We start from the raw sequence: 72,089 nt of genomic DNA on the forward strand, positions 1-72,089 counted from the left end.
CTTTTGGAAATTTTGTGTCCCAAGACAATGCCTTCATTAACCATAGTGTCACTTATCACAATTCAAGACAAGATTTGTTTCTTCACATATCCATAAAACTTGATCAAGGTTGCTCAATCAATCATCAAAAGAAGTTCCATAAACGGAAAAATCATCCATGAAAACCTCAACAATCTTTTCACAAAAGTCACAGATTATAGCCATCATACATATTTGAAAGGTAGCAGGTGCATTGCATAAACCAAAAGGCATACGTCTATAAGCACAGGTACCGAAAGGACAAGTAAAAGTGGTCTTCGCTTGATCCTCTTTGTACACATGTATTTGAGAGAAACCCGAATAACCATCTAGAAAGCAAAAAATGCGTATGTTTGGATAGTCTTTCTAGCATTTGTTCAATAAAAGGTAGCGGGTAATGACCTTTCCTAGTAGCCTTATTTAATTTCCTAAAATCAATTACCATTCTATATCCTGTAGCAATTCTTTGCGGGGTCAATTCATTTTTATCATTAGGAACAACAGTAATACCTCCCTTTTTAGGGACACAATGAATGGGACTAACCCATCTACTATCAGCGATAGGATAGATCATACCTGCCTCCAGAAGCTTTAGTATTTCATTTCTTACCAATTCCTTCATTTCAATATTTTGTCGGTCATCTCTTCACTTCCTAAGCCAGCAATATCATTTGTGATGAGAGCTAGCCTAGAGTACATATCAGTGACTCCTTTATCATCCTTCATCTTGAACTTGTAAAGCTGACTTTGAAGCACATCCAACTTAGATTCCATGACACAATCAGTACCTTCGTGCATATCAATAAAAGTATCCTAAATTTCCTTTTAATTCTCAAGGTGGCTGATTTTGTTGAATTCTTCAGGACACACGCAGTTGAACAGGATATCGCAGGCTTGAGCATTGTATTGCAACATCTTCAGCTCATTTGTTGTCGCATCGCGATCTGGTTCTCTTCCTTCTCTGAAGAAATTACCTTGCATACCAACAAGAACAACATCCCAAATGGCAGGATTAGGACCAAGAATATGCATTTTCATCTTATGCTTCCAACTAGCCAAGTTTGTACCATTGAAATGTGGACCTCTACGGTGATAATTTCCCTCACTAGACGCCTTACTCTCCTAGGTTGTGAAATCAATGCAATGGAGGTCAAAGCTCTGATACCACTTATAGGATCGAAAGTATGTCTAGAGGGGGTGAGTAGACTACTTGAAAAGATAAAAACTTAGCCTTTTCCCAATTTTAGTTGTGGGCCAGTTTTAACAATTATGACTAGTCAACTTCACCCTACACATGCACATCTAAGAGTATAACAGCGAAAAGTATGGACATGCAAATGTAATGTAGAGGGTAAGGTAGGAAGATCAAATGCAAAGGTTTACACGACAATTTTTGGCATGGTTCCGATAGGTGGTGCTATCGTACGTCCATGTTAGTGGAGACTTTAACCCACGGAGGGTAACGGCTGCGAGAGTCCATGGAGGGCTCCACCCACAAGGGGTCCACGAAGAAGCGGCCTTGTCTATTCTACCATGGCTTCTGTTGACACAGGACTGGCCTCACTTAGGTAGATCTTCACGAATTAGGCGATCTCCTTGCCCTTACAAACTTCTTGGTTCAACTCCACAACACAGAGTAGGAGGCTCCCAAGCGACACCTAACCAATCTAGGAGGCACCACCTTCCAAAAAGTAATAGATGTGGTAGAACGATGTACTCCTTGATCTTGTGCTTCAAAAGATAGTCTCCTCAACACTCAATCACTCTCTCACAAATTTGGCATGGGTAGGATAGATTGATATTGGGTAAAGGAACTTTGGGAGGCTAGAGATCAAGTTTCAAATGGTTGGATTGGAATCTCTTGATATCAACACATGAGTAGGTGGCTCTCTCTCAGAAATATGGATCTGGCAATTGGGTATGTGTTCTTAGTTCTTCCTCTTTGAATGAGAGGAGGTGGAGGGGTATATATAGGCCGACATATGAATCTCGGTGGTACTTAGTTACAACATTATTGCCCAACTCGGTGACTCCAAAAAGAATCTCGGTGGTACCAAGTTGCACTAAATGTGGAAACTTTTGAATTCTCGGTGAGACCGATATATGAATATCGATGGTACCGATACGATAACCTAGACTAGTTTCCAAATATCGGTGAGGCCGATTCCAATCTCGGAAATTCTGATTCTTGGAAGTTTCTCAACAAAAAGTTGGTCACGGTAGCTTGGTGGCACCGATATGAAAGTTGGTGGTACCGAGAGATTAGGGTTTGGCAAAGGATCTGTGTGGTGGAAAATTGGTAGGGCCGAGTGCAAAATATTGGTGGCACCGATTTTACTGGTTTAGCTTTGGACAGAGATATCTTGTGGGAGAATGGCTGAGTATTTTTGGTGGCTACCTCTAAGCACTTGAGAAACCAATTCATCATAATACCTCACCCCCTTTTAATAGTATTGGCTTTCCTATGGACTCAAAGTTATTTCACACAAATTTAAAATGTAGAGTCTTCTTGCTTGAAGTTTGAGCCAATCCTATTTCTTCCTTCCTCAAGGGATTTCTCCTCACAATCCTTTAGCAAAGGCATCTTTGAAATTTACTGAAATATACTTGGATAAGCTCATTAGTCCAATGATGCATATGTTGTGATCAATTATCAAAACCACCTTAGGGATAAATTTTGATTTCACTCCCCATCTAGGGAGAGACCATGGAGAAGCAAGCCTAAGGGTGCAGACTCTCTCCCCCTCTCTTCCCGTGGTGTCGGAGTGCCGTCGGGGGAACCATCGCCCCAATGATCGTCTTCATCAACATCATCATCTCCATCACCTTCTCTCATCCATATATGGCGGTCCACTCTCCCGCACCCCGCTATAATCCCCTAATTGAACATGGTGTTTCATGCCACATATTCTTAATCAATGATGTGTTGCCATCCTATGATGTTTGAGTAGATTTATGATGTCCTTTGGGTTGATTGATTGATAACCAACAAGTATAGGGGATCGCAACAGTTTTCGAGGGTATTGTATTTAACCCAAATTTATAGATTCGACACAAGGGGAGCCAAAGAATATCCGAAGGTATTAGCAGCTGAGTTGTCAATTCAACCACACCTAGAGATTAATTATCAGCGGCAAAGTGATTAGTAGCACAATAATATGATAGTTTTCATGATAGTAGTAGCAACTATAATAACGGTAAGAGTGATAGCAGTGATTTTGCAGCAGTAGCGATAGCGGTAGCAACAGTAGTAACTTAGCAAGAAAAATATAATGTAAATTCGTAGGCATTGGATCGGTGACTCGTTGGATGATATTCATCATGAGACATTTATAACCTCGAGCGATACGGCACTAGCTCCAGTTCATAAATATAATGTAGGCATGTATTCCATAAATACTCATAAGTGCTTATGGAAAGAACTTGCATGACATCTTTTGTCCTAACCTCCCGTGGTAGCGGGGTCCTATTGGAAATATTAAGGCCACCTTTTAATACAGAACCACAACAAAGAATTAACACACGATGAATACATGAACTCCTCAAACTACGGTCATCATCGGGAGTCGTCCCAACTATTATCACTCCGGGGTTGCCAGATCATAACACGTAGTACGTGACTATAACTTGCAAGATCGGATCTAAAACATGGATATAATGGTGATAACATAAACGGTTCTTATCTGAAATCATGGCACCCGGGCCCAAAGTGACAAGCATTAAGCATGGCAAAGTCATGGCAATATCAATATCAGAACATAGTGGATACTAGGGATCAGGCGCTAACAAAACTAACTCTATTACATGATGAATCTCATCCAACTTCTCACCGACCAGCGAGCCTATGAACGAATTACTCACTCTCGATGGGGAGCATCATGGAATTGGCGATGGAGATGTGTTGGTGATGACGAAGATCGAAGATCCCCCTCTCCGGAGCCCCAAACGGACTCCAGATCTGGCCAAAACAATAGGAGACGACGGAGGCTCCATCTCGAGAAACGTGATAATAATTTATCCTCCTGATTTTTTTGGAATAATGTGATTTTATAGAATCGGTTTCAGAGTCATGGGGGGGGGGGACAACCCACTGGAGCACGCTTGGGGGCGGGGCAGGCGCGCCCTGGTGGATTGTGCCCACCCAGGTGCCCCCCCTTAGGTGGCTATTGGCTCCATAAATTCTTTTTATTGATATAAAAAATCCTCGCAAAGTTTCGTTCCATTCCGAGAAATTTATTTCTGCACAAAAACAACACCATGGTAGTTCTGTTGAAATCAGCGTCAGTCCGGGGTTAGTGTAATTCAAATCATGCAAATTAGAGTCCAAAACAAGAGGAAAAGCGTTAGGAAAAGTAGATACGTTGGAGATGTATCAACTCCCCCAAGCTTAAGCCTTTGCTTGTCCTCGAGAAATTCAGTTGTTAAACTGAAAGTGAAAAAGAAAAAAATTACGAACTCTTTTGCTCTTGTTTCATAAATAAGCTTAAACAGCACCCAGGTTTTCACCAAAGATTATAACTAACCATGTCGAGAAAAACTCTTAAAAATTATATTAACTCATATCAATGACATAATCAACTAGAGAGCAATAATAAGATAACTCAAACAGCAACACATTGTCAAAACAACCATGATACAATATGACAATAGTGGTATCTCGCTAGCCCTTTCTAAGACCGCAAAACATAAATGCAGAGCACCCCCAAAGTTCAAGCAGCGACTAAACATTGTAATTCATGGTAGAAAATATCCAGTCATGATGCACCAAATATTAGCTACACATAATGCATCAGCATGACAGCAGTGCTCTCAGGTTCTGGTGCTTATATTAGAAGGTGATGACACAACATAAAAGTAAATAGATAGTCCCTTCGCATAGGGAAGCAGTGATTTGTAGAGGTGCCAGAGCTCAAGTTTTTAAAACAGAGGTAAATGAAATTTTGAGACATGCACCCTTCTCATTTACTTCACGACCATCAGTTATCAATATCTCCCATGCTAAGCACGCTAGTGGCGGTTCCCAAGCGGAAAGGTAAAGGTTGTGACTCCATTGGGAGTTTTTGTTTGATTATTTGAGAGATCAATTCTTTTTACAGTTTGGGACTGGGCATCCCTATTACCGCCCTTTTCTCGTGCGATGGTGAGTGAATAAACACTCGATCTGAGGATAACCCACTTAGCATGGAAGATACCGACTACCTCCTGTCATTCCATGAACGATCCAGGCACACAAAAATGGATATTTATTTGAAGTTTTTAGAGATGGCACATGCAAATTTACTTAGGACGACAGGGTAATAACGCATATAGGTAGGTATGGTGGACTCATCTGGAATAACTTGGGTTTCAGGTTTTTGATGTACAAGCAGAGTTCCCACTTAGTACACGCAAAGGCTAGCACATAGGTTGACAAACGGCCAGCTAGAGAGCAACAACGGTCATGAACGTGCATTATGCATAAGTAACATTAGATACTAGCATGAGTAGGATATGAACACCATGAACATAAATATCATAGAGGCTATGTTGGTTTTGATTCAACTACATGCATGAACATGTGCCAAGTCAAGCCACTCGAACAGAGGAGGATACCATATCATCATACTACATCGAAATCATTTTAACGCAATGTTTATATCCAAGATAAGTCATTATTCACTCCTAGCTACTTATGCATGGCATGAGGAACTATAATCTCTAATTGTCATTGCAAACATGTTTGATCATAATAGGTTGAATCATGGATACTAGGTTAAACATATTTACAAAAACAGAACAAGTCAAGTTCATACCCGTTTCCCTCTGCCATGGCCAGTTCATCTAATATCGTCATTATTGCCTTTCACTTGCATGACCGAATGATTTCAAAATAATAATAGTGCAAGAGTGCCATGGACTCTCGAATCTGCAAACATTTTATTCAAGAGGAGAAGACAGGGTAATATGAGCTCTTTATCAGATCAATAATGATGCAAATGAGAGCCACTCAGTATTTTCATCGTGGTCTTCTCCTCGGTATGACTGAATAAAAATAAAAATAAATTCAGAGAAAAACACTAAAATATTTTTGGAGTTTTTGGTTTTTCGCAAACGAGCAAATGAAAAGAGAAAAGAAAAAATGAGAAAAACTATTTACACGGGAAAGCTCCCAACAAGTAAAAGAAGAACAAGCAAGTATTTTTGGGTTTTCTTTTTAGTGCTACAACAATCTAAACTAGGAAGAAAAAAAATCAAAAAGAAGCAAGAAACATATTTTTGGATTTTATCAAAGTTTTTCAAACACAAAAGAAGAAAGCAACAAAATAAATAAAACATGGATGATACAATGAAAAATTGTGGACACCGACAATGGGGATGAAATGTGTGAACATGAATGTAATGTCGGTGGGAATACGTACTCCCCCAAGCTTAGGCTTTTGGCCTAACTTGGCAATCACTAGTCGTAGAAGCCGTGAGGTCCAATGTTGAAGTGCTGGGGAGTAGACACCATAGGGTCCCATTGCTGAGGTTCCTCCTGTGCTGCAGCCAGGTTGTTCCAGTAAGCGACAATGTCCTCGGGCATAATCGTGTATCCGCCCTATTTGCATTCAACTGCAATGAAGTCGGTGAGGCGGGCATTATCAGCATATTGTGTGAACTCTTGAAGGATTCCATCCCCTTCCATGAACGCATTATGCGGCCACTCGCACAGCCGTAGTTCCGCCAACCTCCGGGTATGCAGTGTTGGGGAACGTTGCATGGGAAACAAAAAAAATTCCTACGCACACGAAGACCTATCATGGTGATGCCCATCTACGAGAGGAGATTTGGATCTACATACTCTTGTAGATTGCACAGCAGGAAGCATTAAGAAACGTGTTTGGTGTAGTGGAACGTCTTCATGTCCCTCGATCAGCCCCACGAACCGTCCCGGGATCCGTCCCACGATCCGTTCCGATCTAGTGCCGAATGGATGGCACCTCCGCGTTCAGCGCATGTACAGCTCGAGGATGATCTCGGCCTTCTTGATCCAGCAAGCAAGACGGAGTAGTAGATGAGTTCTCCGGCAGCGTGACGGCGCTCCAGTGGTGGTGACGATCTACTCCTGCAAGGCTCCGCCCGAGCTCCGCAGAAATACGATCTAGAGGAAGAACTATGGTGTCTAGATCTGAGTTGCACGTGGCAAAAAGATGTGTCAAATCAGCCCTAAATCACCACTATATATAGGACGTATGGGGATGAGGCTTGCCTTGAGGGCCAAGCCATCAAGGGTGCACCGGCTAGGGAGGAGGAGGAGTCCTACTCCAATCCTAGTCCAACTAGGATTGGAAAGTTGAGTCTCTTCCTTCCCACCTTTCTTTTTTTTTCTTTTCTTTGGTTTTTCTTTCTTGGCGCATAGGTCCCTTTGGGCTGTCCCACCAGCCCACTAAGGGCTGGTGCGCCACCCCTAGGGCCTTTGGGCTTCCCCCGGGTGGGTTGCCCCCCTCCCAGTGAACATCTGGAACCCATTCGTCATTGCCGGTACAATCCCGGTAATGCCCGAAATCCTTCCTGTAACCAAATGAAGTCATCCTATATATCAATATTCGTCTATGGACCATCCCGGAAACCCTCGTGATGTCCGTGATCGCATTCGGGACTCCGAACAACATTCGGTAACCACACATATAACTCAACTATACTAAAACATCGCCGAACCTTAAGTGTGCAGACCCGGCGGGTTCGAGAACTATGTAGACATGCCCCGAGGTACTGCTTGGTCAATAGCCAATAGCGGGACCTAGATGCCCATATTGGATCCTACATATTCTCCAAAGATCTTATCGATTGAACCTCAGTGCCAAGGATTCATATAATTCCGTGTGTCATTCCCCTTATCCTTCGGTATGTTACTTGCCCGAGATTCGATCGTCGGTATCCGCATACCTATTTCAATCTCGTTACCAGCAAGTCCCTTTACTCGTTCCGTAATACAAGATCCCCTGACTTACACTTAATCACATTGCTTGCAAGGCTAGTGTGTGATGTTGTATTACCGAGTGGGCCCCGAGATACCTCTCCGTCACACGGAGTGACAAATCCTAGTCTTGATCCATACTAACTCAATGGACACCTTCGGAGATACCTGTAGAACACCTTTATAGTCACCCATTTACGTTGTGACGTTTGATGCACACAAGGTATTCCTCCGGTGCTAGTGAGTTATATGATCTCATGGTCATAGGAACAAATACTTGACATGCATAAAACAATAGCAATAAGACGACACGTTCAATATGCTACGTTCATAGTTTGGGTCTTGTACGTCACATGATTCCCCTAATGATGTGATCCCGTTATCAAGTGACAACACTTTTCTATGGTTAGGAAACCTTGACCATCTTTGATCAACGAGCTAGTCAACTAGAGGCTTACTAGGGACAGTGTTTTTTCTATGTATCCACACATGTATTTGAGTTTCCAATCAATACAATTATAGCATGGATAATAAACGATTATCACGTACAAAGAAATATAATAATAACTAATTTATTATTGCCCCTAGGGAAAATTTCCAACAGTCTCCCACTTGCATTAGAGTCAATAATCTTGTTCACATCACCATGTGATTTTAACGAATCCAACACCCATATAGTTCTGGGGTCTGATCACGTCTTGCTCGTGAGAGAGGTTTTAGTCAATGGTTTTGAAACTTTCAGATCCGTGTGTGCTTCACAAATCTTCATGTCATCTTTATAGATTCTTCTACTACATGCTATTCGGAAATACTCCAAATATCAACTCTACTATACGAATTCGTTTTACTACTCATAGATATTTGGACTAGTGTCAAAGCCTGCATCAACCGTAACCCTTTACGACGAACTCTTTAACAACCTCCATAATCGAGAAAAAAATCCTTAGTCTATTAGTTTACTAAGGATAACTTTGACAGCTATTCAGTGAATCAATCCTGGATCACTCTCTGTACCTCTTAACAGACTTGTGGCCAGGCACACATCAGGTGCGGTACACAACATGGCATACTGTAGAGTCTATGGCTAAGGCATAGGGGACGACCTTCGTCCTTTCTCTTTCTTCTATCGTGGTCAGGATTTTGAGTCTTACTCAAATTCACACCGTACAACACAGCCAAGAACTCTTTCTATGTTGATCTATTTTGAACTCCTTCAAAAACTATCAAGGCATGCATTTCATTTGAAAGTTCTATTAAGCGTTTTGATCTATCTCTATAGACCTTGATGCTCAATGTTCAAATAGCTCTATCCAGGTCTTCCTTAGAAAAAACCATTTCAAACAACCTTTATGCTTCACAGAAATTCTACATCACTTCCGATCAACAATATGTCAACCACATATACTTATCAGAAATTCTATAGTGCTCCCACTCACTTCTTTGGAAATACAAGTTTCTCATAAACCTTGTACAGACCCAAAAGCTTGGATCATCTCATCAAAGCTTATATTCCAACTCCGAGATGCTTGCACCAGTCCATTGAAGGATCGCTGGAGCTTGCATACTTGTTAGCATCTTTAGGATCGACAAAACCTTCTGGTTGTATCACATACAACCTTTTCTCAAGAAAATCATCGAGGAAACAATGTTTTGACATCCTATGTGCAATATTTCATAAATAATGCAGAAACTACTAACATAATTCCAACAGACTTTTAGCATCGCTATGAGTGAGAAACTCTCATCATAGTCAAACCTTTGAACTTATCGGAAACATCTTTGTGATAAGTCGAGCTTTTCTTAATAGTGACTTTTCACCATCATCGTCTATCTTCCTTTTAAATATCCATCTTTACTCAATAGTCTTATGACCATCAAGTAGTTCTTCCAAAGTCTACATGGATCCTCTCTCGGATTTCATGGCCTCCAGCCATTTGTCGGGATCCGGGCCCACCATCGCTTCTCCATAGCTCGTAGGTTCATTGTTGTTTAACAACATGACCTCCAAGACAGGGCTACCGTACCACTCTGTAGTAGTACGCGACCTTGTCTACCTACGAGGTTTGTAGTAACTTGATCCGAAGCTCTAATGATCACCATCATCAGCTTCCACTTCAATTGGTGTAGGCGCCACAGGAACATCTTCCTGCGCCCTGCTACACACTGGTTGAAGTGACGGTTCACTAACCTCTTCAAGTTCCACCACCCTCCCACTCAATTCTTTCAAGAGAAACCTTTCCTCGAGAAGGGAACCGTTTCTAGAAACAAACACTTTGCTTTCGGATCTGAGATAGAAGATGTATCCAGCTCTTTTGGATATCCTATGAAGATGTATTTATCCGCTTTGGTTTCGAGCTTATCAGACTTAAACTTTTTCACATAAGCGTCGCAACCCCATACTTTCAAGAAACGACAGCTTAGGTTTCTCCAAACCATATTCTATACTGTGTCATCTCAACGAAAATACGCGGTGCCCTATTTAAAGTGAATGTGGTTGTCTCTAATGCATAACCCATAAACGATAATGGTAATTCAATAAGAGACATCATAGTATGCACCATATCAAATAGGGCGCAGCTATGACGTTAGACACACCATCACACTATGGTGTTCCAGGTGGCATGAACTGCAAAACTATTTCCACATTGTCTTAACTGCGTACCAAAAACTCATAACTCAGATATTCATCTCTATGATCATATCTTAGACAGTTTATCCTCTTGTCATGACGATCTTCACTCTGAAATAGCTTTGAACTTTTCTATATTTCAGACTTGTGATTCATCAAGTAAATACTCCTGTATCTACTCAAATCGTCATTGAAGTAAGAACATAACGATATCCACTTCACACATCAAAATGCATTGCTTCCAACAAGTCACTTTCTTGTTCCATGTGGTATGATTTTGCATGTCTCGAGTGATTCAAAATCAAGTGAATCCAAACAATACATCCGCATGGAGTTTCTTCATGCGTTTATACCAACAGGTATGGTTTGCATGTCTCAAACGTTTCAAAAATTAGTGAGTACAAAGATCCATGAGCATGGAGCTTCTTCATGCATTTTATACCGGCATGACTCAAGCGGTAGTGCCACAAGTAAGTGGTATTATCATTATTACTTTGTTTCTTTTGGCACCTATATTATGAACATGTGTAATACTACGATCGAGATTCAATAAACCATTGAAGGTAATTATTCAAGCAAATAGAATAACCATTATTCTCCTTAAATGAATAATCGTATTGCAATAAACACGATCCAATCATGCTCATGCTCAACGCAAACACCAAATAAAAATTATTTAGGTTTAACACCAATCCTGATGGTAGAGGGAGCGTGCGATGTTTGATCACATCAACCTTGGAAATACTTCCAACACTTATCGTCACCTCGCCTTTAGTTAGTCTCCGTTTATTCCGTAGCTTTCATTTCGAGTTACTAATCACTTAGCAACCAATCCCGTATCCAATACCCTCGAGCTACTAGGAGTACTAGTAAAGTACACATCTATATCATGTATATACTTCTGTCGACTTTGCCAGCCTTCTTATCTACCAAGTATCTAGGGTAGCTCTGCCTCAGTGACCGTTCCCCTCATAATAGAAGCACTCAGTCTCGGGTTTGGGTTCAATCTTGGGTTTCTCCATTAGAGCAGCAACTGGTTTGCCATTTCATGAAGTATCCCTTCTAGCCCTTGCCCCTTTTGAAACTAGTGATTTTACTAACCATCAACAATTGATGTTCCTTCTTGATTTCTACTTTCGCAGTGTCAAACATTGCGAATCGCTCAAGGATCATCATATCTATCCTTGATATGTTATAGTTCATCATGAAGCTCTAGCAGCTCAGTGGTAGTGACTTTGGAGAACCATCACTATCTCATCTGGAAGATTAACTCCCACTTGATTCAAGCGATTGTTGTACTCAGACAATCTGAGAACATGCTCAACGATTTGAGCTTTTCTCCTCTACTTTGTAGACAAAGAATCTTGTCGGAGGTTTCATACCTCTCAACAAGGGCACGAGCATGAAATCTCAATTTCATCTCGTAAAACATCTCTTATGTTCCGTGACATTTCAAAACGTCTTCGGCGCCTTGTTTCTAAGACATTAAGTATTACGCACTGAACAATCACGTAGTCATAAAAAATGTGTATGTCAGATGTTCGCAACATCCACACACGACGCTCGAGGTGCAGCACACCGACTGGTGCATTAAGGACATAAGCCTTCTGCTCAGCAATGAGGACAATCCTCAGTTTTACGAACTCAGTCCGCAAAGTTGCTACTATCAACTTTCAACTAAATTTTCTCTAGGAACCTATAAAAACAGTAGAGCTACATTGCAAGCTACATCATAATTCGCAAAGACCATTAGACTATGTTCATGATAATTAGTTCAATTAATCATATTACTTAAGAACTCCCACTCAAAAAGTACATCTCTCTAGTCATTTGAGTGGTACATGATCCAAATCCACTAACTCAAGTCTGATCATCACGTGAGTTGAGAATAGTTTGAGTGGTAAGCATCTCTATGCTAATCATATCAACTATACGATTCATGCTCGACCTTTCGGTCTCTTGTGTTCCGAGGCCATGTCTGCACATGCCGGGCTCGTCAAGCTTAACCCAAGTGTTCCGTGTGTGCAACTATTTTGCACCCGTTGTATGTGAACGTTGAGTCTATCACACCTGATCATCACGTGGTGTCTCGAAACAACGAACGGTTGCAACGGTGCACAGTCGGGGAGAACACAATTTCGTCTTGAAATTTTAGTGAGAGATCACCTCATAATGCTACCGTCGTTCTAAGCAATATAAGGTGCATAAAAGATTTAACATCACATGCAATTCATAAGTGACATGATATGGCCATCATCTTGTGCTTCTTGATCTCCATCACCAAAGCACCGTCATGATCTTCTTGTCACCGGCGCCACACCATGATCTCCATAATCATGATCTCCATCAACGTGTCGCCATCGAGGTTGTCGTGCTACTTATGCTATTACTACTAAAGCTACGTCCTAGCAATATAGTAAACGCATCTGCAAACACAAACGTTAGTTTAAAGACAACCCTATGACTCCTGCCGGTTGCCGTACCATCGACGTGCAAGTCGATATTAACTATTACAACATGATCATCTCATACATCCAATATATCACATCACGTCATTGACCATATCATATCACAAGCATACCCTGCAAAAACAAGTTAGACGTCCTCTAATTTGTTGTTGCATGTTTTACGTGGCTGCTATGGGTATCTAGTAGATTGCATCTTACTTACGCAAAAACCACAATGGAGATGTGCAAATTGCTATTCAACCTCTCCAAGGACCGCCTCGGTCAAAACCAATTCAACTTAAGTTGAAGAAACCGACACCCGCCAGTCATCTTTATGCAACGAGGTGGCATGTCAAGCGATGAAACCAGTCTTTCGTAAGCGTACGAATATTGTCGGTCCGGGCCACTTCAATCCAACAATACCGCCGAATCGAGAAAAGACTAAGGAGGGCAGCAAATCGAACATCACTGTCCACAAAACCCTTTGTGTTCTACCCAAGATAACATCTACGCATGAACCAGGCTCATGATGCAACTTTTGGGGAACGTTGCATGGGAAACAAAAAAAATCCTACGCACACGAAGACCTATCATAGTGATGTCCATCTACGAGAGGAGATTTGGATCTACGTACCCTTGTAGATCGCACAGCAGAAAGCGTTAAGAAACGCGGTTGATGTAGTGGAACGTCTTCACGTCCCTCGATCATCCCCATGAACCGTCTCACGAACCGTCTCGCGATCCGTCCCACGATCCATTCCGATCTAGTGTCAAACGAACGGCTCCTCCGCGTTCAGCACATCTATAGCTCAACGATGATCTTTGCCTTCTTGATCCAGAAAGCAAGATAGAGAAGTAGATGAGTTCTCCGACAGCGTGACGGCGCTCCGGTGGTGGTGACGATCTACTCCTGCAGGGCTCCGCCCGAGCTCCGCAGAAACACGATCTAGAGGAAGAACTATGGTGTCTAGATCTGACTTGCACGTGGCAAAAAGTTGTCTCAAATCAGCCCTAAATCACCACTATATATAGGAGGGAAGGGGAGCAGGCTTGACTTGAGGGCCAAGCCCTCAAGGGTGCACTGGCTAGGGAGGAGGAGGAGTCCTACTCCAATCCTAGTCCAACTAGGATTGGACAGTGGAGTCCTTCTCTTCCTTCCCACCTTTTTTTTCTTTGGTTTTTCTTTCTTGGTGCATAGGCCCCTTTGGTTTGTCCCACCAGCCCACTAAGGGCTGGTGCGCCACCCCTAGGGACTTGGGCTTCCCCCGGGTGGGTTGCCCCGCTCCCTGTGAACATCTGGAACCCATTCGTCACTCCCGGTACAATCCCGGTAATGCCCAAAAACCTTCCGGTAACCAAATGAAGTCAACCTATATAAATCTTCATCTCCGGACCATTCCGGAAACCCTCGTGACATCCGTGATCTCATCCGGGACTCCGAACAACATTCGGTAACCACACATATAACTCAACTATACTAAAACATCGCCGAACCTTAAGTGTGCAGACCCTGCGGGTTCAAGAACTATGTAGACATGCCCCGAGGTACTCGTCGGTCAATATCCAATAGCGGGACCTGGATGCCCATATTGGATCCTACAAATTCTTTGAAGATCTTATTGGTTGAACCTCAGTGCCAAGGATTCATTTAATCCCGTATGTCATTCCCTTTGCCCTTCGGTATGTTACTTGCCCAAGATTCGATCGTCGATATCCACATACCTATTTCAATCTCGTTACCGGAAAGTCTCTTTACTCGTTCTGTAATACAAGATCCCGTTACTTACACGTAGTCACATTGCTTGCAAGGCTTGTGTGTGATGTTGTATTACCGAGTGGGCCTCGAGATACCTCTTCGTCACACGGAGTGACAAATCTCAGTCTTGATCCATACTAACTCAACGATCACCTTCGGAGATACCTCTAGAACAACTTTACAGTCACCCAGTTACGTTGTGATGTTTGATGCACACAAGGTATTCCTCCGGTGCCAGTGAGTTATATGATCTCATGGTCACCGGAACAAATACTTGACACGCAGAAAAGAATAGCAATAAAACGACACGATCAATATGCTACGTTCATAGTTTGGGTCTTATCCATCACATGATTCCCCTAATGATGTGATCTTGTTATCAAGTGACAACACTTGTCTATGGTTTGGAAACCTTGACCATCTTTGATCAATGAGCTAGTCAACTAGAGTCTTACTAGGGACAGTGTTTTGTCTATGTATCCACACATGTATTTGAGTTTCCAATCAATACAATTATAGCATGGATAACAAACGATTATCACAAAAAAAAGAGATATGATAATAAATAATTTATTATTGCCTCTAGGGTATATTTCCAACATGGAGATCATTGTCAGATGACTCCCCAATAACCCCCTTTGAGTTCTCCCTGGAAGCAAACTTCCTAAAGAAACTCATCTTTTTCCTATGAACAAAATTCTGAAATTTTTAGTCCATAATTTTTTTCTCAACATAACTTCACAAAAATGATAGCAACTACTCATAGGGATGTATAGAGGCCATAGCAAGCATTCAAACTACTTAGAACTCTAAGAATTCAACATGAAAGCTCATCTACAGCAGCACCAAGAGTAACCAGTAATTCTAAATATAAACCACTAAAAGAGAAACTAAATGGACACATGGAGGAGTCACATACCAAGCAAAAAATCCCTGAAAGAATTTCGGAAACGGAGCTTCGAGCAAGGAGATCGAAATCCGCGGTTTCGGGAGCAAGAACACGAGAAAGAGTGTGGTAGCGATTTTGTTCTGTGTGAATGGAGTGATGTGGGAAGAAGAAGTAAGTGAGGGCCCAAGTGGGGACCACAACCCACGAGGGTGCGCGTGGGTGTCATGGTGCGGCCAGGTGGGTTGTGCCCACCTTGTGCACCTCCCTCTGATATTATTTGCACTAGAAATTCAGAAACTTTCAGGAAAAAATCGTGTTAAATTTTCACGGCATTCTGAGGACTTTTATTTTTGGGTCATTTTTTATTGCACGGAAAACTCACAAAACACACAAAGCATGGCATTTTATTTTATTTAACTAAGAAAACAAAAAACAAAAGGTAGGGACAAAAGGTAGTGCTCACTAAATTCATCAACTTCATACCTCTCAAAAATGATCCATTAATAAGGGTATCAAGTCTTATTAACAACCACTTTCGATTAATATGAAACCGAAGAACTTTCATAAATCACTAAGTTACCTCAATGGGGATATGAATGTCCCCCACAATAAGCATTTCATATTTCTTTTTAACAGTAGGTAGAGGTAGTTGAAAACTTCCAATATGGATTGTCGGAGATTTTTCAATAACATTAATACCATTCACTTGGAATTGTTTCTTCGGAAAGTGCACCGTATGCTCATTACCATTGATATGAAAAGTGATCTTGCTTTTATTGCAATCAATAACAGCCCCTGCAGTATTCAAGAAGGGTCTACCAAGGATAATCGACATGTTGTCGTCCTCGGGCATCTCAAGTATAACAAAGTCAGTCAAAATAGTAACATTAGCAACAACAACAGGCACATCCTCACAAATACCGACAGGTACGGCACTTGATTTGCCAGCCATTTGCAAAGATATTTCAGTAGGTGTGAGTTTATTCAAATCAAGTCTTTTATATAAATAGAAAGGCATAACACTAACACCAGCTCCCAAATCACATAAAGCAGTTTTCACATAATTTCTTTCAATGGAGCAAGGTATAGTTGGTATTCCTGGGTCTCCAAGTTTTTTAGGTACTCCATCTTTAAAAGTATAATTAGCAAGCATAGTGAAGATTTTAGCTTCCGGTATTTTTCTCTTATTGGTGACGATGTCTTTCATATACTTTGCATAAGGAGGCATTTTTAAGATATCAGTCAAGCGAGTTCACAAAAAGACTGGCCTCAGCATTTCAGCAAAGCGTTCAAAGTCTTCATCATCTTTTTTTTAGTTGACTTAGGTGGAAAGGGCATATGCTTTTGAACCCATGGTTCTCTTTCCTTTCCACGTTTTCTAGCCACAAAGTCTCTTTTATCATATCTTTTATTCTTGGGTTGTGGGTTATCAAGATCAATAGTTGGTTCTATCTCAACATCTTTATCTCGTTCTTTATCATTTGTTTGAGTGTCTTCATCAACCTCATCATTATCTTTTTATTATCAGAAGGTGAGTGCTCATTACCAGATTGAGTTTCAGGATCACAGATAGAAACTTCATTATCATTATCACAAAGTTTTTCTATTTCAAGTTCACTAGAGGCATGCAAAGTCCTATTATTTTTCTTCTTCTTTTTCTTTTTAGAAGGACTAGGTGCTTCAGTGTTAATTGTTTGAGAGTCTTGTTCAATTCTCTTTGGGTGTCCCTCAGGATAGAGTGGTTCCTAAGTAATTTTACCTCCTCTAGTGTCTACTCTAACAGCAAAGTCACTTATATTATTGTTCATTTCATCCGGTAACCCCCTATGAGATTTACCAACTTGTTCTAATTGAGTTTGAACCATAGAGGCATGCTTTCCTACAACTCTAACATCATTTGAGATTCTAAATAACAAGTCACTTAAGCGAGCAATCATATCAGAGTTGTATTTCCATTGTTTCATAACATTTGCATTGAAGTGATCTTGCTTTCTAATGTAATTATCAAACTCATAAATGCATTGACTAGGATGTTTATTACGAGGATCATCACTATCATTGAATTCATTAAAGATTTTAGCTCTACCACCTTAGGTGGTGGTGGTGTTTCAAGCCCATGTATTTCTAGGATAGGTGGTAAATTTTTAACATCCTCGGCTTTAATACCTTTTTCCTTCATAGATTTCTTTGCCTCTTGCATATCTTCAGTACTGAGATATAAGATACCCCTCTTCTTCGGAGTGGGTTTAATAGGTGTTTCATGAGGAGTCCAATCATCATAATTTTTTAATATGTTATTCAATAATTCTTCAGCTTGCCCAACAGTTCGTTCCCTGAAAACACAACCAACACAACTATCTAGGAAATCACTAGAAGCATCGGTTAGTCCATTATAGAAGATATCAAGTATTTCATTTTTCTTAAGAGGATGATCAGGCAAAGCATTAAGCAATTGGAGAAGCCTCCCCCAAGCTTGTGGGAGACTCTCTTCTTCAATTTGCACAAAGTTAAATATTTTCTGCAAGGCATCTTGTTTCTTATGAGCAAGGAAATATTTTTCAGAGAAGTAATAAATCATATACTGGGGATTACGCATACAACAAGGAGCAAGAGTATTGTACCAAGCTTTAGCATCACCCTTTAATGAGAACGGAAATAACTTGAGAATATAGTAATAGTGAACCTTATCATCATGAGAAAAAACGGTGGCTATATCATTCAACTTAGTAAGATGTGCCACAACGGTTTTAGTTTCATAACCATGGAAAGGATCAAATTCAACCAAAGTGATTAACTCTGGGTTGACAGAGAATTTTGAATACTTATCATAAATAAAGATAGGTGAAGTAACAAACTCACGATCACATTTCATTTTAGCATTCAGAGATTTTTCCTTATACTTGCATAATAATTTCTCTAAACCATCCCTATCCTTACAAGCAAGAATATCTCTAGTTGCCTCCTCACTCATAGTATAACCTTCCGGTACCTTTGGCACATCATATCTAGGAGGACTAGTTCTAGTAGGTGTTTCAAGATTCTCAGTTTCAAGTTCATCATCAGATTCAACAATATCATGCTATCTTACTCTAGCAATTTGTTCATCAAGAAATTCACCTAGTGGCACATCATAATTAAGCAAGGTACTAGCATCATCATGAGTAGTATTCATAGAAGAAGTAGCATCATCAATAACTTGCGACATATAAGAACTAATAGCATGTTGTGGTGTTGCAAGTTTACTTATAACAGAAGGTGAATCTAAGGCGGATATGGATGGCAGTTCCTTACCTCCCCTCGTCTTAGAGGGAAAAATCGTAGTCTTAGCATCCTTAAGATTCTTCATAGTGGTAACATGATAATAATCCCAAGTGACTCAAAAAATATTGCTATGCTCCCCGGCAACGGTGCCATAAAAAGGTCTTGATAACCCACAAGTATAGGGGATCGCAATAGTTTTCGAGGGTAGAGTGTTCAACCCAAATTTATAGATTCGACACAAGGGGATCCAAAGAATATCTGAAGGTATTAGCAACTGAGTTGCCAATTCAACCACACCTAGAGATTAATTATCTACAGCAAAGTGATTTGTAGCACAGTAATATGATAGTTTTGATGATAGTAGAAGCAACAATAATAACGGTAACAGTGATAGAAGTGATTTTGTAGCAGTAATGATAGCAGTAGAACCTGTAGTAACTTAGCAAGAACAATATAAGGTAAATTTGTAGGCATTGGATCGGTGACTCATTGGATGGTATTCATCATGAGACAATTATAACCTAGAGCGATACGGCACTAGCTCCAGTTCATAAATATAATGTAGGCATGTATTTCGTAAATAGTCATACATGCTTATGGAAAGAACTTGCATGCCATCTTTTGTCCTACCCTTCCTTGGAAGCGGGGTCCTATTGGAAACTAAGGGATATTAAGGCCTCGTTTTAATAGAGAATCGGAACAAAGCATTAACACACGGTGAATACATGAACTCCTCAAACTACGTTCATCACCGGAAGTGGTCCCGACTATTGTCACTCCTGGGTCGCCGGATCATAACACATAGTAGGTGACTATAACTTGCAAGATCGGATCTAGAACATGGATATAATGGTGATAACATAAATGGTTCAGGTCTGAAATCATGGCACCCGGGCCCAAAGTGACAAGCATTAAGCATGGCAAAGTCATAGCAACATCAATCTTAGAACATAGTGGATACTAGGGATCAGGCCCTAACAAAACTAACTCGATTACATGATGAATCTCATCCTACTCCTCACCGACCAGTGAGCCTACGAAGGAATTACTCACTCCTGGTGGGGAGCATCATGGAATTGGCAATGGAGATGTGTTGGTGATGACGGAGATCGAAGATCCCCTCTTCGGAGCCCCAAATGGACTCCAGATATGGCCTCCCGATGAAGAACAGGAGACGACGGTGGCTCCATCTCGTGAAACGCGATAATAATTTCTCCTCCTGATTTCTGCTGGAATAATGTGATTTTATAGCATGGGTTTCAGGGTCATAGGGGCCACCAGGTGGGAACAACCCACCAGGGCGTGCCTGGGGGGGGGGGGGGGGGGGGCAGGCGCACCCTGGTGGGTTGTGCCCACCCAGGTGCCCCCCTGAGTTGGCTCTTGGCTCCAGCAATTCTCTTTATTGATATAAAAAACCTCGCAAAGTTTTGTTCCATTCTGAGAACTTTTATTTCTGCACAAAAACAACCACATGGTAATTCTGCGGAAAACAACGTCAGTCCGGGGTTAGTTTCATTCAAATCATGCAAATTAGAGTCCAAAACAAGAGCAAAAGCGTTAGGAAAAGTAGATATGTTGGAGACGTATCAGTGATGATCTTGATTGATTTGAGCGTATGTTTTATTTTTGTGTTCTCCTATGGTGCCCTTCGTGTCGCGCACACATGAGGGAATTCTCATTGTAGGGTTTGCATTATGTTCATGATTTGATTATAGTGGGTGGCTAGAGTGGGAGAAGCTTACACCCGAGTAAGGGAGTTGTTTGTGTATGGGAGTAAAGGGGACTTAATGTTTAATGCTATAGTTGGGATTGTTGGGGAACGTTGCATGGGAAACATAAAAATTTCTACGCACACACAAGATCTATCCATGGTGATGAGGATCTCCGAGAGGAGAGATCGGATCCAGATACCCTTGTAGATCGCTAAGCAGGAAGCGTTAAGAAACGCGGTTGATGTAGTCGAACGTCTTTGTGATCCAAACTGCAAGCCGTCCCGCAATCCAAACACGATCTAGTGTCGAACGGACGGCACCTCCGCGTTCAGCACACGTACAACTCGATGACGATCCCCGCCTTCTTGATCCAGCAAGAGGGGCGAAGAAGTAGATCAGTTCTCCGACATCACGACGGCTTGGTGGTGGTGTTGGAGGAGCTGATCTGGCAGGGCTGCGCCATGCGGTGCCAAATTAATCTACGAGGTGGAACGAACTAGTGGAGGGAGAGGGAGTTGCAATGTGCTTGTGGTGCGGCTGCTTCCTCTCCTCTCCACTATATATAGGAGGGAGAGGAGGGGTGGCGCCCTAGCAAAAATCCCTAGGGTTGGCCGGCGGCGGCCCAAAGGGGAGGAGTCCTCCTCCTAGTAGGATTCCTCCCCACCTCCTCTATTTGGTGCATAAGCCCATGGGGCTGGCCACCCGGCCCACCAGGACCTGGTGTGCCACCCCTCAAGCCATGTGGTCTCCCCGGGTTGGTGGCCCCTCCTAGTGAACCCCCCGGAACCCATTCCCCACTCCCCGTACTTTACCGGTAATGCCCGAAATCTTGCTGGAACCCGTATACCTCTTTCCTATATATCAATCTTCATATCCCAACCATTCCAGAACTCCTCGTGACATCCGGAATCTCATCCAAGACTCCGAACAACATTCGATCACCAACATATATAACTCAACTATACTGAAACGTCATCGAACCTTAAGTGTGCAGACCCTACGAGTTCGAGAACTATGTAGACATGACCGAGACACTATCCAGTCAATAACAAATAGCGGGACCTGGATGCCCATATTGTCTCCTACATATTCTATGAAGATCCATATCAGTTGAACCTCTATATTAAGGATTCAGTTAATCCCGTATGTTTTTCCCTTTGTCTATCGGTATGTTACATGCCCGAGATTCGATCATCGGTATCTCTATACCCAGTTCAATATTGTTGCTCGCAAGTCTCTTTACTCGTTACATAATACAACATCATGTGACTAACTCTATAGTTATATTTCTTGCAAGCTTGTTGTGATGTTGTATTACCGTGTGGGTCCTCAGATACCTCTCTGTCACACGGAGTGACAAACCCCAGTCTTTATCCATGCCAACTCAACGGACACCCTCGGAGATACCTGTATAACACCTTTATAGTCACCCAGTAACGTTGCGATGTTTGATACACACAAGGTACTCCTCCGATGTCAGTGAGTTACATGATCTCATGCTCATAGGAACATATACTTGACATGCAGAAAAACAGTAGCAATAAACTGGCACGATCACATGCTACGTTCATAATTTGGGTCTTGTCCATCACATCATTTATCAAATGACAACACTTGTCTATAGCCAGGAAAACTTGGCTATCTTTGATCAACGAGATAGTCCATTAGAGGCTTGCTAGGGGTAGTGTGTTGTCTACGTATCCACACATGTATTTGAATTTCCAATCAATACATTTATAGCATGGATAATAAACAATTATCTTGAATAAGGAAATATAATAATAAGTATTTTATTATTACCTATAGGGCATATTAGGTGTTGGGGATATTACCTGCGGTGTAACCCGCCCTAAGTGGGTCGGGTCACTGAAGGGGCGACTCATCCTTTGGTAATAAAAGCCTTGGCCCACGGGGCCCAGGATTCGGATGGCGGTTCAGGAGCTATGCAGAGGATAGGCCGCCAAGGAGGTTTCGAGTCTTGCGAAGCATGGGGACTTAGAGGTATGGAAAACCACGATCTGTAGCATGGCTAGGACTCTTGTAAACCCTAGGGCCTCGACCTGTATATAAAGGCGAGTCCTTGCGGAAGATAGGGCAAGTTAGAAATCATCGAGAGCTAGGTCAGGCGAGTTACGTCCTCCTTGTAATCGAAACCATCATCAATCTACACAAAAGCAGGACGTAGGCTTTTACCCCCACACGAGGGCCGAACCTGGGTAAGTCTGAGTCTCGCTTTCGCTCACCCCCTTTGAGTCACCACCAAGGTGCGATGGCTCCTTCATTAAGTCCTTTCACGAGGACATCTGCTGTGACAAAACCACGACAGTTGGCGCCCACCTTGGGGCTAGACACAGTGTAGTTGTGTTCTCAAAGGGAGCCCAACCAGGGTCAGAAAGCTATGTGGTTGGCATCATGACGAAGAGCCGCCGCGGAAGGTACTACATCAACAACTCGATGTGGGGGCCTGAAGCCGATTCAATCGAGTCTGGTTACAGGGTCCCCTTCGGCAAGGTCAACATCTTCATCAGCATGATTGGAACACCGTGCCTGAGCCGGACACCTCCACCGACATCATCGAGCCGGCCAAGTACGTCCTCCCCATCACACGTCACGATAGGAGACGCCATGTTTTCGTCGGTTTTATGCAGGGAGCCAGCGTACAAGATGAACCGGTAGTCCAGGAGATCACCCCCGTCAACTCCGATGACGAATCATCCATGGGGGACACAGATTCAATTTGCCCTCTTTACGAAGGACAACTCGGAGAGTTGCCACTGGCGATGGACCCTGAGGTGTTCGAAAGATCCCGTCGACAAATCGCCATCTACATGGCGGGGGTGACCCAAGCTCAGCCAAACCCGGCAGGCAACAACGAGACTGGCGAGTCATCGAAAAATCCGGTTCAAGCCATGGCAGACTTGACGGCGGAGGTCACCAGACTCATGACAACCGATGTGACGGCAGAGAATTAGGAAGCGATCAACGCTGATCTAGCGAAGCTGCGGGAGGAGATGGCCAAGACCCAACGGGACGTGGAAGCAGAAGCCGCCAGGATGGCGGCTGATACTTCTCCAACGTATCTATAATTTTTTATGGTTCCATGGTATTATCTTGTCAAACTTTGGATGTTTTGTATGCATTTTATATCTTTTTGGGACTAACTTATTAACTCGGTGCCAAGTGCCAGTTCCTGTTTTTCCCATGTTTTTGACCTTTTTCAGAGGAGAATATTAAACGGAGTCCAAACGGAATAAAACCTCCGATAAGATTTTTTTCCGGAATAGAAGATACGCAGGAGGCTTGAGAACCAAGGCAAAGGGCGCCATGGGAGGCCACAAGCCCCCAAGCCGCGGCCTGGGGGGCGCGCCTAGCAGGCTTGTGGGCCCGTGTGGCTCCTTTGCCCTACTTCTTCGGCCTATAAATCCCCAAAAAATCTCAAACCACAGAAGGGAGCCACGAAAATACTTTTTCGCAGCCGCAAGCTTCTGCCTCAGCAAGATCCCATCTGGGGCATGTTTTGGTGCCCTGCCGGAGGGGTATTTGCACACGGAGGGCTTCTTCATCAACACCATTGCCTCTTCAATGATGCGTGAGTAGTTCACCATAGACCTTCGGGTCCATAGCTAGTAGCTAAATGACTTCTTCTCTCTCTTGGATGTTCAATACAAAGTTCTCCATGATCTTCATGGAGATCTATCCGATGTAATCTTGTTTTGCGGTGTGTTTGTCGAGATCCAATGAATTGTGGATTTATGATCAGATTATCTATAAATCTTATTTGAGTTTCTTCTGATCTCTTATATGCATGATTTCATATCCTTGTAATTCTCTTCGAGTTGTGGGTTTTATTTGGCCAACTTGATCTACAGTTCTTGCAATGGGAGAAGTGCTTGGTTTTGGGTTCATACCATGCGGTGACCTCACCCAGTGACAGAAGGGGTATCGAGGCATACATCGTGTTGTTGCCATCAAGGGTAAAAAGATGGGGTTTATATCTATTGCATGAATTTATCCCTCTACATCATGTCATCTTGCTTAAGGCGTTACTCTGTTTTTTATGAACTCAATACACTAGATGCATGCTGGATAGCGGTCGATGTGTGGAGTAATAGTAGTAGATGCAGAAAGTATCGGTCTACCTGTCTCGGACGTGATGCCTATATGTATGATCATTTCCTTAGATATCGTCATGACTTTGCGCGGTTCTATCAATTGCTCGACAGTAATTCGTTCACCCACCGTAATATTTGCTATCATGAGAGAAGCCTCTACTGAACACTATGGCCCCCGGGTCTACTTCACATCATATTTTCAGCCCTACACTTTTACTTTGTTGCACTTTCCGCCTTCATATCTCACCTTGCAATCAATCATGAAGGGATTGACAACCCCTTTGTAGCGTTGGGTGCAAGTTTGTTGTTTTTGCGCACGTACTTTGGAGACTTGGCTTGATACTCCTACTGGATTGATACCTGGGTTCTCAAACTGAGGGAAATACTTACTGTTGTTGTGCTGCATCACCCTTTCCTCTTCAACGGAAAAAACAATGCAAGCTCAAGAGGTGGCAAGAAGAATTTCTGGCGCCGTTGCCAGGGAGCATCAAGTGAAGCTTATCCAAGTTAGTGTCGCAAACTCATCTCTTGCATTTACTTTTTTGCCTCTCGTTTTCCTCTCCCCCACTTCTGAAAAACAAAAATTTACAAAAATATTTGGCTTTTTTGTTCGCCCTTTTCTTTCGCTTGCTTTCTGTTTGCTTGTGTGCTTGTCTGCTTGCTGAAGTCACCATGACTGAAAACACCAAACTTTGTGACTTCTCGAATACTAAAAATAATGATTTTATTAGTACTCCGATTGGTACCGCCACTAGTGCGGAATCATATGAAATCAATGCTACTTTGCTGAATCTTGTTATGAAACAGCAATTCTCCGGCCTTCCTAGTGAAGCTGCCGCATCCCATCTTAATACCTTCATTGAGTTATGCGATATGCAAAAGAAGAAAGATATGGATAATGATGTGATTAAATTGAAGCTATTTCCGTTCTCATTGCGAGATCGAGCAAAAACTTGGTTTTCATCTTTGCCCAAAAATAGTACTGATTCTTGGAACAAGTGCAAATATGCTTATATATCCAAGTATTTTCCACCGGCTAAGATTATCTCTCTCTGTAATGATATCATGAATTTTAAGCAACTAGATCATGAACATGTTGCACAATCTTGGGAGAGAATGAAATTGATGATTAGAAATTTTCCCGCTCATGGCTTGAGTCTTTGGATGATTATACAAATCTTCTATGCTCGTTTGAATTTTGCTTCTAGAAATATCTTGGACTCCGCCTCAACGGAACTTTCATGGAAATCACATTAGGAGAAGCCACAAAACTCCTAGACAATATCATGACAAACTGTTCTCAATGGCGCACTGAAAGGTCACCTACTAGTAAAAAAGCGCACGCTATAGAAGAAATTAACTCTTTGATAGTAAAGGTGCTCCTTTAGATCCAAATGATATGCCCTTGTCTTCCTTGATTAAGAGTAGCAATGAGAGCTTGGATGTTAATTTTGTTGGTAGGAATAATTTTGGCAACAACAATGCTTTTAGAGGAAACTATATTCCTAGGTCTTTTCCTAGTAATCCCTCTAATAACTTTGGCAACTCCTACAACAATGCTCATGGAAATTACAATAAATTACCCTCTGATCTAGAGAGTAATATTAAAGAGTTTATCAACTCGCAAAAGATTTCCAATGCGTCCATACAAGAAAAACTACTCAAAATTGATTATTTGGCTAGGAGCTTGATAGAATGTCTCTTGATATTGATGCTTCGAAAGTAAGATGTGCTCCTCCCAAGATCAATATGGATGAAAGTTTGAACTTTGTGCGTGTTTCCATGAATGAAAGTAAAGAAAGAACCGCCCAAATTCGTGCTAGACATGAATGGCTTAAAAAGGCGTGTTCTTGTGATGAGAATCACGAAGATCTTAAAGTGCTTGGTTTGACTCCCATTGAATCCTTGTTTTCTAGTGTCAAACCTAATGATGATGGGGCTGGATATGAATCCACTTTGGTTGAAAAACGCCCCAATGATTTGAATTCTATCTATCTTGATGCTAAAAGCATTGAAAGTGGAGTAGAGGATATCAAAACTTTGAGTAGTAAAGAAATTACTACTTTGGATTTCAAGGAATTCAATTATGAGAGTTGCTCTTTGATTGAATGTATTTCCTTGATGCAATCCATGCTAAACTCTCCACATGCTTATAGCCAAAACAAGGCCTTTACCGATCATATCGTCGATGCTATGATGAAATCCCTTAAAGAGAAACTTGAATTGGAAGTTTCTATTCCTAGAAAACTTCATGATGAGTGGGAACCTACTATCAAAATCAAGATCAAAAACTATGAATGCAATGCTTTGTGTTATTTGGGTGCTAGTGTTTCCGTGATTCCAAAGTCTTTATGTGATGTTCTAGGTTTCAATGAGATTGATGAGTGCTCTCTTAATTTGCATCTTGTGGATTCTACTGTTAAGAAACCCATGGGAATGATCAATGATGTTCTTATTATTGCAAATTGGAACTATGTACCCGTGGATTTTGTGGGGACCCCGACTTACTAGTCGAGAATCGCCGTGCTCAGTGATCCCAGAGATCAATGCTCACCGAACACAGATACTGAATAAAGAGTCTTACATCCAAGTATTGATTATTACATCACGTGACCGAAGGGTCAAGTTCACAAGACAGGGCCTAAGGCCAAATCACACGAGTACACTAATAGCGGAAAACAAAGGGGCTAAGCGGGTGCCCATGCCATCAAGCCTACACCGACATGCATTCTGACTCGAAAGCTTCCTAGTTCGCAGGGGTGTCTCCGAAAACGTACTCATCTCCAAACTCCGGTCCTTCTAGGTCTGGTCAATCAAATAACAAGTGGCAAGCCAATGAGTTCTTTGAATGTACTCGCAAACAGCCCATGATATAATCAACGAAAGTGAAGGATAACAATATCATGCATCTCTAGTATAACTCATCTGGGTGGAATGATCATGAATATGCATCAAGTTAAAGAATTACTCTTGAAGAACAGGTTACAAATATCAATATATCTATCGAGGGATGAACCATCCGGGTTCACCCTATATGCCAAGTCACCTAACTTGGTCATATCATTGCTATCATAGCAACACTTTTCTCATCACCACACACACACACACACACACACACACACACACACACTCACGCACACTTGGTTTATGCAGAAATATCAGGATGGCGTGTAAGCAGGATTACCCAACTGTCCTTGACCGTGGACACGGCTATTCGAATAGTTTACACTCTGCGGAGGTAGTATGCTGGACCCGTGAGATCCGAGAAACTTCCGTGTCATCCACGACTCGCGGTATATCACATACCCGAGGTAAGTACCCGATCAATGCCTTTCCCCTGACGATACTAGACAAAGAGGTCCACTCGATTGGTACCCAGCCCACATGTTGTACGTCTTACGAGCACCAACTCTGGACAGTACCAACCATGCGGGGACCAACGGTGTGACTGGAACTCATAAAAATGGCATAGTCGTCCTACCCGGCACAACCCCATCACGAGAGTGACCACATATCACTCCCGCCACTAGTAATGTGGCTCTTTGCTAGCACCGACCAGAGTAATTATCATAGCCCCGTCCCATAAGGGGTAACATGGTCATACTGGTAAGGTTGGGACGGTCGACACATCGTAAATCTAATCCCATTTCCGAAACCTTACTCACACAAATACCGGGTGCATCACTTCACCAAAAGTGACCACCTAACTCATCATCACCCTCGGGCATTAGTGGCACCCGACGGGGTTTTCAAAAACTCTTGCTTTGTGACAACAACATGCTCATGATGTTTCTACATCTATCTTTACTTGTCAACATGGTATTAGCATGACCCTCAAGGGGGTAGAGTCAAGCTCAATGCAAATGCTCCGGAGGATCCTTCGGTAAAATTATATCAAATGATTACCGGCACTTATGATCATATGCAACGAGAATACTTGTTATTCTATCATGCAAAGTAACATATGCTCAGTCATGGTCAAAGGTTTCCTTGCCTTGGTCAGCTAAGTATCCGGGGTCTTCGAGGTCTTCCACTCCGATTCCCTCGTCACACGGATTTTCTATCGTCGATAAAACAATAAATAAGAAATAGCTCACATAGAAACAGTCCACAAAGTCATTTTCAAAATGTTCCCTATTTCTGATAAATCTAAGATATCATTTAAAAAATATTTGCCTTAGTTTTCTTTGAAGGACTATTTTTGAAAACAAGCAAGCAGAAGCAAAACTATTTCACTTTAGCCCTTTTTATTATTATAAAATAGAATAGTTGCAGGAAAAATTCATCTAAGCACATCATTAAATACTACTCATTTTTAGAAAAATAACAGTGGAAGAATCATATTTTTACACTGGTTAAATGTTTATATAAAAATCTTGGAAATCCAAGTTTAAAAATAAAAAGAAAAGCAGGCTAGCTCTGGCCTGGCTCGGCCCAGAGCTGGGCTGGCCCATGGCCAGCCGACGGCCTCCCGAGGCACGCGTGTCGTCAGGTTTGAACCTGACACGCGGGGCCTTGCGGTAAGTGGCCGAGGCCTGCGCAGGGGAGGAGGTTGGGCCATCGACAGGTGGGGCACACTTGTCAGGGTCGTCTCCTACCTCTGGCCAGAGAGGAGGAGGTGAACACCGACGAGGTTGCCGACGCGCTCATGCCCCAATGAACACGGGAATGGGTTTTCCTGACCGTTGCCTACCTGCTGGTGGTCGAAACAATGACAGGGAAGCAGGGGTTCGCCGGTGATGAGGAGGCCGTGGCGGAGGATTTTCGGGAAGTGGTCAAGGGGGTGGCTAGTGACACGGTAAATCTCGGATGAGTTGGGGGAAAGCTCCCTGGGGTCAATGGGGTCAGTTTGGGGGGTCGAGGGGCGCAGGCGCCGTCGTGTAGCCGGAGATCGACCGGAGCTCCGAGGCGGAGGGGCCTCGGTCGATCTCGAGCACCGGGGCTCTGCTGGTTTGCTGGGGTGGCTAGGGAGGTACTAGTGATCGTGGCGAAGCTATCTAAGGGGTGCTGGAGCGAGGGGGTGGGCTATTTATAGGCCCGCGACAGTGAGCAGATTCGAGAGCGCTGGTGACTCACCGTGGCATGCAACGGGGTGCAGAGAGAGCTTGGGGTTGAAACCACGGTCTCAGGACGTGGTATTGGACCGCCCGAACCATCTGCTGCAGAGAGAGAGAGAAGGGCCATGCATTCGTGGCAACACAACCTTGGCCGGTTCTGGAGCGTGCGGGCACGCGTCGCGCGAGCTCTAGCACGAGAGAGGAGGGGCCCTGAGGCTTGCCCGATGCAGAGGGGTTGTCGGGGAAGAGGTTGGACATCTCGGGGGAGGCTGGAACTGGCCGAGGGCGTCGCCCCCACCTCGATGACTCCTTGTAGCTCGCCCAGAGCGCAGTTTTGGCATGCCACGGCATGCTGGTGCGCTCTGAGGCACTTTGGACGTGTCTAGCAGGTCCTGGCACTTGCTGGGGGTGTGGCTAGCCGTTTGATTTTAGTGGGAGCTTCGGGTGGTCAAAGGAGGCAAGAAATACTGGTGCTGTCAGTCATGAACTGAGGTCTAAATTGGGGTTTTGTCCTTTCCACTTTGAACCAGTGAGGGGCCAGTTGACTCGGGTTAGACACGGGTACTGGCCACTTAATCTAAGAGTTTGAAGCAAAGGAGTTTGGTTTAGCTGTGGCTAAGGTGGCTTTTTCCTATCTGTCAGAAGGTGTTCGACAGTGGGTTTAGGGGGTTGCACCCCACCACTGGTGATGGGACTGAACAGGTTTGGTTTTGCTGGTAAACCATGGAGTTCCACGAAATTTGAGCTCCAAGGGATAAGTTTAGCTTTGTAAACTTGAAATCACTCCAATATGACCAGATCTGTTCCTTCCAAAGGGAGTGTGGGCAAACTAAGTCCCACAAATCTCATTTTTTGTGTAGAACCCTCATTTGAGGTATTAGGCACTCCTGCAAAGTTTTAGCCTCATTGGACAAACTTTGCTATGTAGAGTTGCTCTAACTTGATTCTAGAGAGACAGGGTTTTTGGGTTATGTGGGGTCCTTATCCACCTTTGATCAAGGTGAAACTTTATGTGGACACTAATCAAGGATTAGGGATACCACTGGAATTTTCTAGGAATTTATTGAGAATATTTCCTTTGGAAATATTTCAAAATGCCAAAACAGACAGAAACAACTTTTATAGTTTTAATCAATAAATATAATATAAAATGGGGTTTAAAATCCTATGTATGGAAAATATATGTCCTTCTGATCATCTCTAAATTTAATCATATTTTTCCAAGGTAGAAAAGTATTTTTCCATGTTGGAATACCAATTCTGGCCTCAGAAATAGACAGGTTATTTAATTAGAAAAATAATCACAAAAATAATTATTTTTGTGGTTTTGAGATATAAAGATAGGTAAAAATCAGATTACCAAATATGAGTAGAAGCACTGCTTGCTATCAAGGACATGTAGTGCAACTCCAGGTGGTTTTACTTTGGTCAGGAGAGGTATTTTGGAAATCAGTATAATACCAAAGGAGTTTAGGGTTTTAAAACCTCACATGATCAATCATACAAGCATACAATGTCAATCATGGCACTCACAACATTGGTCTTGAAAAAGTTTTAACAAGCTCAGAATTTTACAACAAAGACAGGTGATAGCAAAAACAGGGTGTGACTGACCTATCCCCCTTACAAGAATCTCGTCCCCGAGATTCCTAATCTAGGTGCTAAAAAGGTCTGGAAACTCAGATCGGAGATAGTCTTCACACTCCTAGGTAGCTTCGGCTTTGGTGTGGTTGCTCCATTGAACCTTGAAGTACTTGATGGTGCGGCTTCGGGTGCATCGCTCTGCTTCATCTAGAATGTGAATTGGCCTCTCGCGGTAGGTGAGATCAGACTGAAGGTCTATGGCCCGGTGATCATTGTCCTTGTAAGGATCTGAACGACTTGGCGTTTGCAGACACTTCCGAAGCTGTGACACGTGGAAAATGTTGTGCACTCCTGAAAGTTCTCGAGGTAACTCCAACTGATAAGCGACCTCTCCACGCCTTGCCGTGATCTTAAATGGCCCAATGAACCTTGGAGCGAGTTTCCCCTTAACGTGGAAACGCTTTGTTCCCTTGAGAGGTGTGAAACGGAGGTACACCAGATCTTCGTGAATGAACTCCACATTCCTGGGGCGAGAGTCCGCATAACTCTTTTGTCGTGACTTGGCTGCTTTCAGATTTTCTTGGACTAGTCGCACCTTCTCTTCTGCCCGTGCAAAACTTCTGGTCCGAAAATCAGCCCGTCTCCGGTTTCTGACCAATTGAGTGGGGTGCGGCATTTCCGTCCGTACAACACTTCGAACGGGGCCATTTTGAGACTGGACTCATAGTTGTTGTTGTATGAAAACTCAATGAACGGCAGACAGTCTTCCCATTTGGCTCCGTGCACTAGGACGCATGTGCGGAGCATATCTTCGGGTATATGATTCACCCTTTCCGTCTGTCCTCCCGTCTGCGGGTGAAAGGTGGTGCTGAAACATAGCTTGGTACCGAGGGCTTCCTGAAGTTTCCTCCAAAACCTTGAGGTGAACTGCATGCCTCGGTCAGATACAATATCCTTGGGAACTCCATGAAGGCTTACTATGCGCTCGATATAGAGACTAGCCAACTTGTTCCCGTCATAAGTGGTGTTGACACGGATGAAATGGGCCACTTTGGTCAAATGATCGACAACAACCCATATCGAGTTATGGCCCTTTCTAGACCTTGGTAGGCCGGTAATGAAATCCATCCATACCTTGCCCCACTTCCATTCCGGCACCTGGAGAGGTTGTAGCAGTCCTGCGGGTCACTGATGCTCAGCTTTAACTTGCTGACATACAACGCACTTGGCCACATACGACGCGATTTCCCTCTTCATGCCGTGCCACCAGAATCTTTCTCGGAGATCTTGATACATCTTGGTACCACCGGGGTGAATGGAGTAGGGTGTATCATGAGCTTCCCGTAGGATGAGTTCCTTGAGTTCTGCCTTGTTGGGTATGCATAAATGTTTCCCAAACCACACCACTGCTTGATCATCCTCCAAGAATCCTGGGGCCTTGCCTTCTGGAATCTTCTTCTTGATACCTTTGATGCTCTTGTGACCCTTCTGGGCTCCCTTGATGTCGTCTTCCAGCGTTGGCTTGACTTCGAGGTTATCTAGAAATCCTGGTTCCACTAGTTCCAATCTGAAGTCCTCCAATTCTTCGTATAAGGCGGGTTGCCTTTCCTTAAGCATGACGTTTAAAGTGCTGGTCTTCCGACTCAAGGCATCAGCCACTACATTTGCCTTACCGGGGTGATATTGAGTGTTGAGGTCGTAGTCTTTGATTAACTCCAACCATCTCCATTGCCTCATATTGAATTCCCTTTGGGTGAAGATATACTTCAGACTCTTGTGGTCGGTGTATATTTCACATCGCTTCCCCAGAAGGTAATGTCGCCATGTCTTCAGGGCATGTACTACTGCTGCCAACTGAGATCATGGGTGGCATAATTTTCCTCATGCAGGCGCAGTTGCCATGACAAGTATGCCACGACCCTGCCATCCTGCATTAGAACCCCACCTAGCCCGGTCCTTGAGGCATCGCAATATATCATGAACTCCTTGCTGATATCTGGAGTGGTCAATATCGGGGCGGTGGTTAACCTCTTCTTCAACTCTTGGAAGCTTGCCTCACACTCCGGCGTCCAATCGAACTTCTTGTCTTTCTTCAGGAGCTGAGTCAGAGGTTGCGCAATGCGGGAGAATCCTTCTACGAACTTGCGGTAATATCCCTTGAGTCCGAGGAAGCTCCTTACTTCCTTCACATCGATTGGCGATTCCCCGTTGGTTACCGTGGTAATCTTAGAGGGATCAACTACCAATCCATTTGCTGTCATGGTATGACCCAGAAATCCAACTTCGTTAAGCCAAAACTGGCATTTGCTGAACTTGGCATACAGTTGGTGCTCTCGAAGCTTCTCCAATACTAACCTCAAGTGTTGCTCATGCTCTTCTTTGGACTTGGAAAAGATTAATATGTCATCCATGAATACGACGAAAAACTTGTCCAGGTATTCCATGAAGACCTTATTCATGAGGTACATGAAAAAGCTGGGGCATTTGTCAATCCAAAGGACATGACAGTGCATTCGTACAAACCGTACCGGGTTACAAATGCCGTCTTCGGAATGTCTTCGGGTCGAATCTTTAGTTGGTAATATCCAGATCAGATGTCGATCTTGGAGAATACCTTTGCTCCATTCAGCTGGTCGAACAAGTCTTCAATCTTGGGGAGTGGATACTTGTTCTTGATCGTGACCTCATTGAGAGAACGGTAATCGACGCAAAGTCGGATTGTCCCATCCTTTTTGGACACGAAGAGGACAGGTGATCCCCAAGGAGACGCACTTGGACGAATACACCCTTTCCTGAGTTGCTCGTCCAGTTGCTTCTTCAACTCCGCTAGCTCTTCGGATCCCATCATGTAAGGCTTCTTATAGATAGGCCTTGATCCTGGCATGAGTTCGATGATGAACTCGATGACTCGGTCAGGAGGCATCCCTCGTAGCTCATCAGGAAAGATGTCCGGGTATTCACAGACTATTGGCACTCGGTCGAGTCCTTCCTCAAATAGGGTGTTGACTTGTGGCACTCGAGTGGGCATTGGCTCAGAGACATACTTGACTTTGACCCCTTGGTCACTTGTCATGGTAATGGCCCTGTTAGCACAGTCCAATATACTCTGATGCTTGGCCAACCAGTCCATACCGAGAATTACTTCTAGGCCTTGCGACTTAAGCACAATGAGATCCGCTGAGAAGCTCATCCCATTGATAACTATCCCGACCTTCCTACACCCTAGGTTGGTCCTCAAAACTGCTCCCGGGGTTTGAATTGCCATATGCCCACGAAGCAAGGAAGGTTCTAGACCACACTTTTCTGCAAACTTTCGCGTAACAAAAGAATGCGAAGCACCACAATCAAACAATACTGTTGATGGGGTAGAGTTGACGAGGAACGTACCCAGAATGCAGTCCGGGTCTTCCTGTGCCTCTTCTGCGGAAATATGATTAATCCGCCGATTGTTGTGATACTTCTGACTGCGGGGAGCCTGGTTCCTTCCTGGTGCTCCTTGACCTAGATTTGGCGCATTGGGGCGCGGAGCATCGGGTTTCTTGTTGGGGCACTGCCTGGAATAGTGCCCTGGTTGTCCACACCCGAAATAGGTAACTTGCGCAGGAAGGTTGGTCTTGCCTCCACCGTTGTTTGGCGGAGTGCTTGCTAGCTTGACGCTGACTTGTTGAGGTTGGAAATTATGGCGAAATGTTGGATGCTTGTACTGCTGCTGCTGATAGTTGGGTCTTGCTGGGGCTGACTGCCAAGGTCATGGTTTCGAGCTAATCGGTCCTCCACTCCCCATTAGCTTGCTCTTACGGGTGTCATCCATTGCACGACGCTTGTCTTCCAACATAAGGGCCTTATTAACCAGGTCACTGAAGGTCCGACATTCACAGACAACCAACTAATATTGGAGTGACTGATGCAGTCCTTCCATAAAGCGCTCCACTTTGGCAGCCTCAGTGCTGACGTCTTCAGGTGCATATCTTGATAGGAGGTTGAACTTCTGCAAATACTCCTTGACTGATCCACTGCCTTGCCTTAAGGCTCGGAATTCCCGCTTCTTAATGGTCATCATTCCCGGAGGAATGTGAGCGGCACGGAATCCATCCTTGAACGCGGCCCAAGTGATGACTTGACCGGCTCGCAAGATCTGAAATCCATCCCACCAGGCTCTGGCTGTGCCTCCGAGACAGTGGGTTGCATAGAGGACTTTCTCGTTGTCGTCAGTGCACTTGACCAGTGCGAGAAGGTCTTCAATAGTGCGGATCCAGTCATCGGCATCCAAGGGCTCAGTAGTCTCCATGAATATGGGCGGCGTAGCCCGCATAAACTCAGAGAGAGTTGAGCGACCATTGCCATTCCCGTTCTGCAGCGGGTAGTTTACCAAGGTTTGAGCCAGCTGCCAGATAGCGGCATTGTTGGCTTGACGCTCCTCCCGAAGAGCTTGAAGGAACTGAGCCATGGTCAAGCTTTCAGGGGGAGGGGGTGGCGGTGGAACATCGTCTTGCTGCACATGGTGATCTCCAGCTTCAGCTTCCCCTCCGGTTCCCTGCTACTGTCCTGAAGAGGCAGAGCCGGGGTGGCTGAAAGTGATGTTGCGAGTTGCATTCACCATCCTATCAGGGGAGTAGATAGGTCAATTTTTTTCGAACTGGTTGCACTCGAAAGGGATTACGTTCTAGTAAAGAGGGGGTCTGGTGTTGTGCTAGTGTGCAAGGTTTTTATGACAAAGGTTTTAAAAAGAACTACTGCATTAATTTAAAACAAGTGATGTAGTCGCTCACAAGGTACTTAAGGCAGAATGCGACTTGCATCAAACAGGTTTACACAACATCCGGGTCATAAAGTCTTGATACAAGAACTCCTACGTTCGGTACATCCAACGCTGCTAAGAGATCGACTGCGCGGTCTCATAAGCCGGCTCCGTGGGATCTTCGTCTTCATCTTCATTAGTGCTCCCCTTCCTTGAGGGAGTAGAGGAAGGAAGCAGACCATCACAACGTCTCTCGGTTGGTGAGGTAGCGAAGAGCTCGGTGTACTCTTCTGCGGTTAAATGACGACTCTGAAGAGGAACAGTCTGAAGCGGGGGTATTCCTCCTCAGAAAGCAAAGCCAGGTTATATTACTAGTGCTCCTTCTTTCTTCACCTTGCGGTTCTTCATCTTCTCCATATGGAGTAGGTCCTTGACTTGGTGCAGCTCTTGGCGGATCCTAGTCGACTCCTTGATCAAAAGATGTGTCAAGGTGTCTGAGGAGAGGCTGAAGTAGGTCTGAAGCCTTAATGGCATCCCGTCCTCGGATGAGGGGTTGAGTGTCCAACTCCCGTCTACCTTATCCTTAACAAAAGGTAGGTGACGAGTAGCGGGCTCATCCGCCATCTCAGGAAGGATGTCGCAGAGCCGCACGAGTGCCTCTCGTGCTGCAGTCTCCACGGCCAACATCAGATCCTCCATTTGTGGCCCTTCAAAGAACCAGCTAGTTGGGGAGTCATTAGCCTTCACTATCACGTCCACGTGATACTCCTTGGTGTCGGCGTTGACCCAGTGTTCGTGGTAGAGAAAGACGGGCGTGCGACGCACTTGACACTTCTCGAGGCTATCACTCAAAAGCAGAGGAAAACCTGTTTCCAGAAGCGTCTCGGGTACGGCAGCCATCTACAAGGTGTAGAGGAGAGGGTCAGAAATATATAGTGGGTGTGGTTATCGGGTCATTCTATGTGCACTAATTTTCTCGGCTATCGCCCATGCTACCTAAGGCTTCCTATAGTCAGGATGGCTGTGATACCAGCTCTATGGGGAGCCCGACTTACTAGTCAAAAATCGCGGTGCTCAGTGATCCCAGAGATCAATGCTCACCGAACACAGATACTGAATAAAGAGTATTACATCCAAGTACCGATTATAACATCACGTGACTGAAGGGTCAAGTTCACAAGACAGGGCCTAAGGCCAAATCACACAACTACACTAATAGCGGAAAACAAAGGGGCTAAGCGGGTGCCCATGCCATCAAGCCTACACCGACAGGCATTTTGACTCGGAAGCCTCCTAGTTCGGAGGGGTGTCTCCGAAGACATACTCATCTCCAAACTCCGGTCCTTCCAGGTCTGGTCAATGAAATAACCAGTGGCAATCCAATGAGTACTTTGAATGTACTCGCAAACAGCCCATGATATAATCAACGAAAGTGAAGGATAACAATATCATGCATCTCTAGTATAACTCATTTGGGTGGAATGATCATGAATATGCATCAAGTTAAAGAATTACTCTTGAAGAACACATTACAGATATCGATATATCTGTCGAGGGCTGAACCATCCGGGTTCACCCTATATGCCAAGTCACCGAACTTGGTCATATCATTGCTATCATAGCAACACCTTTCTCATCACCATACACACACACACACACTCACGCACACTTGGTTTATGCGGAAATATCAGGACGTAGTTTAAGCAGGATTACCCAATTGTCCTTGACCGTGGACACGGCTATTCGAATAGTTTACACTCTGCAGAGGTAGTACGCTGGACCCACGAGATCCGAGAAACTTCCGTGTCATCCACGACTCGCGGTGTATCACATACCCGAGGTAAGTACCCAATCAATACCTTTCCCCTGACGATACTAGACAAAGAGGTCCACTCGATTGGTACCCAGCCCACATGTTGTACTTCTTACGAGCACCAACTCTGGACAATACCAACCATGCGGGGACCAACGGTGTGACTGGAACTCATAAAAATGGCATAGTCGTCCTACCCAGCACAACCCCATGACGAGAGTGAGCACATATCACTCCCGCCACTAGTAATGTGGCTCTTTGCTAGCACCGACCAGAGTAATTAACATAGCTCCGTCCCATAAGGGCTAACGTGGTCGTACTGGCAAGGTTGGGACGGTCGACACATCATAAATCTAATCCCATTTCCGAAACCTCACTCACACAAATACCGGGTGCATCACTTCACCAAAATTGACCACCTATCTCATCATCACCCTCGGGCATTAGTGGCACCCGATGGGGTTTTCATAAACTCTTGCTTTGTGACAACAACATGCTCATGATGTTTCTACATCTATCTTTACTTGTCAACATGGTATTAGCATGACCCTCAAGGGGGTAGAGTCAAGCTCAATGGAAATGCTCCGGAGGAGCCTTCGGTAAAATCATATCAAATGATTACCGACACTTATGAGCATATGCAACGGGAATACTTGTTATTCTATCATGCAAAGTAACATATGCTCAGTCATGGTCAAAGGGTTGCTTGCCTTGTTCAGCTAAGTATCCGGGGTCTTCGAGGTCTTCCGCTCCGATTCCCTCATCACACAGATTTTCTATCATCGATAAAACAATAAATAAGAAATAGCTCACATAGAAACAATCCACAAAGTCAGTTTAAAAATGTTCGCTATTTCTGATAAATCTAAGATATCATTTAAAAAATATTTTCCTTAGTTTTCTTTGAAGGAATATTTTTGAAAACAACCAAGCAGAAGCAAGACTATTTCATTTCAGCCCTTTTTTTATTATAAAATAGAATAGTTGGTGGAAAAATTCATCTAAGCACATCATTAAATACTACTCCTTTTTAGAAAAATAACAGTCGAAGAATTATATTTTTACACGGGTTAAATGTTTTTATTAAAATCTTAGTAATCCAAGTTTAAAAATAAAAAGAAAAACAGGCTAGCTCTGGCCTGGCTCGGCCCAGAGCTGGGCTAGCCCATGGCCAGCCGACGGCCTGCCCAGGCGTGCGTGCCTTCGGGTTTGAACCTGACGCGCGGGGCCCTGCGGTCAGTGGCCAAGGCCAGCGCGGGGGAGGAGGCTGGGCTACCAACAGGTGGGGCACACCTGTCGGGGTCGTCTCCTACCTCCGGCCAGAGAGGAGGAGGAGGACGCCGATGAGGTTGCCGACGCGCTCATGCCCCAATGAACACGGGAATGGGTTTGCCTGACCGTCGCCTACCTGCTGGTGGTCGAAACAATGACAGGGAGGCAGGGGTTCACCGGCGACGAGGAGGCAGTTGCGGTGGAGTTTCGGGAAGTGGTCGAGGGGGTGGCTACAGACACGGAAAAGCTCGGGCGAGTTGGGGGAAAGCTCCCTGGGGTCAAGGGGGTCAGTTTGGGGGGTTGAGGGGCGCAGGAGTCGTCGTGTTGCCGGAGATCGACCGGAGCTCCGAGGTGGAGGGACCTCGTTCGATCTCGAGCACCGGTGCTCTACTGGTTTGCCGGGGTGGCTAGGGGGGTGCTGGCGCGAGGGGGAGGTCTATTTATAGGCCCGCGACGGTGAGCAGATTCGGGAGCGCCGGTGACTCACCGTGGCGCGCATGGGGGTGCAGAGAGAGGTTGGGGTTGAAACCACGGTCTCAGGATGTTGTATTGGACCGCCCGAACCATCTGCTGCAGAGAGAGAGAGAGAAGGGTCGTGCAGTCGTGGCCGCACAACCTTGGCCGGTTCTGGAGCGCGCGGGCACGCGTCACGCGAGCTCTAGCGCGAGAGAGGAGGGGCCCTGAGGCTCGCCCGACGCAGAGGGGTTGTCGGGGAAGTGGTTGGACATCTTGGGGGAGGCTGGAACTGGCCGAGGGCGTCGTCCCCCACCTCGGTGACTCCCTGTAGCGCGCCCAGAGCGCAGTTTTGGCATGCCACGGCATGCTGGTGAGCTCTGAGGCAATTTGGACGTGTCTAGCATGTCCTAACACTTGCTGGGGGTGTGGCTAGCCGTTTGATTTTAGTGGGAGCTTCGGCTGGTCAAAGGAGGCAAGAAATACTGGTGCTGTCAGTCATGAACTGAGGTCTAAATTGGGGTTTTTGGCCTTTCCACTTTGAACCAGTGCGGGGCTAGTTGACTGGGGTTAGACATGAGTAGAAGCACTGCTTGCTATCAAGGACATGTAGTGCAACTCAAGGTGGTTTTACTTTGGTTAGCAAAGGTTTTTTGGAAATCAGTATAATACCAAAGGAGTTTAGGGTTGTAAAACCTCACATGATCAATCATACAAGCATACAATGTCAATCATGGCACTCACAACATTGGTTTTGAAAAAGTTTTAACAAGCTCAGAATTTTACAACACAAACAGGTGATAGCAAAGACAGGGTGTGACAGATTTGATTGTGCTTGATATTGATTGTAATCCAACATGTCCTATCATTCTTGGTAGACCTTTCCTAAGGACTATTGGTGCTATCATCGATATGAAGGAAGGGAGTATTAGATTTCAATTTCCATTAAAGAAGGGCATGGAACATTTTCCTAGAAAGAAAATAAGATTGCCTTATGAATACATGATGAGGGCTACTTATGGTTTGAGTACCAAAGACGACGATACGTGATTCTATCGCCTTATGCCTAGCTAAGGGCATTAAACAATAGCGCTTGTTGGGAGGCAACCCAATGAATTTATCTTTCTTTTTTGCTTTCTGTTTTGTTGCGTCCACACCATCATAATTCTATTATGATTGTGTTTTTTGTGTTTCTATTTCTGTTTGAGCCAAGTAAAACCTTTATGACTAGTTTTGGTGATGGTTGTCTGATCTTGGTGAAAAAGACAGAAACTTTTCGCTCACGAAATTATTTTTAATTTTTATCCAGAAAGAGATTTTGAGTTGATTCTTTTTGCTGCTGGTTGATATGACAATTTCCCAAATTTTTGTAAGTTTTCAGAATTTTGAGATACCAGAAATATACGAAGTATACAGATTGCTACAGACTGGTCTGTTTTTGACAGATTCTGTTTTTTGTTGTTGTGTTGATTGCTTATTTTGATGAAACTATGGATAATATTGGGGGGTACTAGCCATGGAAATGTGAGAATACAGTAATCTAACACCAATATAAATAGAAATCAAGATTTCTATAGTACCTAAAGAGGTGGTAGTTTGTTTTCTTATGCTAATGTTATCACGAGTTTATGTTTAAGTTTTGTGTTGTGAAGTTTTCAAGTTTTGGGCGATGCTCTCATGGACAATGGGATAAAGAGTGGAAAGAGCTCAAGCTTGGGGATGCCCAAGGCATCCCAAGCCAAATTCAAGGACACCAAAAAGCCTAAGATTGGGGATGCCCCGGGAAGGCATCCCCTCTTTCGTCTTCAATCCATCGGTAACATTACTTGGAGTTATATTTTTATTCACCACATGATATGTGTTTTTCTTGGAGCGCCATGTATTATAGCAGTCTTTTCTTTTTGTTGTGTCATAATCATCCTTGCTGCAAACCTTTTGAGAGACACATGCACTCATCGTGAATTTGCTAGAATACTCATTGAGCTTCGCTTATATCTTTTGAGTTAGGCAATTTAGCTCACATGTGCTTCACTTATATCTTTTTAGATAGATAACTTTGCTCTGAGTGCTTCACTTAGATATTTTAGAGCATGGCAGTGTCATATTTTGGAGAAGTAAGAACTCTCGATCTTCACTTATATCTTTTTGAGAGTGCTCTCTCTGAGTAACTTGGTAGTTGGCTTGTGCTATGAAAGTAGTCCTAAAGATGATAGGTGTCCAAAGAGGATATAATAAAACTTCCATATTCTTGTGCATTGATTAGAAAGAGAAGTTTGATTCCTCTCAATTAGTTTTGAGACATGGATATGGTAATATTAGAGTCATGTTAGTAGGGTGTTTTGAATCTATAAATACTTGTGTTGAAGTTAGTGATTCCCGTAACATGCACGTATGGTGAACCGCTATGTTAGGAAGTCGGAGCATAGTCAAATTATTGATTGTCATCCTTTGTGTTGCGGTCGGGATCGCGCGATGGTTAACACCTACCAACCCTTTCCCTAGGAGTATGCGTTTAGCACTTTGTTTTGATTACTAATAAAAACTTTCACAATAAGTATGTGAGTTCTTCATGACTAATGTGAGTCCATGGTATAGATGCACTTTCACCTTACACCATTGCTAGCCTCTCTAGTGCCGCGCAACTTTCGCTGGTACACAAAACCACCATAGACCTTCCTCAAAACAGCCACCATACCTACCTATCACGGCCTTTTCATAGCCATTCCGAGATATATTGCCATGCAACTCCCACCGTTTCGTCTCATGACATGTGTCGTCACTTTCATATTTCCATTGCATGATCGTAAGATAGCTAGTGAGTCATACGTTAAGCTAGATCGTTGCACATCCCGGTACACTGCCGGAGGCATTTCCTATAAGAGTCATCATTGTTCTAAGCTTTGAGCTGTGAGTAAATAAAAGTGTGATGATCATCGTTATTGGAGCATTGTCCCATGTGAGGAAATAAAAAAAGAGGCCAAAGTTGCCCACAAAAAAATATATGGAAAGAGGCGAAAGAGCCCAAACAAAAAAAAGAGAGAGAAAAAGAGAGAAGGGACAATGCTACTATCTTTTTCCACACATGTGCTTCACAATAGCACCATGTTCTTCATGATTGAGAGTCTCTTGTTTTGTCACCACCATATACTAGTGGGAATCTTCATTATATAACTTGGCTTGTATATTCCAATGATGGGCTTCCTCAAAATTGCCCTAGGTCTTCGTGAGCAAGCAAGTTGGATGCACACCCACTAGTTCTTCTTTTGAGCTTTCACACACTTATAGCTCTAAGTGCATCCGTTGCATGGTAATTCCTACTCTTCCACATTGATATATATTGATGGGCATCTCCATAGCCCTTTGATACGCCTAGTCAATGTGACCATCTCCTCCTTTTTGCCTCACAACCTCCACCACACTTTATTCCAAATATAGTGTTATATGAAAGATGGAAAGTGTTATACCTGTCGTAGCAGACCGTTGTTGCATGTTTATATAGGGATGGAACAGCCCCATCCGTGGCGTACAAGTATTGATTGATTACAACTTGATACGTAAGAAAAGATCATAACAGAAAACGGTTTAAGGCTTTATCTCCAGCCAACCATAACAGAAACGAATACTAAGGAAGCCATAGAAGATTCTAGTTACTTTAATAGCCCATCTCAATCACACCTTGGTCAAGGTGAGATTGCACCTGAAGTCTTCTAGGGCTTGAACTGGTAGAGCTTTAGTGAACCCATCTACAACCTGGTCATTTGAAGACACAAAGCGAATCTCAAGAAGTTTGTTTGCCACCCTTTCTCTTACGAAGTGATAATCAATTTCAATATGCTTGGTGCGGGCATGAAAGACAGGATTAGCTGACAAATAAGTTGCTCCAAGGTTATCACACCATAAACATGGTGTGTGTCTAGTAGGTATACCCAACTCTTTTAATAGTGACTGCACCCAAATGACCTCTGCCGTTGCATTTGCCAATGCCTTATATTCTGCTTCTGTGCTTGAGCGAGACACAGTAGCTTGTTTCCTGGCACTCCAAGAAATTAGATTTCCACCATAAGACACTGCAAATCCCCGTGTTGATCTTCTATCATCAATGCATCCTGCCCAATCTGCATCTGAGAAAGCACTAAACAAGGTAGATGAAGACTTTCTAAATGCAAGTCATGTATATATGGTGTGTTTGACATATCTGAGAATTCTTTTTACTGCTGACCAATGGACTGTAGTTGGAGCATGCAAATATTGACAAACTTTATTGACTAAGAAAGAGATGTCAGGTCTCGTAAGAGTTAAATATTGTAATGCTCCGACAATGCTTCTATACGTTGTACCATCTTCTGGTCCTAGAAGCTCACCATCAAAGGCCGAAAGTTTCTCAGTGCTTGACAGAGGTGTTGGTGCTGACTTGCAGTCTTTCATGCCAACCTTGGTTAAGATATCCGAGGCATACTTTTCCTGTGTTAACACAATCCCATCCTCAGTTTGCTTGACCTCTATCCCAAGGAAAAAATGTAGATCTCCCAAGTCCTTGAGTGCAAAACTGGATCCTAAGTCCTGTAATAATGCTGACACAGCCTCTTGAGAGGAACTAGTGACAATAATGTCATCAACATATATAAGCAGAAATATTGTCACTCCAGACTTATTAAAATAAATAAAGAAGTGTCAGCTTTTGAGGGAGCAAAACCCAATTCTTGTAGTCTTGAACTCAGCCGATAGTACCATGCTCTTGGTGCTTGCTTAAGCCCATATAAAGCCTTATCCAGCTTGCACATGTGAAAGGGTGAAATCTTGTCTTCATAGCCAGGTGGTTGTCTCATATAGACCTCATCTTCCAGAACACCATGAAGAAACGTGTTCTGCACATCTAGCTGTCTCAAGCTCCATCTCCTGGACACAACAATAGACAAGACAAGTCTGATGGTAGCTGCTTTAACAACAGGGCTAAAAGTATCCTCATAATCTATTCCGTACCTTTGTTTAAACCCTTTAGCTACTAATCTAGCCTTATATCTATGCTACCATCTGCTTTCTTTTTAATTCGATATACCCACTTACAATCAATCACATTTTTACCATGACTAGCAGGAACTAAACGCCATGTTTTATTGTTCATGAGTGCTGAATATTGAACATCCATCGCCCTTTTCCACTTTGGGTTTTTTAAGGCTTCTTGCGCACTTTGTGGCACACCTGTGGAGCAAAAAGATCCATATTTAATTTTGAAATTCTTTTCATACTGTACCGTGCCATCTTTGAGCTGTAGTGGCTTGTATATTCCAGATTGTGACCGTGTACGACCACGCACAAGAGATCCTTCAGCACAGGATCCAGCGGACGAATTTCCTGTAGTCTGCCCATCTACAATAGAAGATACGACCGATCCGATCGGTGCCGCAGACGAGGCAGGTAGCTCGCGAGTGCCTCCCGAATTGTTGGCGGTCGCGTCGTTACAGGAGGACCCTGCATTCGCTGACGACGGAGTGCATGGCGTTGGGATGGAGGCAGCATGTGCGCGTAAAGTGCCAGCCCGTGGTTGGGCATGGCTGCCAGGTGAGGACTTAGCTCCTCCCGGGTGGTCGCTGGTGTAGGCCGCCTCTGGTGCAACAGTTTCCATCCCTGTCGGGTCTTCTGCTATTGCATGAAATATAGGATCATCTTCCTGTACATGTCTTGTATCCTGCACAACATCTGTAGTTTCACCCAAATTCTTCTGTCCATGTCCTTTATCCTGCACACCATCTGTATGGTTAGTAGCACAAGCCATATTTTGAGCATTACAATTATTATTACCCCCATGATCAAAAGATGGATTTTTTAGAAGATCCGGTAGAAGTAAAATTTCTTTCCGGAGCACAGCTCCTGCATTGGGATGCATAGAGGAAAACAGGAATAGGGTCTCATCAAATACAACGTTGCAAGAGATATAAACACGACCAGTAGACACATCAAGACACTTGACTCCTTTATAGCGAGGACTATAGCCTATGAAAACACATTGCTTAGATCGGAAGGATAATTTTCTTGTGTTGTAGGGGCGAAGGTTTGGTCAGCAGGCACAACCAAACACTCGGAGTGAGGCATAGTTAGGCTTAATATGAAAGAGGCGTTCAAAGGGAGTGTCAAAATTGATGGCGCTACTAGGTAGGATATTGATAAGATAAGTGGCAGCAAGGAAGGCTTCATCCCAAAATTTTAATGGCATGGAGGCGTTAGCAAGAAGAGCAAGACCAACTTGCACGATATGGCGATGTTTTCTTTCTGCAGACCCATTCTGTTGATGAGCGTGTGGACATGACACATGGTGTGAGATCCCTTGTTTTTGGAAGAACGAGTTTAATTTTTTGTATTCGCCTCCCCAATCGGATTGGATGGCGAGAATTTTTCTTCCAAATTGACGTTCAACGTGTGCTTGAAAATTTTGGAAAACTTCGAGTACATTGGATTTTTTTGATAAGGTAGATCCAAGTGAATTTACTAAAATCATCGATGAAACTGACGTAATATGTATATCTACCAACAGAAAGAGGAGCATCTCCTCATACATCTGAAAAAATTAATTCAAGAGGAACGGTTGACACACTATGCGAAATTGGATAAGGTAATTGATGGCTCTTTGCTCTTTGGCAAGAGTCACAAACAGATTCAATATCTAGCTTGCCATGATATGACAACTTATTATTCCTAAGCACATGTTGAACAATAGAAAACAAAGGATGACCAAGCCTATCGTGCCATCTTGAGGGTGATAGCTTGATGATGCTGAAAGCTTGTTTATTGCTGGATGTCCTAAGCGGGATCAAAGGGTAGAGACCTCCCCAACATCTTCCTCGATGAAGAATTCTCCCCGTTGCTTGGTCCTTGATCACAAAGAAGGTAGGCCAAAATTCAAGGTAATCATTGTTATCAATAGCAATTTGATAGGCAGAGAGGAGATTTTTAGACGCGGATGGGACATGCAATATATTACGTAAATGAATCTTGTCATAGGGGGTTTTAATAACCGAATGCCCAATGTGGCTAATGTGCAAACCTGACCCATCAGCGGTACGAACTTGGTCATGACCGCGATAGTTTTCGTGAGTCGTCAGCTTGTGAAGCTCACCGGTGATGTGATCGGTAGCACCACTATCAGCATACCAATTTGTGTCTATGCCGTAGTTGGAGGTGTTGATGGAGCCTGTCATCTTCTCTTCTGGAAGATAGTCATCGGTGAAGCGATACCAGCAATCCTTGGCGATGCGCCCTGGCTTTCCACAAATCTGGCATGTAGGGAGATTGGTTCGGCCACCATTGGAGCCACCACGCCCACCCCTAGTGTTGTTTTAGGAGGGGTGAGCACCACCGCCAGTGCCTCCATTGTTTCCGCCGCCGCGGCTTTTGTTGTTGCTGTTGCCGTGCCCTCCACCACGTCCACGCGGAGCACCACGCCCATGATAGCCACCACGGCCACGTGATGCCGTGTTTGCCAAAGACTTGAAGCCGCCTCCGGCGTTCTGAACAAGCTCGATCCGTTGATCAAAATTAGCCATCTGGCCATAGAGAGCATCAAGAGAGACCGGTGTGGTCTGTGCGTCAAGGGTGGAGACGAGTAGATTGTAGTCCATGTCAAGACCCTTAAGGATGAAGGAAACGAGTTCATCTTTGGATTAGAACCTCTTTGGAAAGAGAATTAAGGAGATATGACAGGGTTTGTCGATCCGTTGCCATCCAGGCGCTATAGAGGGGATTGACCAAAGTAATGGTCTTTCCTTCTTTTTCTGTGGTGGTGATTGTTTCCTCTGGTGCGGGGTGGTTGTCATCAAGGAAACCATAAAGTCCGGGCGCGCGGATCTGAGGAAGGATTTGGGCTTTCCATAGGAGGAAGTTGTCTCTGGTGAGTTTTTCGGAAACTTGGTTTTGGAAAAGGGAAGGCCCCGAGGATGAGGAGGACGCTATTGGAGGTAGGATCGAAAGCTAGACGTGGTTTATGGAAGATTGGCTCTGATTACCATGAAAGATGGATAGCGTTCTACCTGCCGTAGCAGGCCGCTGTTGCGTGTTTATATAGGGATGGAACAGCACCATCCGTGGCGTACAAGTATTGATTTATTACAACTTGATACGTAAGAAAAGATCATAACAGAAAATGGTTTAAGGCTTTATCTCCAGCCAACCGTAATAGAAACAAATACTAAGGAAGCCATAGAAGATTCTAGTTACTTTAACACTATATCCATGGCTCAGGCTCATGTATTGCGTGAGAGTTGAAAAAGGTTTGAGAAAGTAAGAGTGTGAAAACAAATACTTGGCCAATACCGGGGTTGTGCATGATTTAAATTTGTTGTGTGGGGATGATGGAGCATAGACAGACTATATGATTTTGTAGGGATAACTTTCTTTGGCCTTGTTATTTTGAAAGTTCATGATTACCTTGCTAGTTTGCTTGAAGTATTATTGTTTTTATGTCAATAGCAAACTATTGTTTGAATCTTACGGATCTTAAAATTCATGTCACATGAAAGAACTTACAAAGAACAAAAATGCTACGTAGCATTCCACATCAAAAATTCAGTCTTTATCACTTCCCTACTCGAGGACGAGCAGGAGTTAAGCTTGGGGATGCTTGATACGTCTCCAATGTATCTATAATTTTTTATGGTTCCATGCTATTATCTTGTCAAACTTTGGATGTTTGGTATGCATTTTATATCTTTTTTGGGACTAACTTATTAACTCAGTGCCAAGTGTCAGTTTCTGTTTTTTCCTTGTTTTTGACCTTTTTCAGAGGAGAATATTAAACGGAGTCCAAGCGGAATAAAACCTCCGAAAAGATTTTTTTCGGAACTAAAGATACGCGGGAGGCTTGAGAACCAAGGCAAAGGGCACCAGGGTAGGCCACAAGCCCCCTAGCCGCGGCCTGGGGGCGCGCCTAGCAGGCATGTGGGCCCCCTGTGGCTCCTTTGCCCTACTTCTTCCACCTATAAATCCCCGAAAAATCTGAAACCACAGAAGGGAGCCACGAAAATACTTTTCCGCCGCCGCAAGCTTCTGTCTCCGCAAGATCCCATCTGGGGCACGTTCTGGTGCCCTGCCGGAGGGGGGATTCGGACACGGAGGGCTTATTCGTCAACACCATTGCCTCTCTGATGATGCGTGAGTAGTTCACCATAGACCTTCGGGTCCATAGCTAGTAGCTAGATGACTTCTTCTCTGTCTTGGATCTTCAATACAAAGTTCTCCATGATCTTCATGGAGATCTATCAGATGTAATCTTATTTTAGGGTGTGTTTGTCGAGATCCGATGAATTGTGGATTTATGATCAGATTATCTATGAATCTTATTTTAGTTTCTTCTGATCTCTCTTATGCATGATTTCATATCCTTGTAATTCTCTTTGAGTTGTGGTTTTCGTTTGGCCAACTTGATCTACAGTTCTTGCAATGGGAGAAGTGGTCGGTTTTGGGTTCATACTGTGTGGTGACCTCACCCAGTGATAGAAGGGGTAGCGAGGCACGCATCATGTTGTTGCCATCAAGGGTAAAAAGATGGGGTTTATATCTATTGCATGAAGTTATCCCTCTACATCATGTCATCTTGCTTAAGGCGTTACTCTGTTTGTTATGTACTCAATACACTAGATGCATGCTGGATAGTGGTCGATGTGTGGAGTAATAGTAGTAGATGCAGAAAGTATCGGTTTACTTGTCTCGGACGTGATGCCTATATGTATGATCATTGCCTTAGATATCGTCATGACTTTGCATGGTTCTATCAATTGCTCGACAGTAATTCGTTCACCCACCGTAATATTTGCTATCATGAGAGAAGCCTCAAATGAACACTATGGCCCCCGGGTCTGCTTCACATCATATTTTCATCCCTACACTTTTACTTTGTTGCACTTTCCGCCTTCAGATCTCACCTTGCAATCAATCGTGAAGGGATTGACAACCCCTTTGTAGTGTTGGGTGCAAGTTTGCTGTTTTTGCGCAGGTACTTTGGAGACTTGGCTTGATACTCCTAGTGGATTGAGATCTTGGTTCTCAAACTGAGGGAAATACTTACTGCTGTTGTGCTGCATCACCCTTTCCTCTTCAAGGGAAAAAACCAACGCAAGCTCAAGAGGTAGGGGTGGCACAGCAGGCCCGGATCACCATGGAGACAGAATGGCTGAACACCAAAGGCTGGCGGCTCAAGAGACAACAGCGCGCGTCCGATGCTATTCATCAGAGGAGGCATCACAGGCGCCTCCCTGCTGATCTACATCCAACTCCCCTTTTTCACACCCCACACACCCCTAGGGTGGGACCCGATCGGCCTCTGCAGGCCGCTCCAGGAGAAGGACCGGTTCAACCGCCTAACCCGCCACCACCTCAACCAACAGATGCCCACACACCTCGCTTCCAGACACCACGAGGCCACTTCTCAAATCCTGTGGATAACGTGTTGGCGGCAACCCGCCACTTGGAGTCCCTCCCGATCTATGGAAACTCCCCGGCCGAGGTGGAGGCGAGAAACGCCATCGAGATGCTGAAGACAGCAGTGCTCCAACACGCGCAATATTCGGCTACACTCCACACCCCAGGGGAGTCACACCAGGAGTCTCCATGAGGACCAACCCACGGTGACAAGTGGTGAACGGTGTTTGCGTCAGACCAACCCTCCCGGGGTGCATGATACTCGAGCCCAAGACATTGTGGATGCAGCACGCGCCGCGTGCCTGATGGAGACGACAGCCGCAGCAGGTCAGGGCTATCCGACTTATACCTAGACACTGCATGCACCGCTCGAAGCCGGCTGCAGGCACGTTGGGGTGCCTTGTCCCATGTCCGCTCTGTGCAATGAGCGGATGCCGAAGGATTTCAAAGGACTGAGGAAGGTACCCAATTACAAACCAGATCTCGAGCCAGGGTCATGGATCGAGAGTTACGAGCTTGCGGTGGATATGCTCGAGGTGAACGAGGCGGTTTGCACCAAGTATTTCACTATGATGCTTGAAGGAACTGCGCGCATGTGGCTGAAGAACCTGTCGCCTAACTCCATCAACACCTGGGCAGAGTTAAAGGAGTGGTTCATTAAGAATTTCCGTGGGACTTGCAAACGCCCCATGACCATCGTCGACTTACAACACTGCGTTCAGCGGCCGGATGATTCGGCCCATCATTGGACTCGGCGAGTTGCAGAAGTTATCCATTCATCGGACGACATCTCGGTGGCTCATGCAGTATTAATTTTGGAAAAAAAATTGCCATTACGAGCCTTTGGTGCTGAAGCTTGGGCGACTCAAGCGTAAGGTGTAGGACATGGGCGAGTTGATGGACACCCTCACCAGGTAAGCCGAGTCAGACGACACTAAGGATCCTGGGGAGGATGACGATAAGGTTAGCACCGAGGAGAGGCGAGTCGTCAACAGGCAACTCCCAGTTTCAGGGGCGGGGTAACCACAACCATGGCGGGCAAGTTAAGAGGAGACACCAGGAAGGTCCCACAAACTTCGTCGCCAATACAAATGCTGCAACGAGAACCAACGCCAGAAGAAGCGGGGCTTCAGCAGGAAGAAGCCGCGCAACTATCATGAGATGCTCAAAGGCCCCTGCCCACAGCATGCCACTGCTGAACGACCGGCTACCCACTCCTGGGAGGATTGTTATGTGATGCAGGAGTTCCGAGCTGAGGCGCTCAAAAAAGGCTAAGGAGGTGATCAAAGCGGGCGGCAGGAACAGTTCGGCACGCCTGGGTCACGCGAGAGCCCGTTCGGTGGTTTTCCTAACCCGGCCCCGCAGGGCGGGTCACAGCCTAATAGTGGACAGTATCAAGTTCATAATCAACAACGGTATAACCCACAGGGCGTGTTTCAGCAACCGCCCCCATAGGGAGATCCTCAGCGGCAAGATGACAATAGCGGCTTTCGGAATAACCCTAAGCAGCTGAACAGTGGAGAGTATCATGTGTTCACCACCAACACTTGCAAACGGGACTAGAAGGTGAAACATAGAACTTTCAGCGTGGCTGACCGGCACTCCCTAGGTATCTCCATTGGTCCGAGCAGCCCATCACCTGGAGTAGGGAAGATCACCCGCCCCGAGTTGACAACCCTGGCGACTTGGCTCTGGTCGTGGCTCCCCAAGTCGGAGGACACACCCTTTCCAATGTCCTTGTGGACGGCCGCAGCCGCATAAACATCTTATACTTCAATACCTTTCGAAGGATGAACTTTTCAGAAAAGGACTTGATGCCATCATCCACGGTTTTCCACGGCATCGTTCCAGGTAAGTCGGCGTATCCAATTGGGCGGATTAAACTCAATGTGGCTTTTGGCACAGAGTCCAATTACATAAGCGAGTCACTCATGTTTGAGGTGGTCACAGTCAAGAGCCCTTACCACGCATTGTTTGGAAGGCCGGCTTACACTCGATTCATGGCTCGCCCATGTTATGTTTACCTCAAGCTTAAAATGCCTGGTCCTGGGGGGACTATCACTATCAATGGAGACAGGAAAATAGCCCAAGAGTGCAATGAAGGGGACGCAGCTTACGCCGAGACGGCTTGCGCGGCCGAGGAGCTAAAATTTCACCAAGCCAATGTTGACCTGGCGGATACAATCGACTCTGAGCCACCCCTCAAGTTTAAACCAACGGATGACACCAAGGTGATAGACTTAACGTGTGGCGACTCAACCAAGTAGTTCACTATTCGGACAGGTCTCGATCCCAAATAGGAAAGCGCGCTCATTGAATTCATCCATGAGATTCGAGACATCTTCGCGGGGAAACCTTCTGACATGCCAGGTGTACCGAGAGAATTCGCTGAGCACCATCTTAATACTGACCCCAAAGTAAAGCTAGTTCGGCAGTACCTTTGCAGGTTTAATGAGGAACGACGTAAGGTGATTGGAGAGTAAGTCGCCCGACTTTTGGCCACCGGATTCATCATCGAGGTTTTCCATCCTAATGGTTGGCTAACTCAGTCCTGGTGCTAAAAAAGAATGGCACTTTCCGCATGTGCATCGACTACACCGACCTCAATAGAGCCTGTCCAAAGGATCCCTTCACCCTTCCCCACATTAATCAAATCATTGACTCGACGACAGGTTGCGAGCGTTTGTGTTTTTTGGATGCTTACTCAGGATACCACTGAAAGTGCGTTATATCGACTAGAGGGGGGTGAATAGGAGATTTTTAGAATTTCATCACTGAGGAAATTCCTTTTGAGGGAATTCCTCACTGATGACTAACTTGCAGCCGAAACACCAAAGTATCGGGAGTGCAAAGTATCACTAAGCGGTTTTCAAGGTGAAGAATATGAAAAGAAGTTTGCACAGTATCCAGGCACGGAGAAGTGGGTGAAGAATAACTTGTGTGAAGAATTTGGGGTTCAGGAATTTTAGAGAAAGTCTTCAGCAAATTCTTCAAAAGTGGCAATGAAAATCTTCAACATACAATATGAGGAATTTAAAGAGTTGAATAAATTGAACCCGTTTCACAGTGAAGACAGTGGTTGATGACCGAGTTCCAACTGTTGTGACAGTTGTACATCTGGTTTGGAGCGGCTTGGTATTGAAACCAAAAGACACACAGTCCCGAGACACACAGTCCCTACTGTATTCTCCTTCAGCTAAGAACACACAGTCCTCGCCCAACACTCGTGGTAAGTGAAAGTGCGTTATATCTAGGGATGGAAATTTTATCCATGGATCTGGATACCCGTGGATACCCGACCCGATTGGGTAAGGGTATAGAGCACATTTCTACCCATGGATCCATGGATATGGATACCCATGAACAACCGAGTTGGACATGGTTTTAATTTTTGCTCCACGGATATCCAGTGGATACCCATATGACAAATGGGCCCCTACGGTAGTGACTTTAAACTAAGAAAATGTCCAACCCCAAGTCACTCGCGGTCAGAGAAGGTCAAATGTGACCCATGTTCCCTAATCCCCCACAACTCCACTAACATAATTATTAAACCTAATCTTAGTTAACGAACGACGATGAGTTTATTTGATATTTCATGTTGATTTTTCTATGCCCATGGAGCTCCATGGATATCTGGATATCCAATGGGTTTGGGCATGGGCACAATTTGTGCCCATGGATACTTTGGTGGATGGGCAGAGGGTAGGAATACAGGTCATGGGTTGGATTTGGACCAGCTCCACGCGCTCCAAACCCGACCCATTGCCATCTCTAGTTATATCGACTAGAGGGGGTTGAATAGGAGATTTTTAGAATTTCATCACTGAGGAAATTCCTTTTGAGGAAATTCCTCACTGATGACTAACTTACAGCGGAAACAGCAAAGGATCAGAAGTGCAATGTTTCACAACAGCAGTTTTTTAGTGTGAGGAATGAGAAAACAGATTGCACAGTGAGCAGGCACGCAGAAAACAGATGAGGATTAACTAGCGTGAAGAATTTGGGGTTGAGGAATTTCAGAGAAAGTCTTCAGCAAATTCTTCAAACAGTAACAGTGAAAGTCATCAACACATAATCTGAGGAAAGTAAGGAGTTGAGGAATTAGAACCCGTTTCACAGCGAAGACAGTAGTTGATGACCCAGTTCCAACTGCTGTGACACTTGTACATCTGGTTGGAGCAGCTTGGTATTGAAACCAAAGGACACACAGTCCCTACCATGTTCTCCTTGGTCTAAGAACACACAGTCCTCACCCAACACTCATGGTAAGTCTTCAGGGCAGACTTCCAAACCCTCACAAACTGGGTCACCCGGCGATCCACAATTGACTTCTGGATTGCTCTAGACGATGACGCCTAACCGTCTGGAGGATGCACAGTCCTCAAAGGTAAAAGGCTTCAGTCCCACACAGGAACAACTTCTTCAGTGATGCTCAATCACTTGGTTCTATGTTTGTTGTTTGGTGTTTGGTGTATTTCCTCACTGATGAATTACTCTCGAAGACTCTGAGGAATTGGGTTGCTCTTATGACGAGTGTCAGTTTCTAACAGAGCAGTCAACCAGCTAATGGTTGTGGGGGCGGCTATTTATACCCTGGGAGCAACCCGACATGATTTGACACTAATACCCTTAGATAATATGACCGTTGGTGAGGATAAGACCAATGATGTGGCGTGGCTATCGAAACGGTCGGAACCCTCAACTGTGAGAGTCCTCATGTCACTCGTATTCCTTACTTGAGGCTTTTGGTAGGATTAGGCTTGGGTTGATCATCATGAGGAAATTCATTCCAAAGTGTAACTTTGACCCCCTTTAATAGTACGGTGTTCCTATTACTCAAGTGTGAAGAAAATAAAACAGAAAGAGTAAATCTTCATGCTTCAAAGTCTTCAAAATGATTTTCTTCAGGACACACCGAATTCCTCAATTTCAATATCTTCATGAAGAATATCAATTTCATCACAGATTCTTCGCGATTCAATTCTCCAGCTTCAGACCAATTTATTCAACCGAAGATATACATTTTTAGGGGTCGATATTCATCAAATATCTCAAACTCCTCAGTGACTTATAGATCCTGTGTACACTCATAAACACATTAGATACTTAACCTATAAGTCTTCAAACCACCAAAATCACTAAGGGGCACTAGATGCACTTACAATCTCCCCCTTTTTGGCGGTTGATGACAATTAGGTTAAGTCTTCAATAGGGATAACAATATGAAGTGTAAATACTTATTTGAGGAATTTGAAATCAAGATTCAGAAAGACTCCCCTTGAAGATGTGCATATCTTGAGGATTTTGCTTTCTACAACAAATGAACATTGATGATTTATATCATGGAGATCTCCCCTTGAGTCTTGTAAATCATGCATACATTTAACATATAGTATGAAGAAAATGAAAGTGCATGATGACAAATGGTATCTGACGAATTCCAGCATGCGTGCATTAAAAACTTGAGGAATAAGCATGCGAAGAAAAACGTTCAAAAGCGTCAGAGTACCATCGGGCTTAAGTTACAACTCATTACATAAAAACTTCAGAAGAGCCAAGAGTTTGTAACTTAAATATAGTTCATAAGCCCCAAAATATCCCGCTTGAAGACTAAATCTCAAGTTTCTCCCCCTTTTTCATCAAGTAACAAAAAGGGACAAACTGAGGACTAACGCCCGTGAAGACTTCACTTCTTGGCGGTTGATGAAGAGGCGTGATGCTTCTTGGGAGTAGTCTTCTTCCTTGGACCGGTGGCAGTGTCGAGCTATTCTTCATGAGATTCAGCAGTGCGGAATGAAGAAAAGAAACTGTCTTCAAGGTCTGGAACTGGATGGGCCTGAACTTCTTCTTGGGAGGCCACGACCACTCAAAGTCTCGCTCAAAGTCCAATTCTTCAAGTTCTGTCTTAGTCTTCAGATGAGCAAGTGTAGCCCAGGTGTGATCAAAAACCTCATGCAGATAGTGATGGTTAAGCTTCACAGAGTTCTGTGTTTCAATGAGGGTTTTCACAATGGCGCCAAACTGGCTTTTGACCCACTTGTGATTGTGATCCATCTTCTGGTGAAGACTGAGGAGAAGCTCTCTTGTATTCATCACGCGAGGAGCACAGGGCTTGCTGGGTGAGTCTCAGTATCATCCCATGAAGAATAAGCTTCCGGCTCTCTGAACTGGCCATCAAGGGGCCTACGGCCTTCATCAATCATTGACTTGCCTTTTCCTTCAACTGGCTCAAAAGTCTTCTTGTTGACTCTGATAGGAGGCATACAACCAACATGGTTGTTGAAATCAGCGTGGAAGTTGATGTGTGTCCTTGTCCTGATGAATCTCATGATCCATGGGGCATATATCTTGTGATCAAATGGACACATAGCATTGTCGGCCAAAGTCCTCAAGAAAAAATCATGTATGTTGATAGGAATACCATGGATGATGTTGAAGAGGATATTCTTCATGATGCCTATGACATCTTCTTCATCATCATGGCCTTTGATAGGCGCAAGCACACTGCAGAGGATTCTGTAAACAGACCTTGGTGTATATTTGAGCTCGTGGACGAGGAAGGTTTTTCTCGGTGATTGCCCTTCAGCCAAAGGCTTCATGAGGACTTCCATCATCCCGTTGGGAAGCTCACGCTCACCGTAAAGCTTCACAGCCTCCTCTAAGGGAATTGATACTGGCAGTTCACGCAGGAGCTTAGTAGCAGGAGCCTTGTAGTGAGTGTTTTGCGTCATCCAGTCAAACACCCAGATGTTAATGTCTTCAGGATCGCCAGATATGTGGAGAATGGCATAAAACTGAAGAATGAGCTCACTGTTCCAATCAGAGATGTCTGAGCACATTGGTAGCAGGCCAGCTTCATGAAGGACATTTAGGACTGGAGCTAGACATGGTATTACTTCAAGTTCAACGTGAGGAATATGCATGTGCTGGAATATCTTGTTTCCTCCACACAGCACACAGGCATAGTAATTCAGCTCTGTCCTCGTCCAAAACTTCAGATGTTTGATTTGAGGCTTATCATAGGGATTTTCTCCAATGAAGTACATGCGTTCTTCAAAGAAGTTTTCCTTTTGAAACTGCGGTCGCTTGGAGAATGGCTGACGCTGCATGGGCTTAAGATTCTGCTGAGGAATTGGAGGGGAGACAACAATTGCAGTCTCTTGGTTTAGCACGATGAAAGCATTTTCTTGGTCTGGGGCATTTTCCTCAGCACTGCCCTCAGGGTGAGGAATTTCATCAGCTTGGGCTTCAGGTTGAGGAGCTTGCTCATGTTGTGCTTCAGGTTGAGGAATGGGATCTGGCTGGGCATCAGGCTGAGGAATAGGTTCATTCTGAGCCTCAGTGTGAAGATCTTGCTCAGGTGGAGGAGTTGTGTCAGCCTGTTCCTCATCTTGAGGATTTTTCTCAGGACTTTGAATTTCATCAGCTTGAGGAATTTCACTTTGCTCTTCCTCAGCTTGCTTGGTGACAGAGACAGTTTCATCAGCTGGTGCAGCTGATCCTTGTGCAGTGTCTTCCTGAGGAATGGAGGGCTGAGGACTGTCGTCAATACGAATTTCTTCATCAGTGTGTTCCTCAGATGCGACATCCTTCATTTCCTCATCTGTCCCTTTCGCTTGGTCTGCAAGGATGATCATTTCATAAGATGGAGCGACGTTGAGGGGCACAGGGTCCAGTGGAGCATTATCTTCAAGCGCTTTGAGGCACTTGGCCTCAGTTTCTTCTTCTGCTGAGGAGGCCTTTCTCTTTTTGGCTTCCTTCTCAGCAGCCCTGGTTTTCTTCACATCTGATGCAAACGGAGTTATCTTCTTCACCTTTGAAGCTTTTGGTGAAGGGGTTCCCTCGACAGATTCATCAGCTGGCTTTGAGGAACCAGCTGGAGCAAAGTCATCAGCTTGCTTTGATGCAGTAGCTGGATCAGGGGCAGTCTCACCAGCTGGAGCAGATTCATCAGCTGGATTTTCCGTGGTGATCTCTTCAATAGCCGGTACATCTACACGGCTTTCTTGGGGTATTTCCTCAACTTGAGGAGTTTCATCAGCTTGAGGAGATTCATCAGCTGGCTCTTCAATCAAAGGCTGAGGAGTTGGTGCTGGAGGGGCAGCCTTCTTGTTGTAGTCGTCAACAGCTTTAGTGGCAAGTTTGATGAAACTGCTTTTGAGACTCTGACGATCCGATAACTTGGAGTACTTTTCAGTCAAAGTCTTCAGCTCAGCCTGTGTTGACACCAGTGCATCACGCGTCAAGTTGAGGAGATTCTGCTTGAGGAATTTCTCCTTTTTAAGCTTAGCAACCTTGGCCTGCTTGGCTTGCTGTTCTTTCCACTTGGCCTCGTTGATGAATGTGGCCACCACGTGGCTGATGCCAGGGGGAAGTTTCAAGTCATCAAGCGGAGTGTTGGGGTCCTCATACCAGATGTTTATGTAGTCTAGGAGGACCTTGAGGTCCATAGCCAGAGGAATGGCGCTACCAGAGGCTTGAGCTACCCTCTCCTGCTTGTTTCTGATTATAGCTTGCAGGGTTTGATCATCATATTCATCACTACCCTCTGATGCAGATGGGACTGTGATGATTTTGTTGGGGCTTGGTTGTGTTCCTTTTTCTGCAGACACCTGAGTCTTCACAGGAGGTGGTGAAGACTTTGTCTCCGAGCTCGTTACAGCTGGGAGTGAAGAGCTGGAGGTAGCGGGCATTGGCTTCATGACAGGCTTCTGTTCTGGTTTCTCTTGAGGTTTGGTGGTGGTGCTGAGGATTTTAGCGCTAAGGATTTTGGCGCTGAGGGTTTTGTAACAGATTCCTGAGCATATTTCTCTTGAGGCTTTGGAGCCCTTGGTTTTGACGGCACAGACTGTGCTTGAGGAATTGCTGAACCAGAGGTCTCGGCGGCAGAGGAAGTAGCCGCAGTTGAAGCAGCAGCTGAGGATTCATTGAATTTCCTCACCACAGCTTCTGCCTGCTTCTTAAGCTTAGTCAAATGCTTGTCCTTTTCATCAGGATAGTCATCAAGGGTCTTGAGGCTTGAGGGGTGTGCTACTTGATGAGCCTTAAGTGGGGCCCGTTTGCCAGGAGGCTTCAGGGCGAATTTCTTCGCATACTTGGAAGTTACAAATCTGTATTCCTTCCATTCCTTAGCCCATCGGCGTTCTATCTTCTGAAGCCGAATCTTTGTTTTGGCCATTGTTTCATTTTCATCAGGTGTACAATAGTCCAAGTAAATATCCTCAGGGATATCCAAAGCTGTGTTCTGCTCAAGTTTCTTCCCTCCCTTCTGTTTCCTGTCATCCTCCATTTTCTTCAGCTGAGGATTTTGCTGATGAGATTGAATTCTTGAGGATTCTGATGAGACTTGAATATTTTCTTCAAGAAATGCTGCAAATGCGTTAATGTGATGAGAACCGAGATATTCATTAGCTGACATGTGTGTACCTGTGAACAGAGTATAGTTGCAAAGAATTTGGAGAGGTCATATGCGTTCTCAGATTTGAAGAAAATGAAAAAGTTTAACAGTTGAGGAATATAACCAGTGGTTGAGGAATTTGCCTAAGCATACTGTTCTTGGGTTCCAGAGTTGTACAGATCTGAAAATTCGCACAATTGAGGAATCTCGTGAAAATCTTAGATGCTTAGTGAAGTTCATCAATGGTGTGGTGGTAGGCAGTGTTTGAGGACTCAAGTGCATATCAATTTTTGAGGAAAAACAGATTTCACATCGGAGATCTAAAATAGTAGATCTAACTTGCTGTAAAAATGGGGTTTTTATTTACCCTTGAAGGCGCACACGAAGAACACATAAAAGTTGTAGAGAGAAGCTCTTCGGTGCGTGTCCAATGCGCCCTAACTAGGCAGCAGAGGACGTCTACGGCGGCGGCGGACGAAGATGGTCCGACTCCGGCGTGGTTCCGGCGACGGAGAAGTCGAGGCAATGAAGCTCTTCTTCGCGAGCGACGAGACTTCCAGCGGTGGCGCTAGGGTTCGGTGCTTTTTGTTGTAGCAGGAGAGTGATGGGGCGAAGAAGTGTTTGCCGAGGGGGATAAGGACATATTTATAGCCAGATAGTTAATGTTGGCGTGAAGAATTCGGACCAAATAGCCCCTGCCTCTACGTCTCCGTAGGACACGTGTAGTTCCCGAGCAAGGTGGTAGAGATAGTGGAGATCGTGGTTATCCGAACGTGGCAAGTGGGGTTCAGTTACTGTGCATTAAAGAAACATTTTTGAAGAGTTGAGGATTTTGTTACATAATCATCAGCTGACAAGGACGTAGTGAGGATTTTGAACAAAGTTTCAAGTAGAACGCATACGAAGAATCGAATAGACTGGATGAGAGTAGCGAAGAGGGAAAGTAGGGTCCGATCACATTCACTTAGATGAAATATCAACTTGAAGAAATAGCTATAAGTGAATGCTGTTGAGGACTTGAAATCACAGTCTATCTAGTCAAACGAAAGTCATCAAGTGTTTTTGAAGATTTGAGTAACTTGAGGATTTTGTGATAAATCGTCACAATGAAGAACAACTGTTTTGAAGAAAAACACATTTTGAGGAAATGGAACATTGAAGAAAATCAACTTGAGGAATTTCACGTTGGGCGGTGGCGTGACCCACCATATAAGAATGTTGATTACAGACGTCGCGTACAATTGTCGTAGGGCCCTGAGAATCAATTTCTTCATTGATTTCTTCACATTCAGAGTGACATTCTTCATTAGTTGAAGAAAATCGATTCATCATGTGTTGCACATCTAAGTCATCAATTTTGCATAAGTGTTAGGATGTGTGCATGTTTTTACAAAACATTTGAATATTCTAAGATATTTAGCTCACACCGCAACTTGCAAAATCTTTTCTCAGCCAAGGGCTTAGTGAAGATATCTGCCAGTTGATCATCAGTCTTCACATGGTCGATGAGGATATTGCCCTTGAGGACATGGTCCCGAAGAAAATGATGACGAATCTGGATGTGCTTAGTCTTTGAGTGTTGTACTAGGTTGTATGCAATCTTGATTGCACTCTCATTGTCACAGTAGAGAGGCACATTCTTCATGTTGATGTCGTAGTCCTTGAGGGTTTGCTTCATCCATAGTAATTGAGCACAACATGAACCAGCAGCAATGTACTCAGCTTCGGCAGTGGAGAGTGATACGCAGTTCTGCTTCTTTGAGGACCAGCAAACTAGTGATCTTCCGAGGAAATGACATGTACCAGAAGTTGACTTGCGATCCACACGATCACTAGCATAGTCAGAATCAGAATATCCTACCAGATGAAGATTGGAGCCCTTGGGTGTGGGGACCCCGACTAGCAAGTCGAGTTCACCGTGCACAGTGACCCCAAGGATCAATGTTCACTGAACACAGATACTGAATAATAGAGTCTTACATCCAAGTACCGAAATTATTACATCAAACGACCAGAAGGTCGGGTTCAAGAGCGAGGCCTAAGGCCAAATTAAACAGATACATCGAGTAGCGGAAACTCGTAAGGGCTAAGCGGTGCCCATGCCATCAAGCCTACACCGACAGGCATTCTGACTTGGAAGCGTCCTAGATCGCAGGTTCGTCCCCGACGGCGTACTCATCGCCAAACTCCGGTCCTTCCATGTCTGGTCAATAATATAACCAGTGGCAAGCCAATGAGTACTTTGAATGTACTCGCAAATAGCCCATGATATGAACATTTATAATGAAAGATAACAGTAACATGCATCTTTGGAATGTAATTTGGTGGAATGATCAGGTATATGCAACAAGTTAAAGAATTACTCTTTAAGAACAGGTTACAGATATCAACATATCTGACAAGGGTTGAACACACCGGGTTCACCCTATATGCCAAGTCAATGGACTTGTCATAATCTCAATGTATTAATGAGGGCTAAACCATCCGGGTTTACCCAATATGCCAAGTCACCGAACTTGATCATATTATTGTGATTATCATAACAATACCTTTTTAAACACCACACAGACACACACTTTTGGTTTATGCGGAAACGCTGGACGTAGTTTAAGCAGCACCACCGAACTGTCCTTTACCGTGGACACGGCTATTCGAATAGTTTACACTCTGCAGAGGTAGTACGCTGGACCCACGAGAAACGGGAAACTTCCGTGTCATCCACGACTCGCGGTATATCACATATACCCGAGGTAAGTACCCGATCATCATCTTTCCCCTGACGATACTAGACAAAGAGGTCCACTCGATTGGTACCCAGCCCACATGTTGTACGTCTTACGAGCACCGACTCTGGACTGGATCAACCATGCAGGGACCAACGGTGTGCCTGGAACTCATAATAATGGCATAGTCGTCCTACCTGGCACGACCCCATCACGAGAGTGACACCGATCACTCCCACCACTAGTAATGTGGCTCTTTGCTAGTACCGACCAAAGTAATCAACAAAGCCCCGTCCCATAAAGGGGTATCGTGGTCGTACTGGTAAGGTTGGGACGGTCGACACATCATAAATCTAATCCCATTTCCGAAACCATACTCACACCAATACACCGGTGCATCACTTCACCAAAAGTGATCACCAACTCATCATCACCCTCGGGCATTAGTGGCACCCGACGGGGTTTTCATAAACTCTTTATTTAACTCATCATTATTCTCATGTTAATGCTCTATCATTACTTGTCAACATGGTAATAACATGACCCTCACGGGGTAGGGTCAAGCTCAATGCAATGATCTTATAATTTTACTAATCAACAAGACAGTTGCATGATCCTCATAGATAGTAGGGTCAGCTCATCATGTTTGAGCTTCGAGGAGCCATGTGAATCTCATTACTATCATGCAAGTGCTTCGATGAAGCCTTCAGTACCATCACATCGATGATGAACCGGCACTGTGATCTCATGCAACGAGAGTACTTGCTATACTAGCGTGCATCATTTCATATGCTTAAGTCATGGTCAAAGGGCTGCTTGCCTTCATCAGCTAGGTATCCGGGGTCTTCGAGGTCTTCCGCTCCGGATCCTCCGTCACTCGGTAACTCTACCGTCGAGAAAGGAATAAATAAAGAATAGCTCTCACTAAAACAGATCACAAAGTGCTTTTAAAAATGTTGCAAAGTTTGAATAAATTCAGTTTATTATTTTGGAAGATGTTTCCTATTGTTTTTATTAGCTAACCATATTTATTTAAAAGCAAACAGAAGCAAACAAGTGATTTTTAATATCATTTTATTATACCAAAATAGTTTCTGTTTTTGATAAATGTCAATCACTACAGAATCAAATACTACACATTTTTAGAAAATTACTGGTGGAAGAATCATATTTTCTACTAGCTAAATATTTTTATAAAAAACATTTAAGTTACTGGATTAAAATAAAAGGAAAAGGCCAGGGGGAACAGATCCAGCCGGCGCAGCCAGCAGGCCTGGCCACCAGGCGCGCGCGGGCCAGGTTCAAACCTGACCTGCGGGCCCCTGGGGTCAGCGTCAGCGGCTGCGCGCGCTGGCTGCCCCAGGACACCGACAGGTGGGCTCCACCTGTCGGGTCCTTCTCCTACCTCCAGCCAGAGAGGTGGAGACGGACGCCGGCGAGGCTGCCATTGTCCTCAGGCCAATCTAGGAGCGGGAACCGGTCCCTCGTGCCTCCGCCTACCTGCTCGTGGTCGGGACGTCACTGGAGGTGGTCTGGGTCGCCCGCGACGAGGTGACCGTGGCGGAAGGGTTTCGGGTTGGTGTTGAACTAGTGGCTAGGGGCACGGATGCGCTCGAGAAAGTTGGGGGAAATGTTCCTGATGTCAAGGGGAGTGTAATGGGAGGTCGGGCAGCGCAGGAGCCGACATGTAGCCGGAGATCGACCGGAGCTCCGAGGCGGAGGGGCCTCGGTCAATCTCGAGCACCGGGGCTCTGCGAGCTCGATTGGGTGGCTAGGGGGTGTCTACTGGTTGTGCTGAAGCTGCTTCGAGGGTGCTGGGGTGCCGGGGGGGCTATTTATAGGCCAGCGATGGTGACCCGACTCGGGTGCGCCGGTGACTCACTGTGGCGCGCGTGCGACCACAGTGAGGTGTTGGCCGCGAAACCACGGGTTCAGGACGTGGTTTAGGACCTCCTGGTGCATCGGCCGCAGAGGGAAAGCGAGTGGGGTCGAGCCGCAGCGACCGTGCATGCTCGGCCGCGTCGGGCGCGCACGGGCACGCGTCGCCTGAGCTCTTGCGCGAGGGGAGAGGGTCCCTGGGGGTAGCTTTGCACTGAATGGTTGTCGGGGGAGCGTTTGGACATAACTGGGGAGGTTGGGACCGGCCGGAGCGTCGTCCCCTTGCTGGAGGCTCTCTGCAGCGCGCCAGAGCGCAGTTTTGGCATGCCACGGCATGCTGGCTCGCTCTGGGGCACTTGGGATGTGTCCTCCATGTCTTGAGTGTTGTTGGGAGTGTGCCTAGCCGTTGTGGTTTAGTGGGAGCCCGAGCTGGTCAAGGGAGCAAGGAACACTAGTGTTGCCAGTACTGCCCTGCAGCTCAAATTGGAGTTCTTGTCACTTGTGCTTGGAGTTGGGGAGGGGCTGATTGACTGGGTGCTCAGGGTGTTCTGGGGCTCTAGCCCACCAAGTTTGGGGCCATGCCATTGGGTAAAACAGTGGCTAGGAGGGTTTTTACCTTCCTGTCAGTAGGTGTTCGACAGTGACTTGGGGTGCTTCGAGTCCACCACTGGAAATGAAACTTAACAGGTTTGGTCTTGGGGTAAAAACATGGGGTTTCACCAAATTTAAGCTCCATTGAACCAGTTTGGCTTTGTAAACTTGAAAATGCCTCAAAATGACCAGTACTGTCCTTTACAAAGGAAGTGTGGCCAAACAGAGTCTCACAAATCCCATCTTTTGTGTGGAGTCCTCATTTGGGGTGTCAAACACCTCTGCAAAGTTTCAGCTCCATTGGAGAAACTTTGCAATGTAGAGTTGTTCCAACTCTTCTCTGGACAGAGAGGGTTTTGGGCTCATTAGGTGCACCACTACTGGAATCTGCTGGTTTGCCGACAGCCAGAGCTGACGGCAAATGACAGTTTAACTGATGACAAAGGCTTTGCCGTCAGTGTGCTCTCGGCAAAGGTACCGGCCAAGATTTTATCGGCAATCAGCTTCTTTGCCATCAGCTGAAGGTCGACCGACGGCAAATACTTTGCCATCAGCTTTGTGGCACGGGCTGACGACAAAGAGGAGTGGCGGCAACGGCGCAGGCCGAGCTCCGTTAGCAGGTTAACGGCAGGCTTTGCCCACTACCGTAGCAAAGCTGACGGCAAAGCCGAAACCCCTGGGTCCCGTAGGTCCCCTCTTTGCCCACAGCCGTAGCAAAACTGACGGCAAAGCCGAAACCCCTGGGTCCCCTTGGTCGCCTCCTTGCCGACAACTGGAGCACAGCTGACGGCAAAGCCGAAATCTGGGAAAAATTGGTATTCCCAGAGTTGTCAGGATACACAGGCTGCCGCCACGTGTCTTCTTTGCCGTCAGTCCACCGACGGCAAAGTCGTTGCCGTCAGTAAGCTGTAGGCAAAGACCCTCTCTGCTTTTTTTCATATTTGTTTTCTGTTAATTCCCTGCATTTGTAAAACATAGATACAAACAGCAACATATATATATATATATTCCCAGCCCCTAAATAGCACCACAAGTGCATCACAAAGTGCAAACAGCACAACACAAGTGCAAACAACACGAATATATGTAATTAAAGTGCAAACAAGATCACAAAGTATTACAAAGCATCACAAGTGCATCCACAAATACAATTGCATTACAAAGTTCATCTAAGACTACACAAGTGCATTACAAAGTCCCTCGAGCATCCATCCATATGCCATGCTGCTTTATCAAAATCTACATAATGAGAAAGAAGTTAGAAGAAGAATACAATAAGAAAGAAGTTATCTAAATTAAGCTAAGCAATTAGAAGAAGAAGTGGAAGAAGAAGGAGAAGAAGAACCAGAACAAGAAGAAGAAGTGGAAGAAGTGGAAGAAGAAGAAGAAGAAGATAGAGAAAAAGAAAGAAGAGAAGTTATCTTTTTCTCCTCTTTCTTCTTCTCTTATTTCTTCATCTCTTGTTTGTTCTTCTCTTCTGGTTTCTTTTAAAACTTTCTAAACTAATTATGTCATTTTTGAGCTCTAATATCAACTAGAATTTACTAAGCTAACTAAACCATGGCTAATATCAACTAGAATTTACTAAGCTAAGTAAAGCATGGCATAATCTAAGTCGATCTAAACAATAAGAAGAATAAGAAGGAGAGGAATAACTTATCGAATGACAAGAAACGGAGGAGAAGCTCCATCTCCGTTGGTCGCTGGGTTGCTAGGGCTCTCACCAGGAGAAGTAAAGGGATCGTGGGATTCAACTCTGGAATGATGCTACAACAAGGCAAGAGTTAAAATATGTGGTTAGCACGGCGACAGACAATGGTATAAGACCGTGCAAGGTTGGTCATTGAAAGGGAACTCACCGTTCCCACCGGAGAAGGCATCGGCGGAGGGGGCGGCAAACCTTGCTTCTCACACATAGCCTGCAAATTAGTTTTCGAGGAGCCAAAGAAATAGCCTTGTTGCGTCTCACACATAGCCTTGCTTCTCACACAACTGACTTACCGCAACAAAGTCATGCATGGCCTTCGCATGGGCATTATTGCGTGCCCTCTCCTCCTCAAGCAACCTCTGCGTATTCCGGTCCCTCTCCTCCAACAAGAGCCTGGTGGCCTCCCTCTCCTTCATAAGTGCGGCCTGCAACCACTCCTCAAAAGGAATTTTCATCATCCATCCAGGGACAAAAGAACGAAAGAAATAATGAAGAAAACTAACCTCGATGGCAAGATCAACTGGCCTCGCGCGTTGCCGTATTACAGGAGCGGAGCTCGTTTGCCTCGACTTGATCTGAGATAGAGTCTTAGTGATAGGGACGAAGCCATCACACATGGCCAGCATGCCATGACTCTTACCGCCACCAGAGATCATTAACGTCTCTGGATCGATAGGATTCTGGCTCGGGTCAAAGTCAGGCACGCGTAGCTGTTTGACCACCTCAGAATAAGACGTCATCTTGTTGTAGGCGGACAGGCTTGTGTACGCCGACGGCCCGTCCCCCTCAGAATATGCCTTCGCCGTCTTGTACGAGCCCTTATGGGCCATGCTAAACGCGGTGTATCCCTCATGCTCGGGCTGGTTATTGTGTTTGGCCTACACGAAAAGACAAAGAATTAGTACAACAAAAATCATGAATGAACGAATTATTGATGAAACAAAACAAGGCACACATACCCATTTTTTGGCGTATTGCTTGATGTTGGCATTGTCTTGGTGGTGTGGCACACCAACCAATTGGGCACGACGGTCCTTGGCCATAGTGTGGGTGCTCAACCAAGCCTCTGTGCACCACCTGTCCACTATCATCTCCCAACAATCCATCTTATCGGCCAACCATCTCGGGGGCACCTACGAATGTAAGTTAATGAAGAATGAAACTAAGTATTATAACTAAATAGACCTAACTATCCCTAAGAATTGATCTTTGGAATGTACATACCTCCATGTACTCGGTCTTATCAAGGAAAATCTTTCGACATTCAGTCTTTGTCTTCGGCTCCCCTTGCTTGGCGTACCAATCTCGAACAGCCTGAACACGCAGCTCGTGCCTCGTGTTATTCAATAAACTCTTGCACCCTTTCACGAGGTTCTTCTTGGCCGCCTCCTCCGTCCCCTCCTCGACCCAAAAGTAACTCTGCAATTATGCCAAATAGATGCACAGATGAATAGTGAAATGATTTGTAAGGAAATAACAATATATAACATTGTATACTTTTTATTGGGTAAAATAATAGTTACCCAAAAATCAGCCAACACCTTGTAGGCCACGCTCACGCAAACAACACCATTGACATGTGTGTTTTCCGGGAGCAGAGCGGCTTGGTAGTGCTCCCACTTTAGTCCTGGCTCGGGAACCATACCCTCACCGGGCAACTGCACTATCCCGGGGAAGTGCTCCCTAAGTAAAGCACCAAGGAGGCAGTTTGGATTCCGGGTATTCTACGCGTAATCCCACCCCCTACATAATGATAAGGCAAAGACATTAGCTACTTGGTGAAATATAATGATATAAGGTACACAATATATATCAACTTACTTCTCGCCATCTGGCTTAATGAACGCCCTGTGCTGCAACTCCAATCGGTCTGGAACTCGTGTCATACCACGTTGGTAGACCGACTTGCTGGCAGCCCCCTCCGCCTCTGCCTCAGCCCCCTCCGCCTCAGCCTCCGCCTCAGCACCCTCCGCCTCAGCCCCCTCCGCCTCAGCCTCCGCCTCAGCACCCTCCGCCTCAGCACCCTCCGCCTCAGCCTCCGCCTCAGCCCCCTGCATCGATGTCTACTCCTGGACGAGAGGATCCCGCACCGGTGACACCCTTGTCTGCAAGGGTGAAGTGGCTGAGACAGAAGTAGCCGAGGGTGGTGGCGACTGGCTCCTATCATGCAGCCTCCCTCTCCCACGACCACGTCCTCTGCCTCTCTTCTTTCCTACGCCTCTCCCACAGGGCTCCTCGGCAATGCTCTGCAACAAAGTTCTCCGTAGCTGCCCAGGTGCTATCCTCAACTTATCCCCGCCTGCCATGTATCACCACCTGTAACGACAAATAGTCAAATAATTAGTACAAATTCAAGGACAATAATTAAATGAACAATAATAAATACATGAATAATTCAACTAATAATTGAATAATTAAACAACAATGTTTGGATGCATACAAAGTACTAATAGTCTGGATCATCTGTCTCTTCTCCATGGTCAATTGAAGCAAAATCATCATCAGTATCACACGTGTCGTCATGACTGATATCGTCATCGGGTTCAGGGACATCATGTGGAAGGCCTTTTTGTAACCGATCAAGCATTGATAGCTCGTCGTCATTGGTAACTTCTTCTACTTCCACTTCTTCCTCATCATCACGTGAGTCTTGTTCCTCCGTGTTCAGGGTGGACGTAGAGCAGTTTCGGGTACGACGTCTGACACCACGTGATTCTTGGAAGAATTCTCCATCATATGTTATTGGGTCAATTTGAGGTTCATAATCGTCTTCATTTGGGGGAGGTGGTCTAAGATGTGGCGACACATCGAACACGACATACCAACCTTCTAGGTTCTTAACACTTTGATGACAGTATGGCAGATAGAAAACTTGGGTGGCCTGTTGAGCCACAATATAGACATCGGCACCGCTTAACTACCTGTCTTGTCGAATTTCGACAATCCCAAGATGTTCATGAGTCCGTCTTGTCTTAGTAGGATCGAACCAATGACATTTGAACACAACAACGTTCGGAGGATTTTCACCATAATAATGAAGTTCGTAGACTTCTTCAAGTCTTCCATAATACTCGACACCTCCCTTGCCTATAGCAGAGACACCGGAATTGTTTGTTTTTCGACCGGGCATTGAAAGCTCTTTGCTAGCAGTACGAAAGCGATACCCGTTGATGTCGTACTTCTGAAATGTACGGACCTTAAAGTCAAAACCATTAGCTATTTGTCTCAATTCATCATCGACTTGCTCATCTGAATTAGCCTAGAAGTTAAGAAAAGATAGAGTCTGGTGTGTTACTCATGAGTAATAGCAACAAAGGAAATCACTTATTATATATAAGGGAGGTATCGTTTTTTTTAACCAAGAGATGAAACCGGGATAGCCGCCTCCTGTCTTTTCAAGAAGTTCATACTCGAGAATGGATTCTTTTTTCGATTGCAACACCATTCGAGAATTGTTTGACGTATCGACTGTATCAATTAATAATAGTTGTTAGACACAAAACTTGTTAAAAGTTGCGAAACAATGTACAGAGCACTTACTCGATGTATGGCCGAACTTCAGTTAAATTGTTCAATATATACATCGTTAGTGTGCGCCACTCCTCGACGCACAGCAAGTTTGGTTTTCCCACACCAGAAGGTGCGAGCTTCCCTTTGAAAAGGCTGAGATTGGATTCACATCGTTTGGGGTCGCCCAGATTGTACCGAGGCTTTGGATTATGCAAGCTGTGCATAGTGGCATCATAGTGTGCTGTTACGAAGTTTGCCGCCTCCTCGGTAATGAACGCCTCGGCCATCGATGCTTCAATTCTACGTTTATTTTTACATTTTCCTCTAAGTGTCTTCTGCATTCTTTCAGTTGCGTAGCACCAACGATTTTGCACAGGGCCACCCAATCTTGCCTCGGTTGGGAGATGCAAAATCATGTGTTGCATCGGATTAAAGAAGCCCGGTGGGAAAATCTTCTCTAACTTGCAGAGCAACTCAGGCGCCAACTCTTCCATGTCATCTATCAAGGCACGCGACAACTCTTTAGCACAAAGAACACGAAAGAAATAGCTCAACTCGGCCAATACTAGCCATTCAGCCTCGGGGATATAGCCACACAACATCACCGGCATTATCCGCTCAAGCCATATGTGCCAATCATGACTCTTGAGCCCAAAAATTTTCATTTTTTCAATGCTCGCTCCCCTCGCTAGATTCGCAGCATACCCATCGGGGAACAACAACTTTTTCTGCACCCACAAGAGGATTTCCCTTATTGCTCCCTTCTCAAGATTGTACCAGGCAGGTGGTTTGGACCAATTTTTTCTTCCTTTCGGTTCTCGCATGTTTAGTGATGGCCTATCACACAGAGTCTCCTGGTCAACTCTAGCCTTTGTATTATCTTTGCCCTTATCAGTGCCGAAAAATGTGCCAAGAAGGGCCTCGGCGATATTCTTTTCAGTGTACATCATGTCAATGTTGTGTGGAAGTAAGAGGTCTTCGAAGTAGGGGAGATCCCAGATGCATGGCTTGTGGGTCCAGGCGTGTTCCTCATTATAACCCAAGAAATACCCTGGACGGTTTGGATCAGGCTCCATAGATTTTAACTGTTCATTAATTTGTGCCCCCGTCAACGCAGGTGGTGCTGAGTGTTTGACAACTTTACCTTTCATGAAATTCTTCTTGTCTTTTCTGAATGGATGGTCCATAGGCAAGAACTGTCTATGCAAGTCAAAGCAGGAACACTTCCCGCCCGCCGGCAACCAATGAAACTTAAGAGCTGCCTTGCATTGTGGGCATGGGAACCTTCCATGCACACACTAGGCAAGGAAAAGCGCAAATGCTGGCAGATCATGCAACGAGTATTGGTACCAAACATACATTTGAAAGTTCTCTTTCTTAGCTGCGTCGTATGTGTTGACCCCATTCACCCAAGCTTCTTTCAAGTCATCCATCAGCGGTTGCATGTACACACTCATATTCTTCCCCGGGTAGTTTGGCCCTGGAACTATGAACGTCAGAAATATGTGCTTTCTTTGCATAATGGATGATGGTGGAAGATTGAGGGGAATGACAAATACAGGCCAGCAACTATATTGGGTAGCCGTCATACCAAAAGGATTGAACCCATCGAGGCTGATGGCGATTTGACAATTCCTTGGTTCTTTAGCTTTTTCCTTATGTATACTATCGAATGCCTTCCATGCGTCACCATCTCAAGGGTGTACCAACATCGGAACTCTGTGTTCATCTAATTCTTTCCTAATTCCATGTTTGTGCCATGTCATCTGTTTTGCTGTTTCTTCGAGCATGTAAAGTCGTTGAAGTCTTGGTAGGATCGGCAGATACCGTAGGACACTCACGGGGATTTTGCTCTACTTCTTCCCACCTTCACCGTTTTCTACCTCAACATATCTGGAGGACTTGCAAAATGGACAATATGTTTCGTCCGCATACTCTTTCCTAAATAAGGCACATCCCTTCTCACAAGCATGTATCTGCTCATACGGCATCTTGAGTGCACTAAGGATTTTGTCTGACTCATATAGGTTTGAAGGCATAATATGACCTTCTGGTAGAAAGCGCCCAAATAGGGTCACCACTGAGTCAAACAGGTCTCTTCCAATGTTGAACTGGGCTTTCAGAGCCATTACTTGTGCGATGGCATCTAGCTGAGAAATCTTAGTGTGCTCGTGAAGAGGATGTTTTGAAGACTC

Source organism: Hordeum vulgare, chromosome 5H, assembly GCF_904849725.1.
Source record: "Hordeum vulgare subsp. vulgare chromosome 5H, MorexV3_pseudomolecules_assembly, whole genome shotgun sequence".
Taxonomy (NCBI): domain Eukaryota; kingdom Viridiplantae; phylum Streptophyta; class Magnoliopsida; order Poales; family Poaceae; genus Hordeum; species Hordeum vulgare.